Source organism: Cyrtonyx montezumae, unplaced genomic scaffold (genome assembly GCF_038088225.1).
Source record: "Cyrtonyx montezumae isolate F1298 unplaced genomic scaffold, pur_monq_1.0 scaffold_2, whole genome shotgun sequence".
Lineage (NCBI taxonomy): Eukaryota > Metazoa > Chordata > Aves > Galliformes > Odontophoridae > Cyrtonyx > Cyrtonyx montezumae.
The window spans coordinates 51386287-51440109 of record NW_027071936.1 but is presented as its reverse complement, the minus strand read 5'-3'; the positions used below and the strand labels follow the sequence as shown (position 1 = coordinate 51440109).

General features: G+C 38.6%; 3 protein-coding genes across 8 annotated transcripts; all 3 read left to right on the top strand.

Annotated features, from left to right (window-relative positions):
* The first annotated feature begins 316 nt into the window (after positions 1-316).
* Positions 317-17006, top strand: PI4K2B (phosphatidylinositol 4-kinase type 2 beta). The gene is made up of 10 exons (XM_065735709.1): positions 317-643; positions 2681-2838; positions 7422-7622; positions 8196-8327; positions 9637-9790; positions 10766-10833; positions 11085-11184; positions 12350-12483; positions 12931-12990; positions 15439-17006. Exons 1-10 carry the CDS (start codon positions 385-387, stop codon positions 15610-15612), a joined length of 1440 nt encoding a protein of 479 aa, XP_065591781.1. The 5' UTR covers positions 317-384; the 3' UTR covers positions 15613-17006.
* Positions 17007-18097: 1091 nt separating this feature from the next.
* ZCCHC4 (zinc finger CCHC-type containing 4) lies at positions 18098-26858 on the top strand. 5 transcript variants are annotated; one of them, XM_065735703.1, is made up of 13 exons: positions 18098-18188; positions 18282-18400; positions 18778-18860; positions 19564-19839; positions 20270-20350; positions 20603-20675; positions 22139-22289; positions 22735-22835; positions 23808-23929; positions 24165-24240; positions 24756-24807; positions 25355-25499; positions 26601-26858. In XM_065735703.1, the coding sequence occupies exons 1-13, from the start codon at positions 18122-18124 to the stop codon at positions 26728-26730; spliced, it is 1476 nt and encodes a 491-aa protein (XP_065591775.1). In that variant the 5' UTR covers positions 18098-18121; the 3' UTR covers positions 26731-26858. The 5 variants fall into 5 exon arrangements, with proteins under 5 accessions (XP_065591775.1, XP_065591776.1, XP_065591777.1 ...); XM_065735704.1 differs by lacking the exon at positions 18778-18860; XM_065735705.1 differs by lacking the exon at positions 24756-24807 and having other exon boundaries at positions 26601-26731.
* A 48-nt stretch (positions 26859-26906) lies between these two features.
* On the top strand, positions 26907-42905 carry ANAPC4 (anaphase promoting complex subunit 4). 2 transcript variants are annotated; one of them, XM_065735701.1, is made up of 28 exons: positions 26907-27090; positions 28640-28745; positions 29331-29463; positions 30610-30684; positions 30844-30870; positions 30985-31029; positions 32197-32281; positions 32668-32778; positions 33315-33398; positions 33641-33727; positions 34399-34463; positions 34560-34602; positions 34713-34789; positions 35228-35328; positions 35408-35459; positions 35734-35789; positions 35986-36032; positions 36935-36991; positions 37159-37215; positions 37810-37903; positions 38178-38275; positions 38785-38846; positions 38931-38969; positions 39064-39165; positions 40216-40293; positions 41284-41454; positions 41929-42052; positions 42453-42905. In XM_065735701.1, exons 1-28 carry the CDS (start codon positions 26983-26985, stop codon positions 42666-42668), a joined length of 2400 nt encoding a protein of 799 aa, XP_065591773.1. In that variant the 5' UTR covers positions 26907-26982; the 3' UTR covers positions 42669-42905. The 2 variants fall into 2 exon arrangements, with proteins under 2 accessions (XP_065591773.1, XP_065591774.1); XM_065735702.1 differs by lacking the exon at positions 26907-27090 and having other exon boundaries at positions 28585-28805.
* The last annotated feature ends 10918 nt before the right edge of the window (positions 42906-53823 follow it).

The following is a 53823-nucleotide window of genomic DNA, read 5'->3' as shown; positions in this document are numbered from 1 at the left end:
ACAAGCCAACCTCAGACCTAGAAACGCAGGGCGTTACAGGGATGTTTTGTTGAGTCCCAACAACAAGAATACTGCGAGCATTGACGTCTGACCGCCCGGCGGAGGAGGGAGCCGTCACGCGGTCAGTGCCTGCAGCACCCGACGTTTCCGCAGCGCTCCCGCCGACAGCATCCCTCCCCTCTGCAGAACAGGACCCGCGCAGCGCAAACCGAGCGGGACGGCGCCGGGAACGCGGCTCCTTTAAGGCAGGTAGCGGCAAGGGGCGTGCCGCCGGCGCATGCGCAGTGCCGTGACGGGCCCGCCACCGCAGCGCCAGCCCTGAGAGCGCCATGGGCTGTGGTGGAGGCGCCTGAGCCCGCGCTCGCCTCCCGGCTGCGGCCGCCTATGGAGTCGGGTTCCGAGGAGCCCGACGAGCAGCTGCTGCTCCTGGCGGAGCCGGCGCTTCGGGCGGGGCCGTCCGCGGGGAGAGCGGCTCCTGGCGGGGCCGTGAGGCTGCGCGGGGAGCCGGGGCTGGAGGAGGAAGAGGAGGGTGAGGAGGACTCGGGGCCCGAGGGGGATGGAGAGGAAGAGCCTCTCCTACGGGCGTCAGGCCGCGGCCACCGATCGGGCTCCGCCCGGGATAAGGAGCCCCGCGTCGGCGCAGGTACGGCCGCCGCCGCTCAGCCGGCGCGAGGGGAGCGGCGCGTGCCCGGAGGGGTGGGCCCGGCCCCGCGAGCCGGGTGGGGCGGTACTGCGGGCACAGGTGCGCGGATCGCCGGGCCCGCTGCTTCCGCCGGCCTCTCATCCCCGGACCGGGCCGAGCGGCGCGGGATGTGCGGGGCTGCCCCAGCGCGTGCGTATCTCCGTGAGCGTGCCTCCTGCTGCTGCTGCTGAGCCTCGTCCTTGCCGTTCGGCTCGCCTTTGCTGTTCGGTTCTGCCGGGACTTCTCTTTGTGTCCGTCACTTTTTGTCGGAAAAACTGTGGCCCTGCAGGCTGCTCTTGCGGTGGATTGCCGCTGCTGCTTCGGGCGTTCTTCCCGACGGCTTTGAAAGCACATGGATGTCATGAGACGTGCTTTCCTGAGAAGGGCTTGCTGATGGAAATCCATGGATTTGTGTCACCCATCAGTGTGTGCTGTTGTAATTATGCTTCTAGCCAAAGATCGGCTTTAAAAAGCCTTTTAAAAAGCTTTTTTTTTTTTTAAGTTTGAAAAAAGCTTATTTTCCAAACAAACGAACAAAAAATCCCAGCAACTTAAACAAAACAGGCTATGTGAGTGACTCCCTATAAGTAGCCATAGGGAGTTCTTGTTAGCACCCTGTGCTTAACCATAAGAAAAAGAAGGGATCTTGTTTTTCAGCCAGTAGCCCGCAGAGCAGACCAGGTGATTGGGCTATGATTCTGTGATTCTAGGTGAGTGATGTGAAGGTGCTGACATGATGCTGGGGTTCTTCTGCCTTGTTCCCACAGGGATTGAATGCTAAGAGATGGTACTTTCAGCAAAGCATCCTCCTTGATGTCTCTGAGTGGAGATGAGCCGCAGATCTTGTCCTGTTAGGCAGTAAGAGTGGTGAATGTGGAGATCTCTTTGACATCTACCCTGAGATTATGTAAGAACGTTAGAATTCCTCAGGACATCCCCTACCAACGTTGGCATTAAAACAGCAGAAGGCTTAGGTTAAAGGAGTTAGGGTGCTACACTTACAACACAGGATGTACTGGTTTTGCCTATGTGATTAACTCGATGGAAGAACAAGTAGAGTTGTGTGAATAAACCCTATGTTTAATACAGTTTTCTCTTGAGTGTACATCAAAACACATTTTTTAAATTTAATTGCAGGAGAAATGCACTCAGTTACCGTTCATGTTTGGGAGATGTGATTGAAGAATGTATTCATGCAGCAAGGATTCTTGAGGGTTTAGATTCTGGAGTGAATGCACAGAAAATAGAAGCCGACCTCTGAGAAAGCCAGAACTCTCTAGTTTAAGAAGTTTCATCAAGAAGTAATGTAAAGTTTTAAAGAGCTGTACAAGTATTAATTCCTGCCAACTATTTAGCTGCTTTATTATTATTATTTATGTTTATTATCTACATAGAACTGATCTCTTGGTCAGTGTGCAGAGAAATTCTATGAGAGGTTTACACTGCCTTAGTGTTGAATGCTGATGGTGTGCCATACTTGGTTGAGATGTTGATGCTGCTTCTCAGCTCTGCATGTAAGGCTGGGTTGTGAACTGCACGACTGTGTCTTGGGAACAGGTAATGACAGCCAAGCTGGTAGCTGAATAATGTGGTACCATTTTAATGCACCATGGTTGATGGGCAGTTAGCTTTCTCTACTAAGAGAAGCAGAAACTTTAATGGAAAGGAATGTGTGAATCTTCACTGTACATGTGCATTTTTTAGTTCTTTCTCCTTTAGGCTTTGTTACATAAATATTAAAAATAAATTGTTGTGAGATATAAGCATTTTGCAGTGTTAGTCTCAAATTAGTTATTGATTTGGATGGTTTACTTTGTTTAAAGTTGATTAGATGTGGGCATATCGGTGTGCAAACTTGCACTGCTTTAACAGCAGATTCTCCTGCTTGCTGGTAAGTAGGCATTGTCAGAGAAAGCTACTCACTTTTCTATTTAATTATGTTGTTATTCATTCTTAGTACTAATTGTGCTCAAAATTGCTTATTTTCTTATTTTTCAGGGCACACAGGACACACTGTTGATATGAATACATTTTTAGATGATCCAGAATTTGCAGAAATTATTCTGAGGGCAGAACAAGCTATAGAGAGCGGAGTTTTTCCAGAAAGAATCTCTCAAGGATCCAGTGGGAGTTACTTTGCGAAGGACAGTAAAGGGGTGAGCAAAATATTTCAAATTCAGAGACTCTGATAATAGCTGGTTTAAATTGGAAATTTAATTCTGTTGAAAACCTTTGAAGTATGCCAGAATGTGACACAAGTAAGTGTTTAGGTTTCTAATGTCTTGCAGCGTAAGTGAAGTCCAACTAACTGTTGTTTCTCTGTTGTGGTTTTAGCATGTTTGGAATAGTCTGCACCAGATAGATAGGCAGGAAATAAAAGGGGTCTGTTTAACATTTGAGAGCAGCTCAGGGAATCTTTTGTGCAGAATCTAGCATGTTGTTCTTTGTATGTTTTAACTGATTTTCTTAAAAGAACACAGCTTCTGGTTTAGTGCTGCTCCAGAGTTCTTTTGCAAGCTGTTTGATGTTTTTTTCTTTGTTAATTTTCTTTTATCTAGGATGGTTGTGGATGGGCAAGGAGAGTGAAGCAACCAACCTGCCTTTTTGCCTGTACTCATCTACTGAATATTGATGCGATAGTTTTAGTTTGCCTTCCTTTTTGAAGTGCCATTTACTGCTAGCAGGAGAGAAAGGCAACTAAAATAGGTGATCATTTCAGGTGTCCTAAGTTTACTGTGGGAGGGAGAACTTAGTTAACAGCTTGCTTGAGAAGTAGCATTAGGTTATCATTTTTACTAGAGGAAGCTTTAGACATAGTTCCTCATTGTTTTCCTTAAATCAGAAATACTTTGGTTATGGACCTGTTCCAAAAAAAAACAGACTCCAGAACACTTCTAGCAAATATAAAAAAAAATTCCCCGTACTTCTTGATTTGTTGTATGCAATTTTATTTTAAGCTCAGTCAGCAGACTTTAATCTTAGGTAGATGCAGGTGTTTGTTAGTTCTGAAGATGCTGGTTGACTTGGAAACTGCATCACCTAAGATGTGAGGTGGTAGAACTACCCATACCAAATCTCCTAAGGACTGCACGTACATATGTTCCTACTCCTGTGTTGCAGGAGCATTTGCTAGTAATGAGCCCCTTCATCCTTTTGGAGGAGAGACAAAGTGGATTGGGAAGGAGGAAATATCTTTTTGAAACTGGAAATGAAGGTTATTTCTTTCTCTAATTGGTTTGTGGGATTCTTACTGATGGATATGAAGACCTGTTCCAAGTTTCATCGGTCTTTTATTTATTTTTTTACCTTCAAGTCACTTTCCTACTTCAGTAGTTCAGTTGTTTGCAGGCTTTCAGCTCATATACTTACATATGCATGTTCAAACTGAATACAGTTTTTAAAGAGATTCTGAAGAAGTAAGGATCGTATTTTTCCTTATACGGAATATGAAAAAAATATGTAACCAAATGCTGGTTTAACTCAGTACTACTTAAAAAAGAAAAAAATACACAGCGTGACTTGTTTCTACAGTGTTACGCTAAAAATGCTTTAAAACTGCTACATGTTTAGAGTTTATCCTAATGCTGAGCAATCCAAGTGTCTTCTTACAAAGTCAGCCAGTAGGGAAATTACTCTTTTGCTCTGAAATGTTGGTTTTGTGCCTAATGAAGTTCCCAGTAGCAGCTTGCTTACCTGCCTCCACTTCATGCAGGTCTTTGGTTTGGATATGTTTAAGAGAAATGAAAGCTTAAACTAAGGAAAATTGCTAGTGTTTTTTGTTGGTGGTGGTTTTATTATATAGGCCCAGAGAACTTTCATTGCAAAGTTAGCCAAGCACTTGCTGCCATGGGACTGAGAATGAATTCCTTTTTTTTTTTTTTTTTTTGAGTTATTCTTTGCACTTAAAGCGTATCGAAATTTCTTACCTGTATTAAAGATCTGATTCAAAAACTTTATTTTGCCAGTGGTGCTGCTGTCATTTGTAGAATGGATTTCACATCCTGTTTGACAGAGTATTGCATCATCCTACTTTGGAGCAGCTTTGTAACTTGCTTTCTCCTCCCTTTGTTGGGAAAGACCTTATTAAACGACATACTTAGCATTCTAACTGGTCAGCTTGGTGAGTACTTACACTAATACCAACTTATAGCTAAAAGGACTTGCTACCGTTAGGCTCTTTTAATCGTTAATTTGTTTCTCCCAGGAAAATGAAACCTATCACCTTTGTACATTTTATTGGTGTAGTTGTTTACTGATACAAAGCAGTTCAGTACTTCAGGAGTTTTGATGAAATGATGAATATTTCTTCATTTACTACACATTGTGTAACCAAGAAAGAAAGTCTGTCTGCTTCAAACGCAGACTCTGCTGCAAGGTGTTTTTGCCTCTGGCTGATTGGTCATGCAGCCAGTCCTGAAATTAATTTTGACTTGCAAAATTGAGCCTGGCCTTCCAGGCTGTCTACATATTGATCTAGCTGGTTCTAAGTAACACCAGCGGCTCTGCAAAGTTTATCGAGGTTTTCACTTCAGGGAAAACTTGAAAATTGTTGATTGACTTGTATACAGTAGCACAGAAAGGTTCGGGCAAGCAGTGGAATGAGCTAAGCTCCTTTTTAAATGTTGAGTTTGTAGAAAGTATTATCTAAAATGTGACTCAGAAGAGATAATTAATGGCTTGGCATATACTGCCAAATACACTGTCACCTTTCTGGGAATTGTTTTGAGGAGGTAGATGCACATGATTCAACAGGAGGAACTGAATTACTTTTTAAGAATTCTAGTATTGAGATTTTGACTGCAGTAGCATACTAAGCATACTAAGCCTATGCAGTAGCATACTAAACATAAAGTGTTTTTTGTTGTTGTTTTAAAGGCCAATTCCTAATGTGTTCTATGCAGAGATAGTAGTTTTGCATCCCAGACTTTCATGCTACAGAGAATGTTTGCTGTAAGCACAAAGGCTTTTTGTGTAGGTCTATATAGAATGGTAAATGCAGTGTGTGGTTGCATAGAACTTGCTCATATTTGAATAGTATTAGAATTGGAGGTAATAGTGTGCTGAAAACATTAGAACGTTTTTGCCACTTTGCATCCTACTCCTGTTGATAGTAAATTTATAGGATGAATGCAAGTAGTGATGTTTTAACTTCTTCTGGTGGTTGATGGGAGTGAATCAAAGTGGATAGATAAGACAGGTGTTGCTAAAATCTAGTGTGTAATGTATTGTCTTTCCAAGTTGAATAGAGTAAGTTCACTGTAGTTAGTTTGCTCTCAGTCTTGTTTTGGATAAGTTGAAGATTCCCTAGAGCCTAGATCAGCTAGTTGGTTCATCTCCATAACCTAGCTGAATTAGCAGTTCCTGCAAACTGTATTCTTGGTCTGAAGTGTAAATCAGCTATGAGAATTGTGCAACTGCAAGCAATGCTTGCCTTATTGAGAGATTGCCTTTTTTTTTTTCCTGTAAGGATTCAGAAAAGAACTAATATTAGAAAATATTTTAAATGGTTGTGATCATTATATATTAGATAAAAAAATCGATTTACTTAGCAAGGTCATGAGAGAAGGAATAAAAATACTGCATTTCTACTGTATTTCACTTGGGCTATAGAAGAGTGTTTAGCCTAATGTATAAAGTCCATGTAAATTTTATCACAGACAGTGGGAGGGGTGTGTATTTAATTATGATGTGGTTTGAGACCAACAAATACAGCCTTGTCTTGTAGGAGGCACCTTAAGAAATTATCTCTTGAATGCCTATGTGGAAGAGCAGGATTGTCTTAATGGATTTGTCATGCTCCTGTGACTAACCTGTTCTTAGCAGCATCCTATCTTGAAAACTGCACAGTCCAGAAATCTGTTCTGGTCTTAAGCTACTCTTAAAGTTTAAGAGATTTTCTTCTTTGCATTTTACATGCTGGGGTTTAAGCCTATCATTCCTTGGTTGGTTAACACTAAATCTGTTGTTCCTTGTTTCTTTATAGCAACTTACTATTTCGTAGACTTTGTACCCCCTTTTCTCTTTAGGCTAAACAATCCATGGTCTGGGATCTGTGAATTGTGGAAGAATGTTTAATTTTTTGCATATTCTCATTTTTTTTTCCAATTTTCTCCAGTTATTTCACAGATTTCTTGAAACATAATGTCCAGAACTGGACATAGTACTTTCAGTAATGTTAAGCTCTGGTTCAGTTACTTGTGTCAGTATAAACTGCTGCTGTCAGCTTCAAGTTGAGGATTCTACAGCAGCAGTGGTGCCAATCATTGGAACTGCCCAGTGCAAATTGCCGTGTATTATAACTAAAAGTAATAACATAGATACAAAAGATAAAATGTAACTTTATTTTGCTAGAGTATCAGCATTGTGTCCTGGAACTACTGTGTCTCTGTCTGTGATGTTTGATCAAGCTAGGATGAAAGCACTTCTAAAACTAAAAGCTACTTATGCTCTAAAATACTCTTCATTTTGTAAGAGTTGTGTTAGCTGTTTCTGATTTTCTGTTATGAAGTTATTTTGAATTTGTGCTGCCTCTAGAAAAGCATTTGATAATGCATTTAATTCAAATGCTCGGTCTCTTTTTATTATGTTGTATAAAAAGAGAAATTATATAATGCGTTAGGATTGTACAAATCCTAATGTTTAAGATTTAAAATGATTTTGAAAATTAGTTATTGAAAGTACTGGTTAACCTTTTGCAACTGAAAGTATCCATGATTCAATTGCATGTTATTTATCCTAGAAAACTATTGGAGTGTTCAAACCAAAATCTGAAGAGCCTTATGGACATCTAAATCCCAAGTGGACCAAATATTTTCACAAGATATGTTGTCCTTGCTGCTTTGGGAGAGGCTGCCTTGTTCCAAACCAGGGCTATCTCTCTGAAGCTGGTGCCTATCTTGTAGATGACAAGCTGGGGCTTGGAGTTGTACCCAAAACTAAGGTAAAACTTAAAAATACATGAATATCAAATACAGGAAGTAGATGGTTACTGTCTGTCAGGATCTGGACTGTAGCTGTGCCTGCATTAGCTCTAAGTCATTTGCAAGCTATACTGAGTCTTTGTGCCCAGTGGTTTAGTGTAGAAACAGTGACTCTGTGGTCCTCTGTTTTAAAGGATGAATTTGAGAGCTTGATCAAATTTTTGAGTTCTTTTTTTTTATTATTATTATTTCTTTTTTATTATTTTTTTTACCATTTTAGTGTTCAATATTTTCTGCTACCTTTCTGCATTCTAATTTATCAGAATTTGCAGTTCTTATGCTTCTAGCTATGTTCCATATAGCAGCATATAAAGATTTCAGTTTGCAAGTATTTCATCCCATTTTTCTTTGATATACAGGAAAGTGTGAATATTTGCTATTTCATGTAAGTTTTTCCTGTTGCAGTTATTTGATGCTTGGTTCTTGCTTTCTTGGCAACTGAGCATAACATTTACTGTAAATTGATAAATAAAATGATGCGGAATAGAGTTGTGCTTTGAACATTTTTAATGATGACATTTTCTTATTTGCAGGTTGTCTGGCTTGTCAGTGAGACCTTTAATTACAGTGCAATAGATCGTGCAAAGTCAAGAGGAAAAAAATATGCTTTAGAGAAAGTGCCAAAAGTTGCTAAAAAATTTAATCGAATTGGACTACCTCCTAAGGTAAGATTAAAGAGAAGATCAGTGCATTTCCTTACTCTGGCACAAAAACTTTATTTAGAAAAATATTACAGGTAACATTAGTAGAAGGAAAAACCTTATTTATGAGCTCTTTCTGAATGATGGAAGGTTGATTATAAATATATTCATTTTTAAGCAAAACTTGACGATTTTGTTGCATCTTTTTCTCTTAAACTACGCTTACAGTCTGGCTGCTCTTTCAGTTTGCAGCTTAGCTTTCTGTGGAGGAAAATCACATTAAAATTGTGTACTTCTTTCTGTTTTTCTCCTTTTCTTAACTAGTTCTATTTCTTCCATTGTTTACTGTTATTTTATGTTTCATGTCTGTTTCTCCCTTGCTGTTTTTCTAATTCTTTCAGATTTCCTATATCTTTCCCTTCTATTTCTTTGTTTTCCTTTTTCAGGTATCTCACTGTCATGTTCATCCTACCTTCTTGTGTGCAGTATTCCTCTGACTACAAGCTCAGCTCTTTCTTTTTGTAACCCCAGCATCTCAGCACAGTGCCTTTTAACTTTTAAAACACTGGTTTTGTACGACTTCAGTAATCTACTTCTCAATTCCAGCAGTTTAGTTTCAAACAACATGTTATGCAAGCTTGTATCATATATTACATGGTTATTATGCATGCTTAAAAGTCCATCTGTATCTCAGCATGTGTGCATCTGTATACATTTTAATTCTCAAATATAATCCTACTTTTGAATTTTAATCTTCAGTAGCTTTTTTGTTGTTCACACACATGGAGTTTATTTCATCTGTGCTTTCCTTCCTTGGAGTCTTTTGGGAAATGCATTTCAGTCATTTTCATGCAAAAAGTGTCTTGAAAAAATGACCAGAGCTTCTGGTCTCGTCAACGAGGCATACAGGCTTTTCAGAGAGGAAGACTTTTTTTTTTTTCTGCTGTAATTTTTGGTGAGTTTCCTATGAACCAGGTGTTTCTAATGAAAGTAGATGTTATTTCTTCATGTCAAAGATGGTTCATAACACTGAAGGTTCATTTGTGTTAGTCTGTCAGCCTACCTTTAGTTCCTGGTAAATCTAGTGGGTGCTTAAACGCACTGAAAATCAGACCAAAAATCCTAATGATATGAGAGTTCTTAGAACTTTTTTAGAATTCAGAGGAACTGCTTAATCTTGTTTTTATATTTACTGGTTTTTTGCTGGGTGGTTCATTGTGTTACTTTCAGTGCTCTGAGCTTTGAAAGGATGTTACCTGTTTTTTCTGTTAATGTTAAAATTAGCTGAAGACGTGCATTGTTGTGTTTGTCATGTGGTTTCTTAATGTTTCAGGTTGGCTCCTTCCAGCTGTTTGTTGAAGGATATAAAGAAGCTGACTACTGGCTCAGGAAGTTTGAAACTGATCCTTTACCTGAGAACACAAGGAAGGAATTTCAGTCCCAGTTTGAAAGATTGGTTATCTTAGATTATGTCATCAGAAATACAGGTATTTCTGGGTATCCTGCAATATCTTACAGTTTTTCTCTCAAGTAAATTAGTAAATAACTCTGAAAGTTGCCAATGAAAGCTTTAATGTGTTTCAAGTGTTTTACTCACAAAGCCAGAATGTTGGATTTTAAAGGTTTTTAAAAAACCATAGATTCAAACATTAAATATTAGACAATTACGAAATCAGGTTAGCTTTTACTGGCAGTTACTTGGTATTTTTAAATGTTCTGAGAACAAAATATTTATGCTTTAGCTGTATTAATAAGCCATTAAGTGTCTCTTTTGCAGAATTAGAAAAAAGGATGGTGGGGTTACAGGAAGTATAAAAGCAGCTACACCTACCATTCCTTTTATGCTGAGCTGGAGACCAATAGCAGCCCAGTTTCATGTCGCTGCAAAATACTTTATGTTGATTGTGATCAGGCACTGAACAGTAAATTATGAGATGTCTGTTCTCCTGTGTTCCTGTTTCTTCCACTCAGAGGCTGAGATTTCTGTTTTGACCTTCTGTAGGTGATCTGTTTCCTGTAGAATGCAAAGGCAGTTTTATTTAAACACTTCCTTTGCTGCTTCATCTGAAGTGGACATCTATACTGTTCTATTGGAATGCAGTGCCTGAAGATAACTTTTTTCTTGATATGTTCTTGTACATTCAGTCAGTAAAGCAGCTGTATATATGGCTTACATATGTTTGGTGAAATTAGTCTTTCCAATTACCTTAAAGGTTTCACAAAAGATAAAATTATTAGTCTTTCCAATTACCTTAAAGGTTTCGCAAAAGATAAAATTATTAGTCTTTCCAATTACCTTAAAGGTTTCGCAAAAGATAAAATATGTTTTGGTTGGAAAAAAACAGTATGGTTTTGCCTGACTTCTTTGGTAAATCCTCAACTTACAGTATTACTTTCTGTATAGCTTTGGATGATGCTTTTTTTGCAGATGTCGTGACATGTTTTTTTTCTTTGTTTTAAAGACAGAGGAAATGATAACTGGTTAGTCAGGTATGAAAAGCAAGATGATGGACCTGACCTGTCAGATAAGGTAAGAGAACAATATTCTGAAAGTGTTCTGATTTCTACAGCTGTTTCTGTGGTCTGTATTTTGTATTTGTGGGAAGAGCTCCTTTTTAGTGGTGGTAGCTTAAGAATTCTGTGAGCTGCTGTTTCTTTGAGAGCCCTTCATGAAACTTAAGTTTACTGTAGGGAAGCTAAAACCCATATTTAGTATTTTAATATGTTACTATTTTTGTAAGCATGGTGGTGTCGCTAAACTGTGTAATATTCCTTCTGTAGGATATCCAGTGGACTGCAACTGAGGAATCTACCATTAAAATCGCTGCAATTGACAACGGTTTAGCATTTCCTTTTAAGCATCCTGATGAGTGGAGGGCATGTATGTATTGTATTATCCAATCATCTTACTTTCTGACAAGTAACTTCTCAATAAGTATTTGCAGTTTAGGTGATAAGTATAAAACCATCAAACTAGCACCAAGTTCTTTTCTTTTAGCAGTGGCATGTGTGATTTAGTCCTTCACTTTTTTTTAACCTTGGAATGGTATTAATACATAAATATTCATAAATAATGCTGCTTGCATTTTTTTTAATGTTATAACAAGGGACTTGAATGCAAGGATGTGGGAACTGTTTCAAAACTGTTCTAAGGGTACTACTCTGAATGAGTAGACAAGCTGCATATTATTTATTCTCGTCTTCAACTTTATTTTTTAGAAATTAACATCATGTCCAAGAAGATAAAAAATTGACATTCCTAATAAATTTAGATTGCTTCAGAAAACCTGACTAATAACAGTTTAGAGGGAAGTTCCTGAAATGGCTTGATTATGTCTGTGAGCTATTAGCCAATTGGATAATTGTTACAGTTAGGTGTGGGCTGATTAATAAAAGGCTACTTAATTACCCCCACTTTAAGTCCCAGGCATCTTAATACTTAATAGCTGCTGTCCCAGGTATTTCTGCTATAGTCAGTTCTGCAAGTGTACTGGGATGTGGCAGTGAGTTCTTCTTTTGAAGCAGGAGATGATGTTGGCAATGTTAGTCTTAGCTTAAAAAAAAAACAAAACAAAAAACAAACTGTTTAATAGCTACATGAAAAGTTGAGAATATTGTTCTCAGTGTACTTAGAAGAAAGCATCATGATAAAATGAAGCTTTTATTAAAAACAGCAGGCACTTTAGTATGTGTCAAGCATCTGAGAGATGTCCATTTGATTGTAGCCATTATTTTATTCTAAAGGAAATAGAATTTCTAGACAAGGAGTAAGCTGTTTCTTTTATTTACAGTATTTATTGATTAAAAAAATACTCAAAATATTAAACTCTTAAAATATATTTTCACTGATGGAGAAAAATAGAAAAAGGATACATAGCTGTTCTTGTAATTGCAGCCAGATTAGGTGTAACAAGGTAACTGACAGTGCTGTGGAAGTGTTTGTTACTGATTACTTCCAGGAAGGAGCATGCTACTGCAACAGTGGTAAGCACTTGAAAATTTAATTTTTGCCTGTTGTTAATCTGAGGTTTTTTTTCCTATGTTAGATCCCTTTCATTGGGCTTGGCTTTCTCAAGCACAAGTTCCCTTCTCTCAGGAGACCAGAGACTTGGTTCTTCCTCGCATTTCTGATATGAACTTTGTACAGGATCTTTGTGAAGATCTTTATGAACTATTCAAGGTGAGTGGGATGCTTCTTTGAATTTGGCATTACTCATATACCTAACTGTTCCATTACAAGTACTAGGTAGTTGTTTTTATGGTTTTTGTCTTGTAAACCCCTTTTACCAAATCATGATATATACATAATTACAGGAAGCTACGTAACTATTGTGATTAAAAGTAATCAGCTCATCTGAAAACATAATTATCTTTGTATATAGTAGTGAAGTTTCACATACTTGGTTAAGTCTACTTAATAACTAAATTGTCTGCACTAAGTAGACTTCTTTGAGTTGTTATGTGACTATTTGAAATTTCCTAGGTTTGTTATGTTGATAGATAGGACCATGCATACTGTGAACTTGATGCGTTTGCATACCAAATACACAGTTGATAACAGATGGATCATTTCTTATAAAAACTTCACTGTTTCATGTTTATTTTGTTTGTTTTTTTTTAAATAAAGACTGATAAAGGATTTGACAAGGCTACTTTTGAAAACCAAATGTCTGTTATGAGGGGGCAGGTAAGACTGTATTTTAATATTATTTAATTTGTCACAACTTCTCAGATGTTTGTTTTTGTACCTAGAAAAAAAAACCAGAGCTCCTATTCAACTATTTGGAGGCCTTTCCATCTGAGAAGACTAGATTTCTTTCTTTCTCAATATAATTAAATAGTAATGGAGACTTTTTTTTTTTGTGAGGGAGGAGACGTACATGATACCTGTATGTTCTTTGATATGTTGAACAAAACACTAGAGAGTAGTCATGAATTTGGATGGAAAATCTGGTAGGTAATCTAGTTATGTTATTAAAACACTAAATGAAGTCATATATATTTTAGAAGGCTGACTTCATGGAAATACTTCTCACAGTAATGAAATTGGGTAGTAGACTTTCTTCATCCTAGCTTATCAGAACCAATGATTAGCAAAAAAAAATTATCACTGAAATTCTAATCTGAAATCTAACCTGGATTTAAGTCTTTCCATAATACTGGAACAAGAGAGGAGAAAGTTTTTCAGTATATCAGAACAATTTTGAAACAGCAAGGAGAGAGAAACCTAACTATAAAAATAAATCTAGTTCATTGTGAGGTAAGCTAGGCATAAAACAGTGATTTGTGAGGACATAAGGGAAGTGAGCTAGAGAGTCATACACCCTTTTGTCCTAAATGTACTGAAACTGACTTGTCTGCATTCATAAATCGAACACGGGTAGTTTAAAGGCAGACACTGTCAATTCCTGGAGTGGCTTAGTCTGATCTTATTTTATTTTTTTTCCTGTAACAAGAAGTGCTTTGCGCAAGACTGCAGTTCTGCTTAGTCAGACATAATCCCAGTTGCCATTAATTGCTTGCTGGCTAGAAGCCAGAGAACCTTATTACTCAAGAGTATAGTTGAAAGTTTAAGATCTATTTCTGAAATATATCTTGGGAGAAGGTTATGAAGACTCTGAAATATTCTGAAATATTCATCTGTCTTAACAGAATTAAGTAGTTTTTTTCTTGTTTTTGTACTGAATCAGTTGGCTACAAGGAATCTATTGTTTAACAAAAAAGATACAGGAGAAGTATAATCTACATTGCTGAGAAAGACCTTGATAAGGGTGTCTAATTTAATTACGCACTAAGATGGCAGAGTCTGGACACTGTCTTCCAACTTTTTCTTTGAGGTGGATTTCAGCAAGATTCTGTTTTCAGGTCTCTCTGCCCTTGAAACTGTGCACTTGCAGGAAATGTCAGTTTTTTCAGGCTTGCATGTAGAAAAGAAGTATGACAGTGTTATTCCTCAGTAGAAATCCAGGAGCAAGTGATTTTTTTGATTGGACTGATTTTTTTGGGTTGATTTTGGTGTAAAAACTAAAGAATGTTTGAAGGGGATTATAAGAGACTTGGATAACCAGACTGATTACAGAAGATTGGTTTGGAGCACAGCAAAAAAAAGCCCCGACGCTCTATAGATATGTTGGTAAAAATGGAGAATCAATTGATGAGAAATAGTAAGAAAAATATATCTTGCATGTGAGGGTATTTATGAGGCTTCATGCATTATGATGCTTCAAATCTGAGGCACTGGAAATATAGAAGCATATTTTTGTGAAACAGGAACAAATACAGGAAAGAGCTTCAAGCCCAAGGTGGACAGTGCTTGAGAATATAGGGACTATAGCCAATGGTTATTGCAGACCTACAAAAAGATTACCTTTGAACTTGAAAAATGCGGAGTAATAACCAATTTGCAGAAAATCATGCAAACAGTCTGCAGGGTTCTTCAACTGTGAAGGTGTGCAACATGAAAGCATGCAACCCACTGATGTGCCTTTCATTCCACAAGGAAAGAGAGAGACACTGCAGTGGTGGGGAAAAAAGGGATGTGATTACAGCTAATGCAAGTATGTCAGCAAAACTGACTTTGAATACTTGCCTCAGTTTTCAGAAAAGGTAACACTGAACGTAATGCGGGTTATCAGGGTAAGTACTGAGCTGTGAAGTTTTGGAAGAAGAACAGTGGATTCCTGGGAGATCTGAGGGCTGAGTTTGAATCTTAGCACCAGATTTGGCATATGTTAATAGTGTGTTCCTGTGTCTTCTGATATGGGAATAACCTGTAGAAAATGTCCTGGTATACACAAAGTTAAATACGTGTGCATTGCTTTCTTCTAGTATTTTTTTCATTAAAAATAACCATGTTCTTAAGAGATGTGGTGAATTTGAAACACTCTTAGGTTTTTTGTCTACACTGCCTTCCAGAATTTGAAGGATTGCTTAAAATACTTGAAAAAAAAAGTCAAATAACAGTAGGATGTCATAATATTATCATGTGGGGTACTTCTACTTGCAGTATTCTTTCTTACATTAATTTTGTAGATGACTGCATTATCAAATAAATGGAGTGATAGCTAAATTTACAGTCCTGTTAACCACAATTTAACTTGCATGCCCTCTTCTTACCTGCTTTCTACTCTTCTAGATACTAAACCTTACTCAGGCATTAAAGGATGGAAAAAGTCCCATTCAGCTTGTTCAGATGCCACGTGTGATTGTGGAGCGAAGTAGGACTGGAAGTCAGGGCCGAATTGTTCATCTGAGTAATGCATTCACACAGACCTTTCATAGCAGGAAGCCTTTCTTTTCCTCCTGGTAGCAACAAAAATACATGGGGAAGAATAAGTTTTTCTAACTTCAGTCAGCTACTTCTATGTAAAGGCTCTGCAATAATGTACTATTGCTCTGTACCAAGAGCTCCAACTGCCATCACCTCAGAACTTAGATTCTAAAGACTTATGAAATGTATTTTGAATGTAATACAAGTTTACAATTTTTGTGTCAAAATTGTGAATTCATATGTCAGGGAATGAGAAGAACTTGTCCATACTGTATTTTTATAGGTTAAATTAATGTATTCTGAATAATACTAAAGGGAAGATGCACAATTTGCATATGCTGATAAACTACTTTTGAATACAACAGAAATTCTTTTTGTTTAATATAAATGTATGAACCTATAATCTATCAATTTCTTTTTATATGCTCTTAAAAAAAAAAAAGTGGAATGTTTTATTTGATGGTGAAAATGCGTTTCCTTGGAATTTCTGCCTCATATTTTAAGCTGTTAATAGATTTTCATAAGCTGTTTACTTGAAGAAAAAAAGTCATGCACTTAAGAAAGTAAATAATAAGTCCTTGACACATGTGTGGAAGAGGGGGGAAGGAATGATATGCTCCAAGTAGATTTTTTTTTTTCACATTGGGACCAAATATAGTTAACTCACTTCTAGTTGGAGTACAGCAGAATTCATCCTCAGTAAGTACACGCAGTTTCTACTGTGACAAAATGAACTGAGTGTATGTTTTGGAGGGTGAAACTTTACCTGTAGCTTTTGGAACCCTTGTATTGAAGTACATGTATGGATAAATGTGATATTTGTAGATCAGTTGCACAATGGTACAGGTTGGGTTTTTCCATGTAACTGTGTTCATTAGTAGTCACCAAAGTGATTCTTTACTATTAATGACAGAAGCACTATTATTCACAAAGCTAACCTGCCTCTTGAATTTCTATCCAAACACGTTTATTTTTTGACTGGAAAAAGAAAAAAAAACAACCCTTGCTGTAATACATAGAGCACAGAGACTTATAATTGGACCTTTAACAATATCATGCTCATTTGCCAATTTCATTTACGTTTTAAGTTATGTGACTTAAGACTTGATAGTCATGCTTCTAGATTTGTAGCTTATGTTATATGATAAATGTTTATTTTCGTAACTTTCAGGACACTGACAACTAGGAATGGGAGAAAAATTGCTGCTTTTATGAAAGAAACTTTCAGTATTTCATATATTGCTGTATTTTGTAATTCTAAGCAATATTGTTGAACTCAATAAATGCTTGTATTTTATATAATTTTGGATGTAAATATTACTGTAGCATGTCAGCAATTCACATGATTAACTGAAGTGTTTAAGCCTTAAATGTTGAAGAATAAAAGAAATAGTGTGATGGAGTTCAAAATAAATGAGAAATGACCATCTTTATAGATTTTCCATGATTGGTTTTTATCCAAACAGTTTATTAAAATTTGAAGAAGGTATTTATGTACCAGACCTCCTACTGAAGAAAATAAATGTTAAAGTCTAAAATGCACAGGATTTTGGTTCCAGTGTCATATTTGTCCTGCAAAGAGTACCCATAATTATCTGGTTTCATCTGTATAACTGTGCTACTAAGTATACTCTGTACCTGTTACATGGTATAAATTTTCTCTAAACTGTACGTAGTGAGAAGATGCAACTGGAATGGCACTGCACGGTAAGATTAGTAACACTGTCCATAGTTGAGTGAGCTTTGCGTTCTGTGCTGAAGAGAAATGTTTCCTCTTGCATGGTTGGTAGTATCTCACTGCTTTTTCATAGCTTCGTGGAAGAGGCTCAGAGGAGAGCTTATTGCCCTCTATGACTCCCTGAGAGGTTGTAGTGAGTTAGTGGTCAGCTTCTTCTCCCAGGCAACAGTGATAGGATGAGAGGGAATGGCCCTCAAGTTGCAGTGGGGAGGTTCAGGTTGGATGTTATGAAAAATCTATTCTTAAAAGAGTGGGTGGGCGCTGCAAGAGGCTGCTTGTTGGAAGCATTAAATAAATGTTTGGATGTGGTACTTAGGGACACGGGTTAGTGGCATCATTTGTGGTAGGTGGGTGATTGGACTATTCGATGACCTTAGAGAAATTTTTGAACCTTAATGATTCTGTGTGACCAGAACCCTTTCACATGCTCTCTAAATCCTGACAGACTTCATCGGGGTGCTGGCGAGGGTTGGGGAAATCTTGATGTACAGCAATGTGGGGTTCCTCAAAGCACTTTGTTAGGCGTGCTTTAAAATAACCTCATTGCAGTCTGTTCCTTCCTCACAGCCATCTCTTTCGGCACCCAGCTTGAATTTATCATCACAGCAGAAGGCACTGAGCAGGTGCCGTGCTCACCTTTGGTTAAGGTACGGAGGAACTGAAGTTCACGGAGCAGCGGGCAGAGGACAGCCGCAGCCCGTGCTCAAGGAAGGAAGCGTTCATTGCCGTTTCGCCACGGCGCTTGTCCGGTTCCCGGCTCCCTCCCTCTGCCGGCGGTGCCCGGGAGAGCTGCTGGGAGGCGGTGGCAACATGGCGGCGGGGCCGGGCGGGCTGGCGCTGCTCCATGCGTCAGCCGGCGCTCCGTGCTGCCCGCACGGTGAGCAGCGCTCGGGCGGGGTGGAGGAGCGGGGTCGGCGGTGTGGGGTGGCCGGGGAGGCATAAAGCGTGTCTGTGGGCCTCCTGCCGTTAGGTCCTGCTCTCCTGTTCGTCAGGACCAGCCAAGGAAAAGAGGAGGGGAGAAGATTCTATGCTTGTTCGGCTTGTAGGGACAGAAAGGATTGTAACTTCTTCCAGTGGGAGGATGAGAAGGTAAGCCTTCCGTCACACTTCAGGGGGAATCCTATCCACCACAGGAAAATGTGTTAACAGACCGTTTCTTTGTTTGTCATAAGCACATTCTGAGATTTTTCCTTCTATGTTAACTGTGGTAGAGGATCTAAGCTCTTAGGTTTATCTATTTGTTGCTGCATAGTTTGAATTCAGAGACTTCTGTGCAGCTTGCCACTATACTGTAGTCATGCTTGTTACTCTCAGCCAGGAGCCCCAGGAGCGTGACAATTTTCCTGAGCAGAGGAGCTGAAGCACAGGACCTTTGATGCATCCATTTCGTTTAATCCTGAGATTTAATTTACAACCCTGTGATACCTGGTTTTTTTTTTAACTTCTTGCATGCATAAATTTTACAGGTATCACAAACTAGGCTTGCAGCACGTGAGGAATATAATAGAAGTCATCAGGCACCTTGTACTCACAGACAGAACGTGGAAAGGTATTGCTTCTAAGTGCATTATCATTAGTAAAAGTTACTTTTATGTAAGTTTAGGGGCACTGCATGAAAGCACAATGTTTCTGGATTCTTTAAAAAATGAAAATGTGCTGGAAGAGTATGGAAAAATAAGCAAATTGTCTGTAAAGTTTAAATAGCATTAAACATCTGATTATAACATAATGCTGTCTACTCAGGAACAGTGCCTTATTTTCATAGCTGTAGTTTCCCTTATGTTAGTGCTCTTAATGTGTTAACAACAGGTCAGTAGTAGTGTGAGTTTAAAAAGTTATTCCTAACTTCTAGTGTGAAAAAGCAATAGGCTTAATGTCATGAAAAGATACCAAGATTGTCATGAAAAGATACCAAGATTGTACTGTAACAATAATTTGTGTGCTATGTATAAACATACTGTACTGCTTGCTTGTAGTTGATGTGTTTTTCACTGTCTAGTCTAGTTCTCTTATGGGGACTCTCAATATCTTTGACCAGCCCATTACTTATTTGCTTTAAGGGAAGATTTTTGAAGTGTCCTATGAGCATTTTTTTCACATATATTACTTGGTTGATATGTAGTTAGTGGAATTTTGCGGAAACAGCTCAAACTGCATGTCTCTGTAAATGTCTTGAAAATATGAAACCCATTTTCTATCTCCTTTCATTTCTTTTTTAGAGACTTCTTCAAAATTGTCTTTTACATTTATAGATACAAGAATTTTGTCCTGTTGCCTTTATCGAAGAGGAGGTTTTGTCAGGAATGCCAGCAATTGTTGTTGCCAACTGAATGGGAAGAACACTCAGGTCACCAGTTCCTGTATGATATCTCCATTGCCCAGTTAAAAAGTCCCAGTCAGCTTCTGTATCCACTAGAAAATAAAAAAACAAATGCACAGTATTTATTTGCAGACCGAAGTTGCCAGTTTCTACTGGACCTTATTATTTCACTAGGATTCAGACGAGTGCTGTCAGTTGGAACACCTAGGTATGTGTAATAAAAGGTTCATCATGCTTTAATTATTTGGTACTATCCAGTCACCCAGTGAGATCTTGTGGCAAGCTCACTAGACACACAAGACTGTAGCTGCACTGCAGTTAAATTCCCTCTCACCACCTTTCTGATTTTTAAATCAAACTTAAATCAAAAGCAAGAAGCTAATGCTTCTTAGTAAAGTAACACTTAGCTGCTTAGCGTATGTTTTGGGTTTTTTTTTTGTGGTGGTGGTGTTCTAGTCTCTGCTGATTTACCATCTTTTAAGACTCATATTTTTCTAACTTTAAACATTAGTCAGTGCTCCATTTTCTTTATCGGTTTGGTTTTTGGTTTAGTAAAGTACCAGATATCCTTGTCATGCAAGATATTTTCTGAAAACAGTGGTTATATCTTAAATTTCTTTGTGCTGATTATGCTTCAGGCTTCATGAATTGATCCAGTCAAAAGCATCACAAGAAGAAAACTTCAGGGTCAGAAGCCTTCTGCTAGATATTGACTTCAGGTAAGTTTTGATAAACATTATGTGTTTGAAGAGTATGTGCAAATATTTGTTTTCTTATTACTTTAAAAGACAAATTGGTGGTTATTCTCCATTTCTTGTCTCTGCATTTCCACTTCTGCACACAAACAGTAATGACAGCTAGTTTGTGAGGAAAAGTTATCGTACTTTATAGTACCCATTACTGTGTTTTCAGTAATCAGAACTCAAAAATGCTATCTTTGTAAAGACCTTAAGTTAAAACTTATTTTACAGGTATTCACAATTTTACACAGAGGATGAGTTCTGCCACTACAACATGTTTAATCATTATTTTTTTGGCGGAGAGGTAAGGACAAGCATTTCTTACTGCTTTGTAAAGCAGTATATGTTGTTGATGCAGAATTTTGTAAGCAAGCACTGGTTAGTTTAGATGATTAGTTAGAAAACAATGGTCATGAGATAAAAAGGGTCACCAGTACTGGAAATATATAACAAACAACATTGCATCTTCAGTAATTCTTTCTCCCTGGGCTCAGAGATAACATTGCCTGTTAGGAACATGCTAACTATTGTTAATTTGAACAGCTTAATTCTGCTTTTATTAAAATTATAGTTTGGTGTGAGTTTGCTGCCTTATGTAAATATGGGTTAGCCCTGTTCCTGTGTTGCTACCACAGAATTGTTTTATTCACAACCTTCATAAGCCCAGTGGTTGCCACAGTACTTCACTGATACTCAAGAGGGAAGGTTTGCTGAATTTATTCCAGACAAGTAGAATCAAAAGGTCAAAAACACTTTTCTCTTAAATGAGAGGATCATAATTTAATTTAATTTAATTCCAAATGTTCTTCTCAGAGCACTTATCCCAGTAATTTCCTTGCTTACTGTTTGGTCTTCCCCTGCTGTTAGTGAGCCACTACTGAGTTGTATAACTGTTCTTACTGCAGTGCCTTTTGTACTACATAGGTAAGGTGTTTTTTCCTCATTCCAAAGCCTAATTTTGTGAGCTCTTGAAAATAAAAAGGATCTTCTAGAGTTAAATGGAAAGCTGGTCTGAAAGCCTTGCCTTTGGATTTCTTTAACATGTTAGTCTATTCAAGTTCTGTATTTTTCAATTAAAAAACTCTGTTCACTTGTATTACTGCATCACTGCAGTGCTTTTGTCAAGCAGTGAAAAGCTGACACCTGTAATGGCATACATCCTTTCAAAGTCTGAATTGCACTTCTGAATGTAGACTGATATTAAAATTCTCTCTTTGGAGTACAGTGAAATCCAGGCAGTAGAAGGAGGACGCTTGCATGATGGCTTTTTACTCTTCCTTTGATAATAGAGACCTAGCTGGATTGTTAGAATCTAAACACTCTTGTTTTGTTTTTTTGGTTTTTTTTTTAATAAACAGTATGGATCGAATCAGTTTTCAGCAGGCTGAAATTTCTCCCATTGAAAATGCTTCACAGAGTAAAATACAAGGACTTTAATTACATGTATTCTGAGCCTGAACTCTGCTCTTTTGCGTGACAGTCTATTTTTTCAAAGTCGTATTTACTACCCTTAAGAAAAAGACCATCTTAGAAAGCATTAACTGCATCTGTCCGTGGTAACGTCATATATAACTGAATAGGGCACTGCTTTCAGTGTTTCAGATCCAGAATTATTTTGAAATACTACATTCACCTACACAAGAAGTAACCTACATGGTTAAAGTTCAAACTTGTAAAATAATAATTATATTGTTAAATAAAATCTTTACAGATCTTAAAACTTTATTTTATAGTTCTTAAGTCTATATTCCTCCCTGTTTCTTATAGGCCGCACATGAAACTTGTAGGAAATTCTTACATCAAGACAAAGATGAAAGAGTGATTATGGTGACTGATCCCCCATTTGGAGGTTTAGTGGAAGCACTGGCTTCTAGTTTTAAAAAACTGATGGCAATGTGGAAGGATACAGAAAAAGGAGGTATATATTACAGATTGATAAGATGAATTAAGCTGCAGTGTTACTGTAACAAAACCCTAACCTGTTCAAGGTCTGTAATTCTTGCTACTTCAGTGTTAGTCCACTCATCATTTCTGAGATGAAGTACCATATGTTTGCCTCTGTTTGTTTGTTTTCAAATCCACTTTGCAATTGAAGTGGACTCAAAGGGTAGAGAAAAATAAACTGTCAAAACACAGTACCACTTCTTAGCAACCTAGGCAGGTGACAAGACTTGTTTGGGGTGAGAGGAACTTATAACCCAGTGTATATAAATATGCCAAAAACTTTCCCTAAAGGAACTAGGTATTATGCTTAGTGTAGTGTACATATGCATGCTTATGGATTCAGAACACTTACTGTAAATTTTTCATGCTTCACATACATTGATTTTCTTTAATGTGCATCCAAGCCTTTTTATCACTAGGTAATAAGAACCAAGAGATGCCCATGTTCTGGATATTTCCATACTTCTTTGAGTCTCGTATTCTTGAATTTTTCCCAAGCTTCAGTATGATGGATTATCAGGTAGGACCAAGCCCAGTGAAGTTGCTGAATTTTGGTTATGTGCAGTGTGAACAGGAATATAAATGAAAGGGGATATAATGGCAGTACTTATCTGTGGATGGGCCTTCTTGCATTTCTCACTGTCTCAGAGGCACTGCAAACTATTTTGTGAAGTCATCCCTTTGATAACGTTGTCACACACTCCTGCACTTTTATTATATACCTCTAAATCTTCTGTCACCAGTCCATTCTCATTTCTTTTGAAATATTTACAGTGTGTTAGATTTCACACTAATTTAAGCATATGCATACTGCAGAAGTGAGAGGCAGCTTGAAGAAGGCTTTCATTTGCCACAGATGTTGAAATGTCAGTAGTTTGGTGGGTAATGCCCGTTTCTGATAGAAGAAAGTTGAAGGTCTTTTGTCTTCAAAGCTGCTAGAGAGTAAACTGCAACAATGGAAATTGTTGGAAAATGTGATAAATGAAGTTGTCAGTAATAAAGCTGGTAAGTAATAAAATCTGGCATCTGTTTTATAAGAGATGAGAATTTTGGGGACGAGTCTCTGGAAGAGTGCTGGAAAAAAGCATTGCTGATTGAGTTTGCAGCTTTGTAATTGTTCTGAGGTAGTTTAAGATTCACGTCAGCTCTTGTTCTGTTAGATAAGGCAAACAGTATATTTTTTTTCTAGTGGGTTGCATTTTTGTTAAACATCCCCTCTTCGGTGTTAAACAACTGAAATGTTATCCCATATATCCCGTGCAAAAGAGTAGTAAGGAAGAAGTAAAATAGGATAGTTGTAGTGCATTATGGTTTCAAAAATTGAAAAGGAATTGACACAAAATACTTGGTGTAGAATCTGCAATCTAATTTGAGGTTAGCATCTTTTACATTAAAATGGCAATTTCGTAAGACACAGACATAAAGAGAATAAATGTGTAAGTAGTTCTGTCTTTGCTTAATGCTTCTTTATAAAAATTGTTCTTTTTTCTAGGTAGACTATGATAATCATGCACTATATAAACATGGTAAAACAGGTCGTAGACAGTCCCCTGTCCGTATCTTCACCAACCTGCCCCCAAATGTCATTGTACTTCCTGCAGAAGAGGGCTATAGGTAAGTTGTGTTAACAGTCAAAGGAGTGACTGAAAGAAGAGTGTCTTTGTTCTTAGGGTGTGTAATGATGATGAGGCCATGGGCCAAAGTGGAGGTTTATGAATCAAAAGCATTTAATTTAGCAAAGTGATTTTTCAATCCTTGTCTTTATTATTGAACTTGTATAAATTTCATTCGCATTGCTTCTTGAGCAAATGCTGAGCCACAACACCACCACGAGTTTTACTTTTTCCAGGTTTTGTGCTATCTGTCAGCGGTATGTTAGTGCTGGCAATCACCACTGTGAAATATGCAATTCCTGTACATCAAAAGTAAGTATTCTGCCTTCTTTATGGGTTACAGTATCAGCAATTGTCTTCTCCTTTCAGGTGACAGTAGTTTAAGAGAGTCTGTGATATTTGCTCTGATTGAAAATCCTATTTTGATACTGACTTCCTGGGGAAACCCCAAACAGTTCAATCTGGTGGTCTTATTTCACTCAACATCATAACGGGGATTAATTTCTATTTCCTGATTCCTCTGTGTTGGAAAGAGGACTGGAAAAGTTCCCTACATGCCACTTAGGCCATCCCTTATGCATCACTGTTCTGTTTACACATTTGTTTCTGCTTATGTGTTGGAAGTTGTAGAACATACTGACATGAAAATGCAGCCGCTGTACTGTGATTGATGCACGTTCTCAGCACTGCTGTTTTTAAGCTGTGGTCCTTTCTACACAGGACCTGCTTCTGTAAATAGTGGGTATTCCACATCATTAGTTTGGTTTTAGGAGATAATCAGTGTTTTTTAAAAGCAAACAATACATTTGTTCATCTCTCAATTGTAGGATGGTAGGCGATGGAAACATTGTGCTCTTTGCAAAAAATGTGTGAAACCCTGTAAGTACACAGCAGAAATGCACAAACATTTCTGTCAAGGCTTAATAATCTTACTTAGATTTTTAAAGGGAGAACTGTAATGTATGGATTTGACACATACATGCTTCCACATTTTGTAAAGTTGTTTGTAAGAACTTTATAAACACAGATGCAGTTGTGAAAATGTTTGTGAGGGCATGGTAAAGTTATGTTTCATGCACCAAGTGTTTGTAGCTATGTTTAAATAGCTGGAGCAACCAATTTTGTTGTTGATACAGAAGTTGCATCTTTGTAAATCCATTTTAACATTCGGGCTATTTTTCATGTTAAGATTTGATATGGGATAATAGTGCTACTGGATAAATAATTCAGTTATATTTAAATAGTTACACAGTGTTTCTAATGAATATTTATCAAATAAGATAAAGGACCGGAAACTGAATACACACATCTTTGAAAATGTAAAAGAAAATAAAAAACCTGTTAAGCAGCCTGCATTTGGAATTCATCTTCAGGATGGTAATTCTGAACCTTCTCAAGATGGTAAATCACGTTACTTATTTTGCAGCTTGGTTTCACTGTAACAAATGCAACTGCTGTGCTCTGGAAAACCACACTTGTGAGAAGACTGATGTGGGCTGCTTTGTTTGTGGGAAGGCAGGTCACAAACGCAGCACCTGTCCCAGTCTCTCCCACACTGGAGCATCTCACAAGTAAGTGTGATACTGCCCTGTTATAATGAGGGAGGTTTCAGATGAGAAGTGATCTTATTTCATGGAAATGCTTTAGGAAGAGAGAATTTTAGGCTTCACGTGCTGTCATCTTTCACTGTTGTCCACTTGCTCTGTTGCTGGAGAGTACTGAAGGAGGATGTGATAAAATCCAGCATCACTGAGGCAGGTAACTTCCTCTGGTTTCCAGTTCCTTGAATGTTTTGTTTCCAAATGGATTTACACATATGTCACAGAGTTTTATGAATAGTGCGTGGGTAGCTCTGTCAAGATGAAAAATTAATCTGATGTAATACTTTAAATCCCCTTCAGATTCCTCACAGAAGAGCAGAGAAAATAGTCACTGTGCTGTTTTTATTGCTTCTTGTCCCCTTTGCTTTATTTTAGAATCTTTTTTTTTTCCATCTGCTTTTTCAGGTGTGGTCTGCAACAGTATCTAAATCTGTACCATATCCCTAATAAAAACTCCCTTCCTTAACAGCACTTTACTTCACTTTCTCTTAAAAAGTGAAAACAATACTAAAAGAAATTCAGGCAACCTCATCTGTTTCTTCAGTCAGGTGTATGTTGTGCTGGGATGGTGTAATCCTTTCAGGCTATCAGCATTTTGCTGATGAGTTACTGAAAATAACTTAGGTTCATTTTCCTAGTAAAAACACCTGGGTATGTTTTCCTTATTACAGCTCTTCCATGTTTTGTGCTATGAAATACATCCTTTGCTATGAAATACATCCACTTGCTAACTCTGCTTGGGTCCTGTGTTCATATATCATGATGTTGTTAAACCTCATCTACTTTGTTCTAAGCCTTTCTTTAATATGTCCATATGTGCTGTTCTGCATTCAGGGGCATTTTTAAAGTTTTTTATATCCGTTTGAAGGTAAATGCTGAGTAAGTACTAAGTAAAAAATAAAAAATGGCTGTGAAGTGGGCAGTTTTAGGAATGGGTCGATTTTGTTGCATCCTAAGATGGCAACTCTTGTGGCAGTGCTTTTAAGGCTTACAGACAAATTGTATGATGTAGCAGCAAATGTAGAAGTATTGCCCCTATTATATTATAATCTTTACATTCTTTCTTTATAGAACTGGCAGAAAGCAAAGGCAGAAAACTCTTAAGAGGGTGAAGCTGGGGGTTTGGAAAAGCTGGGCCATGAAGCGTGCTGTGTTCTCCAGGAGAAAAACAAAGAAGAAGAAAAGAGATGTGACTACTTGATGCAAGATTATTCAAGGGAATATTTTTTTTAATGGCCAGCTTTACTAAAAATGTCAATACCAACGTTCAGAATAAAACCTGATCCGATTTAAAGCGCCAGTCCATCATTACCGGAACGGACACGTACTCGTGTAACGCGAGCCTTTGGTACGCCGCGCCTCGATCCGCCCCGCCCCGCCCCGCGGAAGGCGGCCGGAGCTGGAAGCAGCGGCCCCGGAAGCCGAGAGCGGAGGGCGGGAGGCGGCCGCCGGCATGCCCGCGTTCCGCCAGGTCGGGGAGAAGCAGCTGCCCCAGGAGGTCGTCGTCATGGCTTGGTCCCCCAAGAGGGACCTCATCGCCCTCGCCAACAGGGCGGGAGAGGTGAGCGCGGCGCGGGGAGGCGCGCTGCCCGTACCCTGGGCCGTGGTGAGGGCGCACGGCTGCGCTGAACGCGGGTCGGCAGGGAAAGCTGGCGGCGGGAGCGGCACGGCTGCGGGCACGCCGGCTCAGTCTGCCCAGGGCACATCCAGCCCGGCCTCGAACGCCTCCAGGGATGGGGCACCCGCAGCTCCTCTGGGCCGCCTGTGCCAGCGCCTCAGCACCTCTGAGCAAAACATTTCTGCCTGTCGTCTGACTAACTCAGCCGTATTATCAGTGCGTTCTTTGAGTCCCTCCCTGTCTTTCCTGTAGGCCGGAGTCTTCTCCAGGCTGAACGTGCGGATGTCCTTCAGCATTTCCTCACATGAGAGCTGCTCCAGTCCTCTGGTCATCTTTGTGGCCCTCCTCTGGACCTGCTCCAACAGCTCTGCACCTTTGTTGTGCTTGTGCTCCGTGGGGCAGAGCAGAGAGGGATAAGCCCCTTATTCTCCCTGCTGCTGTTGCTGCTTCTGTGTTCATGCAGCCCAGGATACAGTTGGCCTTCTGGGCACCAGATGCTCACTGCTGGCTTTTCATCCACCAATACCCAAGGCATTCTCTGTGGGGCTGCTCTCACGTTCTGATTCATATCTGGGATTGATATGAATCCAATATCAACCCAAGTGGAACATCCTGTACTTGGCCTTGTTGAGTTCACTAATGATACTCTTGTTGCTTGTATCTGTAGCATTCTAAAATTTAATGGGTTTTTTCCTTTACAGAACTACTGCACACTTTCAGTCTGGAGAAGAGGAGGCTCAGGGGAGACCTTATTGCTCTCCATAACTACCTGAAGGGAGGTTGCAATGAGCTGGGTGGGGGGGGATCAGCCTCTTCTCTCGTGTAACTAGTGATAGAACAATACGGAATGGCTTTAAGCTGCGCCAGTCTGAGAGATTCAGACTGGATGTTAAGAAATAGTTCTCAAAAAGAGTGTTCAGGCACTGGAATGGACTGCCCAGAGAGGTGGTGGAGTCACCAACCCTGGAGGTGTTCAAGGAACATTTAGATGTTGTGTTGATGGGCATGGTTTAGTGAGAGCTATTGGTGATAGGTAAATGGTTGGACTGGATGAACTTGTAGGTCTTTTCCAACCTTGGTGATTCTCTGATTCTCATGTATGGTGATTCTATGGTTCTTATGTATGCTGACAGACCATTGTGCTTTTGGACTGTCTTTGCTGGAGGAGCGTGGGTAGCTCCTGTTTATTACAGGCTTCCAGGTTTATACAAGGTACAGTTTATTCACAGAATTAAAGAATTGTAGGGGTCGGAAGGGACCTCTAGAGATCATCTAGTCCAACCCCTAATTTTATTTCCTTGTATTGCTCTACAGTGAACAATACGGTGGTCTCTAAAGCTACGTAGGAGTGGAACATCTGCTAGAAGGAGTTAGTAAATAATAGGAGTTATTAAAGAATGGTAAAAAAATATATGTTGAATTGATTTGCTGTGGTATTAATGGTTTTGTTTAAAACAGTGTTCTATTTTTCTGTCTTGATGTGTCTTTGTAGGTTTTACTTCATCGTCTTGCAAACTTCCAACGAGTTTGGAGTTTACCTCCAAATGAAAATTCAGGAAAAGAAGTGACCGCCCTTGCTTGGAGGCCAGATGGAAAAAGTAATGTCAAGTATATGATGTGACGTGCTGCAATAAAAATCCCACTGGAAATCAGTGAAGGCTGTGGCCGTGATGCCTTTTGTATGCAATGGAAGTGTTCAAGTAAACTGTGTTTGAAGAAAAGGACAGGTTAATTATATGTATGTTTATTAAAAATAGTTGGGAAAGTTGCCCTGTTGAAAGCAATTCCAGGGTAAACTTATGTCCAAAATACTGCTTTTCAAGGTGTAGCAAAGCTTCCTGTTCCTAACTGAGCAGAAAATTTTCATATGAAATAGAGAATTTACTGGAAGAATAGAGAAAACTTGTCTGAGCAGGATTGTGTTAGAAGTGTTTTGTTCAGTTCAACATGTAAATAAATAACTGGGATTGGGATTTTGACTTCAATATATCACTTAAAAACATGGGAGGGCCAACCCTTATTCTGTATTCAGGTTTCAAGTGAGAATTTGGAGGTGGTGTATGTAGGCAAAGGGAAGATGCAGTTTGGTGGTTGGCTATGAAGGTGCATTGTTTTCTAGTTCAGTAAAAAAGTACAAAGTTGTGCATGTTGGTTATTTATACATTTTACTCATCCTTTTCTAGTTTTGGCTTTTGGCCTTACTGATACCAAGCGGATTATTCTGTGTGATGTAGAAAAACCTGAAAGCTTGCACTCCTTCTCAGTGAACTTGTCTATTACTTATATGCATTGGATGGAAGTAACTGAAGAGAGCAGGTGGGTCTGAAAAACAGCAAGTAAATTATGGCTTATATAGCACAAACTTCTTTATTATGTATATTTTGCATGTAATAAGCAGTCAAATAAAATAACGTTTCATACTTATGTTGTCTTGTCTTACTGCTTTATTCTAACCAAAGGGAAAATTTTAACAGGTGCTTTTCATATGCTTTTTCTAAGTGCTGAAATCTTAGTCTTGTGGTTCTTTATGTTAGGCACAGTATTTCAGCATGAAAGTATTAGCTTGTGCATCTTATCTCCTGATCCAGCTAACTTTGATAACAGGTGACTTTAATAATGTTACTGTTTTATTAGAAGAAGTATTATAGTTAAATCTTTATTCACCTGTGCTTTCAAGACCTTCAGTTTGGTGTTTACATCTTTTCTCACCCTTAATTTGATATGGCCTCTGAATGTGCTGACACTTCTGCCATGGGAGCGTTTGCATCAGGAAATCAGATTACTCGCAGTGACAGTGAGCTCTGTGGCAGAATTCTCAGTCACACATGAGCTGGGGAATATTGTGGTCCCTGTTCCTGTGGTCTTACAAGAAGCTCTGATAGACAGACCAAGATAACTAAAATGTTTATTCAATAAGGAGAGGTGGGGTAAGTCTGGCAGATATTTCCCACTATGTCTCCTGAAAATGGAAATCTTACAATATAATACGGTGGTTTTCTTGATAAGTTAGTCTAGCATTCTTCTGATGGTGGCAGACATGTAAGGAATCTAATCTTCCAGGCACGTGTGAGGTGTGGTATTAAGGCTTGTAGTTTACTCTTCATACTGTAACACGTGCCTTTGTAGAGTAGCTTTGCTGAGGAGCAGGTAGGTCAGCTACAGGGTTGTACAGATTTTGAAGAGAAAGCCTCTCCTGGTGACCCCATCACAGATAATGGGTGATTCCGTAGCAAGATACTGGGCCATGTAAGAAGTTTATATTCTACCTTGGTGGAAATAGCAATAAAGATTATTAGGTTTCCTTTATTAATTTGGTTTTTAGATATATTTAAGATTACTATCTGATGTTTGTATCTGTTTAATATACATGACATTGGGTATATGCTGGTAACTTCAAAGTTAGTAATTCTCTTTTCTCCTATCTAAAGTTTTGTTAGTTAAGAAATGTCGTTTCCTTTTCAGCGTTCTCACTTCCTTTTACAATGCTGAGGATGAATCAAATCTCGTTTTGCCTAAATTACCAGCACTACCAAAAAAGTAAGCATGAAACCAGCAAGCCTGGGAAGACAGAAGTTGTGCTTGTTCTTGTTTTGGTTATTTGTCTTCACTGCTCTACTGATGCTTTGAATCAGATGCCTGCTTATTGTAATTGAACTTATTTGTTGGTTTTGCTTTTTTTTTTTTTTTTTCTTTCAGTTATAGTACCACTGCAAAAATTTTCAGGTAAGAAACTGACTTCATTTTTTTTAGGGTTGGTTTTGTTTTTCTAAGATTTCGTTTGTTTTCTGCTATTGAGTCAGTGTGTCTGAAAAGCAACCGTATCTTTTATATTTTCAGTGAAGAAAAGTCAGATGAGATTATGAAGCTCCTGGGTGATGTGAGGTAAATTGTTTGTGTGTTCTTTTGTTTCTTTATTTTTTGCTTTAAAATAACAAAGAGGCTTACTTCTGAGTTATTCATAATCTGTTTTTAAGGGTTCTGGAGAGAGAGTGCGGAATGCTTCTTTTTTTCATATATGAAGTTCAAGGAATATACTAAAAATAATTTTAGAAGTCTCCATCACATTATATCTTTTCTCCTCAGTTTCAAGGGATTGTCAGGCAACTTACGATCAACTGCTGTCTGTACTGCATCTTCTTTCCCTCGGAAGATTTCTTGAGGCTATCTTGTGTGGATTACTTAAGCTGGGCTTGGAGACACCATGAGTGCTTTAAAATAAACGTCTCATATTAGGAAACATGAGGAGCATCTGGAGGATGTATAGTTTAGTAGACTGAGACTGGCATTGTGGAATGCTTATGATGCAGCAGGCAGTATCCCTGTGCAAAGTGTGACATTTCAAATGTAGACAAAAACGAGAGGTCATAGAAAAGCATTCTTCCAAGTCATTGTGTAGCAAGTTGATTTTAGTAAGTGATCAGGAGAACACACATCTGTTTGTGCCAGATCTTATTTTTTGTACTGTTTCTGTCTCTTGCTCTTGTCATCTGTGGCTGTCCTTTGCTGCTGTATCTGTTTTATATTTTTATTTCTGCTGAGGTTTTACTGAGGAGCCCCACTGAGTGTCTGCTACAAACTTACTCTGGGTGTAATTAGGATGAACAGGGAAATGAAAAAGTAGCTTTATAAGAGTGCTTTGCAGCCTGTACTGGTAGGTTGGCTGGTGCTATAAACTTACTTTTTTCTCTTCTATGTCTCCAGTTAAGAAAGAAGGATTTCTGTGCCTAAACTTTGTGTTAATTTTTTTTTCCTTCATTCTCTCAGCAATTTGTTATATGATTTTATTTCCTGTAAGTGTTAGACACAATTTCATCAATGAAATCCAAGCTATTATTAGTTTTCATTTAGTTTTTAAATTTCTTAGATTGTGGACAACAGGATTGTTTTAGTGGCTTTATAGAGGATCTTTTAGTAAAGGGAATGGAAATTAAATATTAAGAATTATATTTGTAGGTATTAAAAACTGACTTCTGAAAGTTTAGGGGAAAAAAAAGTTGGCAATTTCTTTTGATTTGCTCAAAATGATGTGATATTCTTCTGTTTTTATAGGCTTAATGCTCTTGTCCTTGGTGGCAGCTCAGGGTTTATTGAGGTTTATGCTTACGGAATGTTCAAGATTGCTACAGTAACTGGGGTATGTTTGTTTCTGTATTTTTTTATTCAGTATATACTGAACTACAGCTGAATTAAATGAAATAATACATCTGTGGGTTTGCATGTAACTGAAACTATATTCTTGAAATTTTAAAGAAAGGAATAATTATTTCTTTGGATAGGGTTGTGTGGTCATTGCTGGAAAGACATTCCAACTCTTAACTTGATTTTTAACATCTTGTTTCAAAAGAAACTAAGCTCAGTGCTAATCCATGTTAAAAAGGGTAATTTTGATCCTGAACAAAATTCCCTTTGGCTTTTAAATGTCATTGAACACAGCCTGCTTTGTATGTGAATGTGTTACGGTAGTGAATACGTACAGAAAAGCTTCAATATTTCATTAACATTTAAACTGCAATCCTTCAGGTGGCAGGCTCTTGTCGTGGACTCTGTTTATCTAGTGATTTGAAATCACTATCGGTTATTACAGAAATACAAGACTCTTCTGGCAGCAAAGCAGAGATTACTTATTTTCAGGCAAGTAAAGCAATTGTAAAACATTCCTTAAAAACAGAACTGCTTCTTTTACTTACTCTCACCTGACTTTACCACTTTCCCATTATTTGCAGGAAAACTATAACTATTGTTTTCAGTCTTTCTGAATTTCATCCTGGCCTAGCTTTTAGATGAGCTGCATTGGTGTGCAGTCTTACAGACCACACTGGCTGTGATGCTCTGAGGCATTCTAATAAAATATTACTTTAAATATAACATTCATTTATTCAATTGCAGTTACTCATTTTTAATTCATTCTACACACAAAAGGTGTAGCGGCCATGCTGTTCATCATCCACTCTATCCAGAACATCAAACCTTCAAACTATTACTGCTAGAACTCCAAAGAGCTTTTATAGTTACATTAAATTGCTCATTGCCCAGTCTCCTTAAAATCAACTTAAGGAAAATGAGAAGTGCTAAGTTTTTCTGTGGGTCCCCTCCATCTGTGCCTTTATTTCTGTAACCTGAAACTGTTCAAAAAACAAATGATCTGTTAACTGTTCTGTTTGTTATAGCTGGACACCAGTCTGTTATCGAGTTATTTACCTGAGGTAACTCGAATGGCCCGGAAGTTTACTCACATTTCAACACTGTTACAGGTACAGTTTTGTTATGACATTCATAATATCTCAAGTCTTAGGTTCTTACAGGAAGTAAAATTCTAGTAGGAAACTTCAGTTGGCTTTAAGTAAATGTGGAGCTCTAGCTTGAAAAGTTTATAATAACTTTCATATGATATCTGTAGCATATATCTTCCCTTTGTGTTATAAAATCCAGTCATTTAGTACATATTGAAGGGGGGAAAAAGCTAGTAAGGCTAATTTTAGTGTCTGTGTTGCAGTATATAAAGTTGTCATTGACATGCATGTGTGAAGCGTGGGAAGAAATACTGATGCAGATGGACTCGCGGCTAACAAAATTTGTACAGGTATTGTGGTGTTAACTGTTCTTCTGGAAAGCCATTTCTGTAGTAGGTCTGCTGTTCATTTTAACTGCGTGCTACGTTGTCTTAATGCTGTTTGTGTTAGGCCTCTGGATAGCAGTCTCTATTTTCAAGCTGCTCTGATGTTGCAGGTGTCTGAGTACAGTCAAGTGTGATTGCGTTGTGACTCTATTTTATTTAAGTTATTTGAAAGTGATAGCTTTCAGCTTGCACAGCTATTGAACAGTTGCTTTCTATTTAAGGTTGCTTTCTTTGTACTTCAGTCACTGAATAGCTGTATTTTGTAAATATTGAGCAGCAGCCCACCAGCATTTGCAGCCTGACTCAGTGGAGCATATATAACATTTAACATATTTACATATATTTTGTGTGCATTGCTGGCAGTTAATCGAATCGAGTAATTAATGTGTTTATTTTTAACATAGATTATGGAAACTGCTTATAATTTTTACTGAGTATAACAACTGAAAATAATTGAAAATAGTGAATTTGAATCATTGAATTAAATTGAATTTCCAAAGATCAGTAGTCTGATTTCGGCATTCAAAGGTAAGAAAGGGTTTTATAGTGTACTTTTTTTTGAGGTATCTGTGACATGATTTGGTAGGCTGAATGTAATCTCTTTACCAATCTATTTCAATCATTTTGGCTGACAGGAAAAGAATACAACCACTTCTGTTCAGGATGAGTTTATGCAGCTGTTGTTATGGGGCAAAGCAAGGTAGTTACTGTCGTTTTATCTGAGTATGCATTTGCATTTGATGCTAAAATACGAAACAAAAGCATATTTGGTTTTCTCTTCTCCATCCCTTTTTAGTCTGGAACTGCAGGCATTATTAATGAACCAACTGACAGTAAAGGTATGCTAATATTATTTAACATCTTAGAACTGTATGTTTCAATATCTTTAATTAACTGTTAATTTACATTATGAAATCATTATTATATGTTTGTATTTCTCTTTTAACAGGGTTTAAAAAAGCTCGGTCAGTCCATAGAGTCCTCCTATTCCAGTATACAAAAATTGGTTATAAGTCATTTGCAGAGGTAAGTCACAAAAGTCCAATACATTTTAGGTTAAGTGGCATATTGTTTATTTTGCTAAAAGACAGGATGCAGTATCAATGGTTCTTTATATAGAGATTTTTTGTATGATACTGTGGTAATTTAAAATGTAATAATTTACTTTTGAGTGATAGAGAGCTGCTTGTATTTTGAGCTACCTCCATGGCATATATATGCTCTATATCTCTGTTCGATATTTTTATAGGATATGTACAAAATATTCCCCAACTTTGTGTGGTGGTTTAAATCATAAAGACAGTGTTTGCTTTTCTGCAAAGTGATAATAAGATATGAGTGTTAACTCTTATATTCCAGGTGACTTTATAAAGTTCTCCACTTTGCCCATTAAAAGATAAAAATGCAGTGTGCAGGGTTATCGAACAGTGACTAAAAGATTCTTTCTTTGCTTTATTTTCCTAGTGGCTCAGAGGCACTGTTATACTACTTGAGTGAGTTGAAAGGAATGGCTTTATGGAAACAAAAATATGAGTCTCTGGGATTAGATGCATCTGGAATTGAAGGTACAGTAGCATGCATCCTATTTAACCACACTTACTTCACTTTTGAAAGCATAATATCAATGGCTTGCTCTCTTCACAGAGGCTACTACTGCTGTTGGTTCTTTCATCTTGAAAGCAAATGAACTGCTTCAGTAAGTATAAAGTCTGAAGAATTTTAAACACTTGGCTAGTGAGAAAGCATGTGGCTTGGGAGCAGAGAAAGATGGGGTGGGGGCATGGCTCCTGTGTTGGTGCTGAGCTCTTGTCTCACTGCCAACAAGAACCTTACTGAGTGGGGAGGCATTTGGCATTTTTAAAAAGTTCATAATACTTACATATGTCTGTAATAAATACAGAACTTAAACCTGCAGCAGCTCGTGACGTTTAACTCTGGTAATTTCTTGTTGTTGTTTGTTTCACCTGCAGAGTTATTGACAGTAGTATGAAGAACTTCAAAGCATTTTTTCGATGGCTGTACGTTGGTAAGCTCTATGATGTAGTAAACATTTGCTGTCTGTTTTTTATACTCCAATTCATAATTGATCTTTCCAGACTCTTTAGCTTCTGACAAATTAATCCTTCCTATATTATCAGCTGTTATATTTTCAAGCAATAGAAAGTGAAGAATAATAAGAAAAAGATGAACATTCATGCATTATCTCTTTTTTTTCTCCTTAGCCATGTTGAGGATGTCAGAAGACCATGTGCTTCCAGAGCTGAACAAGGTAGTAATAACAATTTCTGATTAATGGTGGTACATTTTTTATTCTGCTTGACTTAAAGGGCAAGATTAAAAATGTATTTTTTTGTTCCAGAGTTTAAAGAATGGTGCCCGTGGCATTTCTTTGAGAAAATTGATGCCTACACATTCATACTAATACACCAATGTACCATCTTGCATATCTAACTTTTCCTGTTTTCTTTCAGTGGAACTCTTTTTAGTACAGTGTATATGACCCAAATCCTCTGTGAAATATGTGTAGAGTGACTCTTTATGCCTTAAATGACAGTGTTAACAGGAATGAGATTTGAACATCTTTACATGAAGGAAGAAATAGATAACACCTGCATCATATTTGCAGTCAACACCACACTGGGTGAATCAGCTAATAAAGCAAATGGAGACATGCAGAGGGAAATAGGCTGCAGGAATGGACCAATAGGGACATCCGGAGTTTCAACAAGAGCAAATACAAGATTACTTCTGGTGTGGAATCTGCAGTGCACATCCCTGGTTAGCTAGGGAGGAGGGCAGTAGAGGGGAGATGGTGGATGCAAGTGAGGCACAAGTCAGCAGTGGGCCCTGGCAGCAGAGGGCAGCACAGAGTAACCAGGGTTGTACTAACAGGAGAGCAGTCAGGAGGTCAAGAGAGGTGATTGCCCTCCTTAATTAGGTCTAATCAGATCATAAATGGAATATCTTCTCCAGTTTGAGGCCCTTCTGTATGAGACAACAAAATTGAGAGATTTCAGCAGAGGGTCCACAAGCTGGTGAGAGGCTGCAGTACTTGCCCTGTGAGCAGCAGTGAGTTGGCCTTGTTCAGCCTATAGAACCTGTGTTCTGTGCTCATTTAGGTGTAATTCTCAAAGTCTGTTTTCCCCTTTCTCTCTCTTTTTTTTTTTTTAGATGACTCAAAAAGATATCACATTTGTTGCAGATTTTCTTACTGAGCACTTCAATGAGGTAAGTAATACTGGTTTGCTGAGCACAGCACTGGTACTTGATTACTGTATTTTTGCTGCTAATAATTGAATATAAATAATTTTAAGTAAAATAATTCCATCCCCCTTTTGTACTGTACTTCTTAGTCACTTTCGGTTTACATTTTTTTTTTCCTTATTTTTTTTCAGGCACCAGAACTTTACAATCGTAAAGGAAAATACTTCAATGTGGAGAGAGTTGGCCAGGTAAAGAACTAGAGAATATGTGGGTAAAGGTAATAATGGAGGGAATCATTAGATGGAAAAGCTTTTAAAGTTGTGCCCACTTCTTCTCTGTCCCTTCTGCTATGTGTTGTGCCTTCCAGTGATGGTAGAATCAGGTCATTGTCATTATTCTCCCTGGTATTAGAAAAAGAAAAAATTAAAACACATTTAATAGTTTTTCCTTACATGTGTAGTGTTTTAGGAAAAGGGTGAAATCTCTTTGCAGCCAGCAATAGTAGTGTAAAACTAAAATCTTGTTATCTTTATGTTGTTAGCCACTGGATTTCTAAATGATTGTGTTCGAGTATCATTTGAAAATCAGTTCCATATGGGAGTGTTGCTATATGATCTTAGACAGTAGTTGGTTTCTTATTTACTCCTAGGAGGAGTGGAGTATTCTATTTTAACTGTAGATGTTATATCTAGAAGGAATGTTTAACTTGTGAGAGACAATGTGAGACTAGGACTAGAAAATCTCCAGAAGTCCATTCCAATCTCTATGATCCTGTGATTATGCACTGTTGGAAGTGAATTGTTCTTAATTTGCAGACTTACATAAGTCTCTTTCTTTTCTAGTACTTGAAAGATGAAGATGAAGACCTTGTGTCACCACCTAATACAGAAGGAAACCAGTGGTTTCAGTTTCTTAAAAATAGTACTCATCTTAAAGGTAATGTGTGCTTGAATAAAACAGTGAATCAAAGATATATGGAGAATTTAAGCACGAAGAAAAAAGATTACTCTTGGGATATATTTTTATGATATTAGTTATGGATCTTCATCTGGGTGGAATAAAATAAATTTCCCTTCAACTTCTCTGAACCACGCCTGTGAACATTATACTGGCCCTCCTGGACTTACTCCATTTTGTCACTTCAGTAGCAGTGTACTATATTTTTATAGAGCTATAAGCATTTTTTGAAACAAGCTTTATCTGTTTGCAGAAAGTCCTCTTTTGTTTCCCTACTATCCTGAGAAATCACTGCATTTTGTCAAAAGGCAAATGGAAGAGGTCATTGCTCAGTGTTTACAAAAACCAGCTGTAAGTTCAATTTCCATGAATTACAACTTTCTTTCAGGGATAGCAGTCAACTGAAGATAGCAGTCATGTTTAGCAAGGCCTAAAGATTGAATTTTTATATTTGAGTGTCTCCAACATGGGTAGCAATGTGCATTCCAACTTAACCACTACTGAGTGTTTTAAACTTAGTGGAGGGTTTTTTGTTTTGTGTTTTCTGTGCATTCAGTTTACCTTTTGCACTGATGAGAGCTATTTCAACATTAAATAACTTGATATACGAACTACAGATTAGAGAGCTGATTAGTTGACAATAGATTAGTCTATATCTTCTGAAGAAGTATAAAGTAGGTGCATTAAGTGATAGTGTTTGTACTAGGGATGGTTATTTCAGTACAAATATTTGTGGACTTTTCTTTCAGATACGCTTGGATGTTATTCTTTTTTATGTATTTATTGATTTAGTTTTCTTAAGAAGGGATGTAATCATGAATAACCTGTTTTTTCTTTGCTCTTTTCATTATATTTGTTAGGATGTGATTGGGAAATCAGTGCATCAAGCTTTTTGCATGTCTCTTTACAAAACTTCTCAAAGGTATATTTTTTACATTATTTCTGAAGCTCAGTTGCACAAAATTATAATAGTATTTTGTACACTTGTTTTGTTTTTCCTTTTCAGTGAAGATTCCTCACCTCAGTTATTTAAACTACCATTTCTGTGAGTATGCTGTTATTTCTTGTTGTATGTCATTTTCCTATTCTTAAAATATGATCTAACTTTTAATTTCCTATTTCCTTACCTAACATTACAGGTGGAATGACAAAACATCCAATATACATTATGTTCTCTTTACGATATTAGAAAGTTCTATTTCTAAAATACATATTTTGAGGAGACATACAGATACTTCCAGGTAAGAAAAAGAGGGGGAAGTAGAATGATAAATCTCATAAACCATATGTATAGAGATAGTTATGAGTATAGTCCTTCTAGGATACTACAGAATTCATCGAAGTGGAAGGCATTGGGAGGTGCTGTGGGAAACTACAGTAGGAGTTTGTATTTTATTATACTCAGAAAATCTAAGCAAAATATCCAGGATGTTTGTAGGCTCAGGGAAAAAAAAAAAAAAAAAACAGGTTCCCTTAATTTTGCTTCTCACAGTATTACTTCTTAGTGAACTAAGAAAACTTGTAGAGAATCAGGCTTGCACTGTTAATTTGCTGAAAATATTATTCTTTAATTAACTCCTTATAGTCTGCGACTTAAAATGATAGGAAAAAATGGGGTGGTTGGACAGGTAGGTTCAACAAATGCAGTACATCCCTTTGAGATGTAGTTTTATGCACCCAAAGGTGCAGATTGTATCAGCACCACTGAATTGTAATAATCTTTTAAGGTACGTTCTGTCAGTCATGCCATTGACCTCACCTGGGTATGGAAAACAACAAAAACCCTTCTCCATAAATTAATGTTTTTTATCATGTATGTTATTTAATTTGAGGGATTGATGAGCTGTAACAAGGTGAGAATTTTTAGAATATTTTTACTGCTGAAGGGAATACATGATGGAAATATCTTCTGTGTTTCCAGTTGAGAGCTTCTGATGACAAAACATAGCCTTGCAATGTAGATTCTACTGGTATCTTGTGCAGAATTAACACATTTCTGTAGATGCAAGTAACAAGTAGCTTAGTGAACCTGAAACTCAGACAATTGATCTGAGTGAAAAACTGTCCTGCAATCCAAAAAGAGTTTTCCATTTTGATCCTTTAGTCATATTTTGCTTGAGAAGCAAGATAAATCAAAAGGCTTCCATCCACTTGTTACGTTATCTGGGAATGTAGTCACATACTGTGCAGAGCAGATGGGCTTAAACTGTCTCGTACTAAAGTTACCCTTTGAGATTTTGGATTTTCTACAGATGGAAATGTCACCAAGATAATGATCTCTCACCTTTTAGGTCTATTGGTAATGGAGTTGTTGCAGTAGAGTTTGGAAACTTCTTGAACAACAGTATAAATGAGAGCTCAGACTCCAGGTCAGTATGTTGAGTTGATTCTTATTCAAGGGATACAGATTGTGAAATTGAAGACCATGTTTTTGAGTGTTCATTTTACTCGAAGTTAACTTCTCTAGTATTTTCAAGATAAAAGACACATTATAATTAGCACTTCAGATCCTGCACTAGCTTGTTGTTCCTGAGTCAGTCTGGCCATAATAAGTGGTATAGGTGCGTGAAGGTATAGGGTCGTGGGAATCTTATCATAGAATCATTTAGGCTGGAAAAGACCTTCAGTATCATGAAGTCCAATCATCAGCCTGACGTACCAAGTCCCATCACATAAACCTGTCCCATAGTGCCATGACTGCCCATTTCCTGAATACATCATGTGATAGAGATTCCACCACCTCCCCACTGCAATGCTTCACCACCTTCTCCATGAAGAAATTCTTCCCTGGTGCAGCTTGAGACTATTGAGTTATTTTGCACTTAAGGTAAAGTGAACTTTTTAGTTTTCTAGTCAAAAAGTCAAACCTTGGTACATGTGCTGGAAACAAAGTTAGTTGGAAACAACTTTTTCTTATGTCAGCAATCTTCTTGACATAAGATAGAATGAGACTTTATATTCCTGAATGTAGGAATCTCAGAAGTCATGGCAGAGTAAGTTCACACTTTTAATATTCAAAGGCCTGATGTGGAACTGATGGCCCTCAGTGTCACCAGCTATGTTTCCAAATTTTCATTGGTGTTTGTGTTAACTGCTCTTTACATTTCAACTGAAATAGGGAGAAATAAGATTTTTATTAAGTTTTGTCCTTCAGTGTTAATTGTCCTATGTGTTACAGGAGTTTTTAGCAGTCTTTCAGTGTCTTAGTTGCAGGACTGACCTTTTTATTGCTTACAATAAAGCTCACTGTTAAATAATGAATACTTCTTAACTTGACTGCTGTGCAGTGTAAAAATATTTCTTCCTGTGATCACTTTTATTCCTTGTTGCTTCCTAAGATACTGTTCTGTTTCCTATAGGTGCTACAGTTGTTTAGATGCACATTTTTATGATGATGAAACCGTAACTGTAGTTCTGAAGGAGAGTGTGGAACAAGAGGGGAAGGAGAGAATCCTGGCCCAGCTGCCTTTATCTTCAGTATACACAGATGAGGATCAAGAAGCTGAATTCATCTGGGATTCTACTAAAAGGTGAGAACATATGATACTAAAAACAAGTTCAAACAAGTCCTGTTACTGTAATAGGTAATACAGCTCTACTAAGTGGTAGCAAAGAGATTTGCTAATCAAAGGTCACGGAGGCCAAGCTTCTGTGTAAGTGCAAACATTGCCTCCAGAACTTTGTTCTTACAGAGGAGGGATTTGAAGGAATCTCATCATCTTCCTGCCATAGCTGTTAATTTGGACAAGATGGGATTCATACAACTCCATTCTGTCTTGTTGTAATCTCTTACAGCACTTGAAACATGCTGTGTCTGCATGGTTTTATCCTCTCCTTTAAACTATCTGGAGTATATAGACTTATAGTTATTTTATATGCTTACCTACTTGTTATATATGCTAGACAAAACAAAAAGAAAACAAAACCTGGGTCTGACTGGGATTTATGGTTGGTTTTTTTTTAGTACTGAAATTTTCTTACATTTTGTTCATATTTTCTTGCAGATTGGATGAGCAAAGTGATGAGATAGCAACACGTACTGTCTTCTTGGACAGTCAGTGGAGAGTGCTGGAGAATATGAAAGCTCAGTATGTTGCTGTAAATGGTATTAGAAAAGTTTCCTGTGTGGTAAGTACATATCTGTGAACAAGCATGGCGGGGGGCGGAGGAGGAAATGTTCTGTAGCTCGAGTGAGTGACAGTCTGTAAACCTTGTTAAGTTAACAGAAACAAAATTCTTGATTATCACTATTTCATTACTTACAAATTAATTATTCTCTCAGAATATACTATCAATTTATTAGTATACAGTCACACCTGTTTCATAAAACTACCTGGAAAAACTGTAACAGCAATTAATATACTTGCTTTACCTTACAGTATGCAGAACAATAAAACAGTTGCTAATTTCCTTGATACTTTCATTTCAAAGATGAAGGCTATTTTCTGAGCTATTGGGCAACACATAAATTGATATCAGTGTTCTTTTTTAATTACTCCTTAATCAAAACTTCTTAATGTTTCCATAGCTGAGTTCAAATCTCCGTCATGTGAGGGTGTTTGAGATGGATGTAGAGGACGATGGAGAAGTTGAAGAAGAAGAGGAAGAAGAAACAACTCAGATTGCAACTGGGGAACCTGGAGAGCTGAATCGCTCCGTGGATAACCAAGAAAACATGTGTAGTGCATCAGCTGAAGAACTGCCTGATGAAACTGAAGAACGTGAATCAAGCCTGGGTCTTTGATGTAGATTTTTCCCTGATAAAGGGAAAAGACCAAAATCTACCTTCTGGTTGCTGAGATGATGTATCCTGTACCTACTCTGCAGTGTTAATATGTTGTTGTGTGTTAGAAATCTGTATTCTTAACAAAGACCATCTATGTTCTAGAATATACATGCTTGACTTCTTTTTTTTCTTAGCACTGATTTGGTAGGAACTAAGTTTCTTGGAGAGGTTTTTGATTGGCAGGTTTTTTTATAGGTGGAAATAAAAAAAATAACTGAAATTTTTATAGTTAACCTGGTTAGTTATAAGAAGAGCATGTATGTGAAAACAACATAAAGATAAAAGAGCATGTATGTGATGACAACACCACCCTAATTTTAGAAGACCAAAATCTTACCTTGTCAGACTTTGTGTTTACTGAAACTTCTTGTATAGCTGTGCTTTAAGTGTGTGTATGGAGAACAACAGGCTTGCAGATGAGCCTAAAACTAGCTGCACACTAAAAGTTAGCAACTGTCACTTAAATACTTTTAAAAAGCTGTTCTGATAAAAATCTGTGTCCTCAGTAATACAGAATTTGTTCAATCTGTGCAGTTCTTTACTTCTGAGTACAATGTGTGTGTGTTTTGTCAGATGCCTGTGTAAAACTGTTCCTGTATTTCTCCTCTGGCTGTTTATTTTGTAATGAGAACTCAAAACAGAGAATATTTTTTTTATTCTGATGTGGCACTGTGTGTCTTGTATAAGTTTCAGCAAAAATATGTTCCTTGCTAATTTATCTGTTGTTGTAGGTGTGGTGTGGTGCTAGCACTAAAAGCTAGAGATGAAGTCTAAGAATCTAACGTCATTATTGGTGGCCTGGTAGTTGGCTTGAGCCTTAATCTTTTAATGAAGAACGCTGCTAAGTGTGCAATCTTTCTTTTGGGACAGCATGTGTATTTTTTATTTCTGAAGAGATCCAGGTCTTGTGCATGTGCTCAATTCTATGTTTCAAAAACAGATCAGTCTTTTCAAAGTGCTGCTTGGCACTGCAGAAATCAGATGTTAGTCACGTCCTCTTGTTTTCAAAGATGCCATTCTTAAGTCACTTCTTTGAGTTTACTTTTTGAGGTTTTTAGATTAAGTTTGAGAGACGTTTCTAACAGTCCTTGGAAGTTGCTTGCAGTTCAGTGCTCTCATCTAACAAATGGTTGAAGGCACAAGGAAGGTGTGGGGACAGGAGGGGCAGGAATGCTTATTCAGATGTGCTGTGCATTTTCCATGCAGATCAGTTATTCTTGATGAGAAATTACTGCAACTACTGAACCAATTCAAGTTGAATTCGGTCTTAAGGTTCTCCTGGAAACTTTTGCCTTTGAATTTGCTTTAAGAATGGTCATGCTGGAGTGCTTGGAAACAATTATTTTGCTGTGTTTTTTGTTAAGTAGCTGTAGTCCACCAGCATATGAAAATGTGATCTGCCCTGCCCGTAATTGTTTCTAAATTTGTGTTCATAATAGCTGTGTCCTATTTTGCCAGGGCGTGCTCTTTAGAAATCTCACTGGGCTCATTCTGTGGGCCTTTCTGGTCTGCTCTTGGATATACCTGAGTGAATGATAACTTTGTTTCTGGCTTGAAAATGTACATACACGCTTTCTGGGTTGCCCAGCAACGTGATGCATACGTACCAGTTTAAGTCGGTGCTTCTGAATGTCTTGCTGATTCCTTGTCAAACTATGTCTTATTTTTGCTGTCTTATTTCTATAGTAGTAAATGCATCAGTAATGTGCTTATGCATCTTTCTTTTCGAAGAGAAACACTTCATGTAGTCTTTGAGGATTTTGGTGGTGCCTGGATGCAGTGGGACTCACTTGTCACTAGTCTTCATCTTTTTTGTTTGTTTGTTTTAATGCTAACTAAATGGTTTGGGTTTTTTTTTTTCCAGCCTTTTTCTGCTGTAAATGAGTTCTCATTCTTTCCTGATGGTAGTGTAGTAAATATACATTCAGCAATGCGCCCACAGTCTGCTCTTGGTAATACTGATCTTTAGACCCAGTAAGAGTCAGCTACTGCTGCTCCTTTTCTTATGTCTGCTTGTTTTGTGCGTGGTATTTCCAGATTTTTAAAGATTTCTTGCAGCTTTTCTTCTATTTTTCTGCCGTTCGCCTTGTGTAGTCCCCTTTCCAGGCCTTCAATCTGTGCCTTTTCTGCCTCATCTCCATGATGTGTAGCTTTCCACACTGCCAAGCTTCTGCTGTGCTCTCAGCAATTGGTGCTGCTTTGCTTCACAACCTGGTTTCTGTAGTCAGAGTTGGGTCATGTTGCTGCAATCTGCAGTAATAGCTAAGGATTCTCTTGATACCTAAAAGTTGCTTTTGCAGCTGACTCTGATTTCTTGCTTCACAAGCTGCTTTAGGTGTAGAGCCAGCTTAACTTGTGTCATGAAGCAATGGCACAAGTCTGAAACTAAGAATGAGGTTTTGGAGAGGGGAAGGAGAACTTAAGCAATTCCTTCGTAAGGAGATGTGTATGAGTGAGGAAAGTAGATGGGATTTTCTTAGTGTGAGCTTCAGGGAAGGGAGATTGCAAAGTGACGTGATCTCTAAGGAGAATGCCACCGTGGAAGATGGGGGGGGGGGGGGAGCACAACAAAACTGCAAGAAAAAGAAATGAAATACCACTTGTAGGTGAGTAATTCAGCTGTACCCTTTAGGCTGAGTAATAGAGCTGCTAGCAAATCAGTCAGGAAACGATTGGTGCCAGCAAAGCCCGGGGTTGAAGTTACAATGGGATATAAATATGTGGGTGTTCTGGCATTCTTCCCTCAGGGGGTATTATACAGCTACTGTTCCTGCTTGGCTATCTTACAGCTCTGTGCAAATGATGTAATCATGCCTGCTACTGTGAATCAGAAGACCTTGGGTGGCTGTTTTTGTGGTGTTTTGTTGTTGTTTTTTTTTTCCCTTGCAGTTCCCACAATTAACCCAGTAGATAAAAAATCCTATCAGTTTTCCTTCTTAGTATCTCCCTAGGAACTTTACCTCCTAGGGTGAGTCTATCCTTGCAAAAAGAAAAAGGAAAAAAAAACAACATAAAATCAAACTACGTAGGGCCTAGTATAGGAAGTAAAAGACTGTGTTTTGAAATCTGTATTGTGATTGCCAGATGCAAGCAATCCAGACCCACCGCTGCAAGGCTCTTGTGTGTTGGGTCAGGTGTTGGAGTTCTCTTAGTGCATCCCTGAATCTGTTCTGCCTTGAATGAAACAATTTGGCTGAAAAATCTGATTTTCTGCAGCCTGCAGGCCGAGGTTCTTGCTGCCCACCTGAGAATGTGACATACAAAACGCTCTCTGAACCGACCTGTAAATAGGATTTAGGAAGGGGGGGGGGGGGGGACGGGACATTAAGCATCACAACACCAAAAATAAAAACTCCACCCACTCTACCCTTATCACTTTTGTGATTCTTTTACAGATGCAGAGCCGTACCTGTTTTGCCCTGTATCTGTCTTAAATGAGTTGCTAAGAAAGTCCTCAGAGGCTGATTTTGCTCTTTGCTGCTGCCAAGAGAATTCGTGTATGAATTCTGTAATGAAGATGAACGCTTGCCTTGAGGTGCAGTGAAAATCATTGTCTTAACCAACCACTACCGATAAAAATCAGAGGGGCAAAGGTAAGGAGTTTGTTCATCTGGTCACATATTTATTTTAGACTGTTGAAGTAACCTACGGTTTCCTGAGGAAAGCAGGAGGCTTTGAAATACTGCAATCAAAGTTTTACCTTAACAGTCGTTGAATTAACCGTATTCCCTTTATAATGCAATCCTACTGGACTCGAAGCGGATAATGATCTGCACTTTGCTTTTTATAAAAGCGTTAGGTTTGTCATGCCCCCTCTCTGGCAGCGTGTCAGTTTACACCAGGTTCAGTGCTCCAGCTGTTCAGAGCAGCGTTCAGAAGATGGAAATGCAGGAGAGGGGTGGAAGAGAGGCACTGTGATTTCCAGACATCGCGTTTTCATTTGGATGTTATTTTGATGGGTTGCATGAATAAAAGCGACAGGCTGTTTGCGCCGATGTCTGCTTTCTTTGTATTTAAAAAATGTTAGGCTGGAAAGATTAACTGGTGAGTAAGGAAGAGGAGAGTTCTGTGTTGTTTTCTTTTTGTTTGTTTTTTTGTTTGTTTTTTAATGCTTTTGTACCTAGAAATAAATTCTAAATTGATATACTCTATAAAGCATTTTTCCACATCGAGTAATCCCCTTAAGAAAAGGATCACGGCACACATATGATCTTATTTAAAGGCCATTACAGTATCGAAGCCCACCTGCTCATAACCTTTGGCCACTGTCAGTTCAGTTCTTGCCTTAAGATGCCGTGCAGATCTGCAGTGCAGGTAAACCGTTTCTGTGCTCCGCTGCACAGAGGGTTATCGTTTCTCTGGTTCTCTTGGTAGTCACTGAAATTCTGCGGAACCGTAGTAGAAATGTTAAGACAGTACGAATGGGAATGTTTGGGTGCGGGGGAACAAACGGCAGCAGGCGGGCTGTGAGAGCGGCATGTGCTGAACTCACCCAGATTAGCGGGTCTTCAAAGTCCTGCAATAGGCGAACATGCGGGTCGTCAGGAAACAAAGGACCTCACAACGAGCGGATGGCTGTGAGAGGCAGGGCAGCACGGCGATTAGTGAGAACACCTGAGGGATACAAAGAGGCCTATCCACAGTCAGCACGCGATTGCCAATCTAAGAAGAGTCCGAAGTCAAACCAACTCAGTATCTGGCGCTCCACGTCCTGAGCGTTGCCGCAAGCAGCCCTGGACCGACCTGGATTCTGTAACCCTGTCGTCTGGATGCTGCTTCTCGAACACACGAGTCCAGGTACCTGTGAGCATGAGAGCGTGAGTGTAGATGAATGAAATAACTTTGCTTTAAAATTAAATCCGCTTCCCGTCTGATATCGGATGGCTTTAGGGCTTGCGGTGCTGCCGCTGCAGCGTGGAGATGAGAACCAGCGGCACTGCTTTCTTAGCAGTGTATTAGCAGTGTATCTTTCGGGATCGTTTTGGAAAGCTAAGTCTGCGTACCCGTCCAGAGTTCAGGAGTATGTAGATTTTTCTGTGATATCTACTCGTCATCTTGATGTTCAAATGCAGCTTAAAAGCAGATTGCTCTGGGCTAAGTGCCACCTGCAGGTTCCTGACCACAGCTGTGTCCTTGAAATCTGTAGGGTGACAGTGAACCGCTTGGTTTTACTACGTTTGACCTTCTTGGCCTGGTGTCCCACCGGAGGTTAGTACAGACATTGGAGGTATTGTGATCATGCGGAGTCAGACAGCGATAAAAAAACCACCAACCAAACAACACCCCGAGCTAAAACAGCAGGTCTGTGTGCTCCACTCGAAATTAAAAAGACACTGATGTCCCTAAGTCGGAGCCTGTAAGTAACAAATAATGAAGGCTTTTGCTTTCTCACTTGCTGGTTTCACTTCTGCCCATGTCCTTAGCTGAAGCTTCCTGCTCGGTAGGTAAGTCCTCATGGCTGGTCTCTGCTTTCTAACAACAGCAGCCACTAATCTGAAATTAGGAGTGATTGTGTCTCTGGGTTCTCACTTGCCAGGTAATTCACATTCAGTTGATTTTCTATCTTCGAAAAACTGATCGTTATTTCCAGTGCAGGCTCACCTACAGTGTACTAGGAGTGCTGTGCTCCCAAATAAGACTGTCTGTACCTGGGAGACCAACAGTCTAGTGAGAGATAAAGAAGGCTCCCATTGTGTTCTCACTTGAGTAGGTAAATTCACTGAAGAAATTGCTGGTGCTTTTGTCAATGGATGCAGGTATTGTTTGTGAGATTGTTGTATTATGTGTATGTCCGTGTGCTGACAGTAATTGCGGGTCACCAGTGCACTCTGTAACATTTCTAGGCAGTTTTCTTGCTCTGGTTCAAAGTAACCCTGTTCAGCCTCATTTGTTCACAAAATATGCCTTTATAATGACAGATAAGAGGAAACCACGTTTTAGGGGTAATAGTATTGCAAAGGTGAAACCAAAGCAGGAGAGCTAATGGAAATGTGCTATTGACATATTTCAGTGAGAAGTCAAGAGAATAATTCTTTGTTTTCTACCCCTTCCTTTTTGATTTTTCTCCTTTGCTTTGCCTTTGATCCGCTATCTGATCTTGAAAATATCCCAGACATACCCTTATCTGGTTGCAGAGGCCAATCCCTCGAGTTCTTTAGCACATTTTTACCCTACCAATGTGTAAGGTCTGCATTTACCATTTACCTTCTAACTGCATTCCTTTTGTATACTGCCTCTTCATGTCCTAATTACAAACAAGCCCTGGGGGGGGAATTGCTACGAGTCTGAAGTCAGTATGAATTTGCTACAGGCTGCTCCAGTGGCCCAGCCCCGTGCTTGAAGGAGCAGCCTTCTGCTTTTTTACATTTGGTAGTTGTGAAAATGAAGAGTAGGGAAGGTCTATGTCCCTCTGCGAGCTCTCCAGCAAGGCCAGGGCCAAGTTTCGCTGTACGTGTGTACGTTAGCAATGTTTTAAACAAACAGCAACATATCTGCTGCAATACTGATCCTAGGCATTCAAAGTTGATTAGTTACCGTCGCACGTTGGGACCTGATGCATTCAGTTGCTTTTGCACCTGCCACAGCTCTGGATAACCCTCTTGTAAAATCCCGCGCCAAGAAAAATACCCTGGTATCTGGAAAACAAGGCGGTCTTGCTAACGAGCTGTGAATCGCTGCTGGTTCACTCGATGCATCGCTTCTCTTGCCGGGAGGATGTTCCCCCGCATACGCAATGAGGACCCGGCTTGTTCTGAAATGTAGGAGTGAAAACATGCACGTTCCTGATGCAGGGAAATTACTGATTCCTTGGGCTTTACATTCAAGGACTGTTGTCGCTGTTCCATAAACATAAGGCTAATTATGCTGCCTTGGTTTTCTCTCTCCTATCTATTAAATTTTAAAATAATTTTGAAAACAGGTAATTGGCAGCAGTATTGAAATGCTCACTTGTCAGATAACGGATGTGATACCGTCTTACAAAGATGCCGTCTCTGTTCTGGAGAAATCAGTGAAGTCGGAAAATGAAGGGTCAGATTTAAATGAAGGGGGCTGATGGCGCCCTCCGGAAGAATGGCAGTTCAGAGAGTAGTTTTGAGTTGCTTTTTAGGGATGAGAGAGACTGTGATGGCCAAAGCGCAGGGGATTTAAAACAAACTGCGTTTAGAGACAGCTTTTCTGCCCCTGTGGTGGGGATGGACCGATGAACTCTGCCGTGCTGCTCTCACTCCCCCTCCTCAGAAGGCCGAGAGGAGAAAATATGATGAAATTTATCTTTCGTTCACAGGACATGGTATGGTCATAAGCTCTGATTTGTGGGTGGGACACAGCTACAGCTCAACAGCTGTTCCCTGGCCCACGGCTTCAGGGCTGTGTTAGCAGCAGCCTGAACCTGTGGGGAAGCTTCAGGCTACTCCTGAATGTAGTGCTGGGGTCGCAGGAGAAGCTGCAGGTTACTGCTAGTGAATTAACCACCCTGCCGCATGCTTCTGCAAATGTTTTTAACAGAAGCCTGTCTTCACTATTCCTAAACCCCCAGACTGGAAACCTGAGCATCACTGGAGAACTGCAGAGCAAGTCTGCTTCCACAACACGGGCTTCTTTTTCTTCACCCTTTGTGTCTTAGAGATATAGTCAAAGTTGGCATTCAAGTGATGATGTTTGAAAGCAAGGCATTGAGATGGCATCGGAGAGAAGTTTAAATCTGGCAATTATATTTGTCTCCTTCACAGGGCTTCAAGGAGACCGTGTCATTCAAACCAGATCAGCATGAGTTCTGCAAAATCAGCGCTTGGTGTTCCAAAATCACACCCTCACTGGAGTGCTACCAGCTATGAGGATATGACATCCAAAGGCAAGATAAAATCTGATTTTGAATATCTTAGGATACTTAGAGCACAAAATGAAAATGTTAATATTGTCTTTTCTTGCTGTTTTGTTTTCCTTAAATCACTTTCTAAGTTATTACAGCTGTTTGTGATCAAGTTCTAAGTATACTGCATGCGTGTTCTATCAGGTAATATCATGACTTTGTTTTCAAAGCTAATTTATAATTTTGTTAATCAATAGCAAACTGCTGTAACTTTCTTGGATGTCAGAAATTATGAGTGAGTAGAGACAGGAGTCCAACAAAAGCCTTTCAGGTGCTACGTTGAATACCACTGGTGTTTTAAAGGGTTAGCAGTATATCACTGGGTTGGCCTAATTTTTGCAAACTTTCCACTTTTTCTAGCATAACTTCAGCACAAACTTTGCCACTTACAGTAATGTTTGTAAATACCATACATAATTATAAATAGTTAACATTTTGATCGTGGCCTGTGATCTTCTGCTTGTTTGTGAAAGAGGGAACATAAGACCTTATGTTCTTTGAATATCTCAGTACTCCTCCTAAATACCTAAAAGCCCTTTGAAAACCTGGGGCAAATCCAAGCTGTTTCTCCATAGGGGGTGAAGGTCTGTTTTTTAAAGGTGAGGAAATGTATGAATTATAGGTAGCCAGAAAAAGTTCATGCACTGGCTTTGAAAAAAATGTTCACAATGTGGCAGATGACTGTGTATGCTACTTAGGTGATATTCTTATTTCACTTTTCTTCACTATTTCTGTGGAAAATTCAGACAATGTCATACAAGAAAGTAAATAGTTTTTTTTTTATAAACTCAGTTTTGATGACAGGTAAAACTGATATTGTCCACATCTTCCCTCCAGTTTTAACCTGTTCAGTAGTAAGGACGCACTTCCTGTAAACACATCCTTATTGTAAATGTAATTTCATAATAATTTATTTTGAAGGGACTGGTTAATATTGAGGGAAATTACATTTGTGCTTTAAAGGGAATAACTATTCTGTATTGTCAGATTTGTGGATTAAGGATAATCAGGGGTGTCCAGCCTCTCAGCTTGCCTGGGCTGTGCTGAGTGAAGAAAAGCTGTCTAGGGCCACATTTCCAAAGGCTGCTCTGAAAGTAATGTCTCCTAATTATTTCCATGGAAACCACAACAAATACAAGGAGCAAAGTAACACCATTTGATAGAGCAAATTCTCAGCTACAAAATGGTCTTCTTTCAACTGAGTTGCCACTGTTAGCTTGTGCATTTTCAAGAACAAGAGCCTGCATGCTGCAGTACTGACAATCTGCACCAGCAGAGGTGACTCACTGTCACCGCTGATGAAATGCACCACCACTGCCTCACTGTGCTCATGTCCACTGTTTGATCCCCATGAACATTCAGCAAGCATCAGTGAATGTTGGTGGATGGCAGTTTTTCTGCATGGAGGAATTTAATGACAAACTTTTGCTTCATCTGCTCTTCCATGTCAGATGTTGTTTGGTCAGACTGCCCCTCTGCTGCCGTCTGTCACATAGCAACAGCATGTAATGGGAAGTTGTTGGGAAAGGTCAACCTCTGCCATCATACCACCACTCTATATTATATATAATAAAATAGGTATTACTTTTGAAGCAGCCCTCACAAAATACAGACTAATTTATAATGTTTTTACTTTTTTATTTAATTAAAACACGTTAAAAAGAGCAACAAAAATATGAAACTAGTGGAATACATGACCGTGTTTTTGTGAAACTAATGCATCATACTGGTTTGATGAAGTTCTTAGTGAGTTCTCGAGGGATTTGTCAGATTTTTGACAAAAATTTATGCTTCTTGTACTTCATACTTGAAAACAGTTGTTCACAAATGTACTTACTGCCAGAAAGCAGCAACGTGAATGAGGCATGACTGTGAAGGGAGGGATATTTCTCTCTGGTAAGAGAGGTCATGTAAAAGCCTGATAAAGAGACATGATAGGATTTTGTATTGTAACTCTGTGCATTCCATTTGGAAGCTCTCAAGTAACATTTATGTCGACTGAGAATGGTGTCACGAATTAACAAAAGCTGATGGTTTTTTTCATCAATCTTAAAACCTATTCTCAAATTGCTTTATGAAAATCAAAAGTGTGGCTGCTTATTTTCCCCATTCACGGGGCTGTGTTTAGCCAGCATATCAAAATGCACGACATCTTTTGCCACCACTTGAGTTAGCACTGTACTGCACCCTCCCTGTCCCCTGGTTCCAAAAATGGTTTGTATTTGCTTTTTTTACTTCACTCTAGTAGGTTTTCCAGGTGTTATTTTAAAAACTTTTTCTTTTTTCCAGAGCTGATTTTTTTTTGCTAAAAATAGTTTTATCAAAACAAGCAGAAAATTTGAAAGCATTCAGAATAGATAAATGATAACACCCGCAAGTTGTGAAAGTGAGTGCAAAGTCTTTCTTCCTATGTGGACATTATCTACATTATGGTAAAAGAGTTTTTGATCCAAATGTTGCAATTGCCCCAATCTTTTTCATTTCTCTTTGCAGTACCTGAGTATGGAATTACTTTTAGACATTTACTGAAGTAAACGTGTGAGGGAGGAACAGTTTCTGTAACTCATTGCTTGAAGTTGCTTCACTGTTTGGATGGAGTCTACCTAACATTTGCTCAGTAATGTAAACATTTGGGCAAATGCTTGAGTTTCAAATAACTCAAAATCATTTGGCTAACAAAATAATTTTTTTTTCCTGGTTGATTCTTTCCCAGAAGCTTGGGACAAATGGTGTTATAGATCCCTAAAGAGCTATTTCTGAGCATACTGACCTTTGCTAGTGACACTGTGTTACAGAGGCCTTCTGGAAAATGAAACTGATGAATTAAGTCCTCTTTGTTTGTATTTCCACATTTTGGATTACAAACCGTTTAGCTTCAGGGAGAGCAGTAAATGCCTATTCCTCTTTTCTACATATTATATTCTTTGCAGTGGAGTGTTTTTCAGGAGTTTTCTGGGAGCTCCTGATGGAGGGCAAGTGTTTCATAGATACTGGCCGAGAGGTTGTGTCTACTAGCACAGGTGGGAAATCAGAAGTTCCAGGGTTGGGAGGGGATAAAAAATCCAAATGGGACAGTCATCTGGGCAGAGCATATCGAGTGGGAGGTGAGTGTGGGAGGAAATGAGAGAGGCTGGGGTGGAGACATGATGACATGAGACCTTATGTCTTGAAAATAGGAGCTAACAAAGCATTCTAGAGTGACTCCAACTTGACTGATGTAAGAGGACATTCTGCCTCAGAGCA

What these genes read in the sequence shown, in the direction of transcription:
- PI4K2B (XM_065735709.1), top strand. Translation starts at nt 385, where the DNA reads ATGGAGTCGGGTTCCGAGGAGCCCGACGAGCAGCTGCTGCTCCTGGCG. An exon ending in GAGTTGTACCCAAAACTAAG is followed by an intron (nt 7,623 to 8,195) that starts GTAAAACTTAAA and finishes TCTTATTTGCAG; the next exon opens with GTTGTCTGGCTTGTCAGTGA. An exon ending in TCCTGATGAGTGGAGGGCAT is followed by an intron (nt 11,185 to 12,349) that starts GTATGTATTGTA and finishes TTCCTATGTTAG; the next exon opens with ATCCCTTTCATTGGGCTTGG.
- ZCCHC4 (XM_065735703.1), top strand. Translation starts at nt 18,122, where the DNA reads ATGGCGGCGGGGCCGGGCGGGCTGGCGCTGCTCCATGCGTCAGCCGGC. An exon ending in CTGTCAGTTGGAACACCTAG is followed by an intron (nt 19,840 to 20,269) that starts GTATGTGTAATA and finishes ATTATGCTTCAG; the next exon opens with GCTTCATGAATTGATCCAGT. An exon ending in CCTGCAGAAGAGGGCTATAG is followed by an intron (nt 23,930 to 24,164) that starts GTAAGTTGTGTT and finishes TACTTTTTCCAG; the next exon opens with GTTTTGTGCTATCTGTCAGC.
- ANAPC4 (XM_065735701.1), top strand. Translation starts at nt 26,983, where the DNA reads ATGCCCGCGTTCCGCCAGGTCGGGGAGAAGCAGCTGCCCCAGGAGGTC. An exon ending in AAAGCAAATGAACTGCTTCA is followed by an intron (nt 35,460 to 35,733) that starts GTAAGTATAAAG and finishes TTTCACCTGCAG; the next exon opens with AGTTATTGACAGTAGTATGA. An exon ending in AGTGTTTACAAAAACCAGCT is followed by an intron (nt 38,276 to 38,784) that starts GTAAGTTCAATT and finishes TATATTTGTTAG; the next exon opens with GATGTGATTGGGAAATCAGT.